Source organism: Dermacentor albipictus, chromosome 1 (assembly GCF_038994185.2).
Source record: "Dermacentor albipictus isolate Rhodes 1998 colony chromosome 1, USDA_Dalb.pri_finalv2, whole genome shotgun sequence".
NCBI classification, from domain to species: Eukaryota; Metazoa; Arthropoda; class Arachnida; order Ixodida; family Ixodidae; genus Dermacentor; species Dermacentor albipictus.
Window position 1 is genome coordinate 508,359,980 of NC_091821.1, and position 72,089 is coordinate 508,432,068.

The 72,089-nt window shown below is 45.2% G+C and overlaps 1 protein-coding gene and 1 long non-coding RNA gene across 3 annotated transcripts; both read right to left on the minus strand.

The window, feature by feature from the left end:
- Nucleotides 1-14,189: 14,189 nt before the first annotated feature.
- On the minus strand, nt 14,190-43,647 carry LOC135907604 (pancreas transcription factor 1 subunit alpha-like). The gene is made up of 2 exons (XM_065439284.1): nt 43,015-43,647; nt 14,190-15,505 (listed from the first exon to the last, which is right to left on the minus strand). The coding sequence occupies exons 1-2, from the start codon at nt 43,645-43,647 to the stop codon at nt 15,188-15,190; spliced, it is 951 nt and encodes a 316-aa protein (XP_065295356.1). The 3' UTR covers nt 14,190-15,187.
- On the minus strand, nt 35,038-39,749 carry LOC135907578 (uncharacterized). Of its 2 annotated transcripts, none has more exons than XR_010566060.2 (4): nt 39,532-39,749; nt 38,558-38,656; nt 37,485-37,612; nt 35,038-35,427 (listed from the first exon to the last, which is right to left on the minus strand). It is a non-coding gene; the product is annotated as an uncharacterized lncRNA (long non-coding RNA). The 2 variants fall into 2 exon arrangements; XR_011511594.1 differs by having other exon boundaries at nt 38,558-38,652; nt 39,528-39,749.
- Nucleotides 43,648-72,089: the final 28,442 nt, after the last annotated feature.

A 72,089-nucleotide genomic window follows, 5' to 3' on the forward strand; every position in this document is an offset into this window, starting at 1 on the left:
CTAGGGCCAAATATTTTTCAAGACAAAAAGAAAAAGAAAAGGTAAGCCGGAATATTGCCTGCGAAATAACAGCCACTGGGTGTTTCGATTGCAAGGCGTGACATAGATTCCGAATAAAGACGTAAGATTTTCTTTCTTTTTCATACTATTGAGTTTAAAGCAGTTGCTCTGTGTTTATATCTGACAGCATATAATGTAATAGCATAACGTGAAAACACAAACACACACACACACACACACACAAACACACACACACACACGCGCGCACACACACACGCACACACGCACACACACACACACACACACACACACACACACACACACACACACACACACACACACCGTTTATCAAGCGAACCTTGCTTTTACAACTACATATTCTTGCAATCCGTACACATTCTTCGAGCCACGACCCGCACTGCTTACACCAAAAAATAAAACGAAAAGTGCCGAGGGACTACTGCAATTTTTTTAGATATCGCTTTCATTCAGTAACATGTCAACGGGAAAAGAATAATTCGGTCGTTGAAAAGCTCTCGGATCCGTCTCATTATATTACTGTTCCAGGTTGTCAAAATTTCGAATTTAGTGTCGTTTGGAGATTCCCTTGTCGTTTGGAAATTCTCTGCCGTTTGCAGCCGTATAGCAGGGAAATGGCAAATGTACGCTCCATTGCACAAGTTACTAAGCCTAGCGAAAACCAAATGACCATCGGGACCACGTTTACCAACTAGTTGAGACCAACGTTCCTCTAGGCACTAATATCTTTTTCATGACTTTCTAGGGCCATGTAGCTTTGAGCAAACGGAGCCATAACCAGTGTTCTTACTGGAGTCAATACGGCCATAGCGGGACCATGAAAACCTTTGTCTTTGCGTCTGTGCTAGCTTATGAAAGCTTCCACTTACAGCAAAGCTTTGTATTTCTAAGAATACAATCTGTCAATAGTACTTTATTTCAACGACTCCTTAGTTGAAGTTTCGCGGTGCCCCGCTTTTACACAAGAACTTTGCACAGCGTAAACATATTTTCTTCACGGCATCATTAAAGCTTTAACACTGGACACACATAAATAAAATTTTGACTGTCACCTCAATCATACCATCTACGCCGACGATATCACCCTCTCGGTGAGCGATGGCAACGATGGACAGGTTGAAAACACATCACAACGTGCCATAGAAGCAGTTGAACAATACCTAGCAGGAACCTAGCAGGAACCATGCTCGGCAGAGAAATCTGAGCTCCTCATTTATGTACCGTTTCGACGTGGCCGAAAACCACGCAACTACGAGGAACGAAACAATCCGGAAATCCAGCTAACTACGGCTGAAGGTATGCCCATACCCAAGGTTGACAAGATCAGAGTAATGTGCCTCATCATTGAAAGTAACGGCTACAATGGAAAGACCATATACAAATTAGACAACATAACATCTCAAATCATGCGGCTACTTAAGCGAATAGCCAACAAACATAGTGGAATGAAAGAAGGCAATCTGATTCAACTAGTCCAAGCATTCGTAATAAGCAGAATAGTATACGTGGCACCGTACCTACGATGGTACTCGTCAGAAAAATACAAATTAGACTGCTTAAAAAGAAAAATCTACAAGCAAGCAATCGGGCTCTCCATCACCACCAGCAACGATAGAGTACTGCAGCTAGGTCTCCACAATACACTGGATGAGCTAATTGAGGCACAACGAATAGCACAGTACGAACGCCTGTCCAAAATTAAAACCGGCAGGCAAATATTAGATCGCCTAGGTATAAGGTATCATAACCAACATGGCGTCAAAGTAGATATGCCACGAAGACACATCAGAGACATGATAACCATCCCTCCAATACCCAAGAATACGCATCCTACCCACCATCAGGGTAGACGCGAAAGCAGAGCACGCAATATACAGAAGAAATTCGGTAACAGCAAGGACACCACATTTATAGACGCAGCTAGATACAGACACAAGCGCGCCTACACAGCAGTGGTGATAAATTGCGAGGGAAAATGCACAACGAGCGCTACAGTCAAAACGCCATATGCAGAAACCGCAGAGGAAATAGCTATTGCGCTAGCCATAGCACAAACACCAGCAGGCGTAATTATCAGTGATTCCCAGACGGCCATACGAAACTTCGCCAACAGTCGAATCTCCCCAGAGGCACTATGACTCCTGAAATTAGCTAATAACCGCGAGAAAAATATCGATCTCATCTGGACACCCGCTCACACACTACCAGACGGTAGCAATGAGGTGGCGCACCGCATGGCTCAAGAACTTACGGACCGAGCCTCGGTTAGCCCCGCCTCACCGACTACCAATGAGTGGGAGTGGGAAGATCGAATGACCAAATTTCACGAAATTACACAACACCATAGATTACAGAGGCGTACATTCCCGCCGCCGCACCCAAAATTAAGCAAAAACCAGTCTGTAGAATGGCGGCAGTTACAGACCAGATCCTATCCGAGTCCAGCTATCATGCACCTAATACACCCAGATTTATACCCAAGCGATAAGTGCACACATTGCAACTCTAGAGCCAGCCTCGAGCATATCCTATGGGAATGTACGGCTGTAATACAGCGTAACGTGGATGCAGCCTCAAACAGCGACAGCCTCCGCACGCGCTGGGAGTCTACGTTGCTCAGCTCCGACCTGCAGCACCAACTCTGGGCCGTCCAGCGAGCCGAGGAAGCTGCCAAGGGCCAACAACCCTTCGCTGAAACCTAGGCGGGGTCCAGGCCCACCCCACCAAATCGCAGGGCACTGAATAAAGTTATTTGAATGAATGAATGTTACCTTTCGCACTATACTGCAGCGCTGATTCGCATCGAGGCACGCTTTCTTGTCATCCATAGGGTAAGGGAAGGGATAAGAAACACAGTTATTCAAGGCAACTAGCATATATATATATATATATATATATGTATATATATATATACACACACACACACACACACACACACACACACACACACACACACACACACACACACATATATATATATTGCATTATTGAAGACTGAGAAAACCTCTACTTTGAGTGACAACATCACTGTACAAATATTGTGCAGTATGATCATTAAATGCCATTCGATGTCAGCGCTGACGCAATATTTTAATTGCGAAGCATTCCTTGGCTTTTACCACGCCCCTAGAAGTATACAGTTCGATTCTTGGGTTCCTGGTCTCCTATGATCTGGAGTTTCTGAAAAAAACTTCAGTGGCCGTGCTATCTGTGAAGGAAGCTGTGTGTTGGCCCCTTAATGGCGAACTGCACCTCCGCCACGTGTCGGGCCGGTACTGCACTATATTCGGGATCGGCCCATGCATGAGGAGTGCTTAACATCTGCTTCACCTCTGCCGTGGCTCAGCCCGGTATTGTACCATATCCGGGATCAGACCACGTGTGGGTAGTGCTTACAGCTTGCTTCACCTCCGCCGCGGGTGAGCCAAGTAGTGCACTATTGTCACGTGCGAGTGACGGTCAATAAAACAGTGGAACAAAAATATGCAGGTCCAACGCACTGTGGGATTCAATGTAAGCGAAGGTTTCCGTGCTATTTGCTTTGATTGACGATAATTAGCGGTGATTTTGACGGTGAATCTTTATTTTTTTCAGCCTTTTCTCAAACACAAGAGTGGTAAGTTGATGTTAAACGTTTTCTTACGTGCACCACTGCTGTTTGCGTAGTGCACAACACACAAAGGGAGACATAGTAAGGTTGGTTACAGCGCAACAGAAGAGGTGCACAAAAGATAGTATAAAACGACGACACGGCGCCATGTCGTCGTTTTATACCTTCTTTTGTCCTCGTCTTGTGTAGCTCTGTAACGAACCTTACTATGAATTCCAACCAACTCGCCCAACTTGCCGTCTTGATACAAAGGGAGAGGTGTTTGTTTAAGCTGTTGTTGTGCCCCATATTTCATAACCTCCGAGAGGGTTGAGCATTGTCATTGCGTCACATGACATCTCTCATCATGTAAGAAGCATTGAACTTGAATTGGATTATGAAGCTGTACGTGCCAAAACCACAATCGGATTATGAGGCAGGACGCACGCCGGATTGGTTTTGACACTGTGGTGTTCTTTAACGTGTCCCTAAATCAAAGTGCGCGAGCGTTTTTTATGGCTCCCCTGTCGAAATGTGCCTGCCTCGGTCAAATCCATGACCTAGAGCAATGCTATAACGCCGCGGCAAAGCTGTCGCGGCGGGCAGAGAAGTGTTGATTGAACGTACGACCGCTTCCGTTGTGTCACCTAGACCCTCCGGTGGGCTTTAATTAATGCGGCTCTGCTTTTGCACGCCCTAGGTAAGTTGTCCGCTTGACTTATGCGCATGGTCTTATTTTTCAGAAATAGCAGAAACGCATCATACCATACCTTAAACTTAAGTTTATCCAGCGTTTTCTGGCATTCTCACGTCACCTTGTCCCTACCCCCCCCCCCCCCCCCCCCCCCGCTGTATTTGTATGGGAACTGCGAGCGTAGAGTGGCAAGGCTGTTACACACTCGTTTCGCGACTGCGTCAGTTCTACCCATTCTGTGATTTCTTATTCCCACTCCCCTCTTCCATTTTATCTAGCTTCCCTCTGGACTTGCAGGTCCATAGAAGGGTAAACGATTGCGAGGGGTCACGCATAATTATAGCTGTCAATAGGCTAAAGTTGCGACGACGGCATGGCTCCAGAGGGCACTGTGCACATTCGACGCGGTGCAGTCCAAACGAGTTCATCGCGTCTCTTCTCTGCCACGCTCCTTCCATACTCTGAACCACCCGCTCTGAACCACTCTCCGACGTGGTGTGCCGGACAGCAGCAGCAGCAGCAGCAGCAGTGGCGGCGGCGACGGCGGCATCATCATCATCAGCAGCAGCAGTGGGAAAGTCGAAGGAAAAGGCAAAAAAAAAAGCATCGATGAGCTTTGGTGTACGCAGCTACTCGGGCAGTCCTGAGCCAAACCTGGACGACAAATCGAAGAGCACCCACCGAAACCTACATTTGGGGGACATACGAGGTGGCGGATGTGAACGTTTAAGGTGGTAGCAGCGGTAGCTTGCGACGTCTGCAAGACGCTGCGTCGCTGAGGCAGCAGCAACCGCCGTCATGTTGCGCAAGCAGCGGTGGCGGGGGAGGCGGCCGCCCCCTCTTCCTCGACCGCATGTGGCGCAAGAATTTTCTTGTAGGGGTGACGTCTTCCGTTATTCTTTTTTTGTTAGAACTGTTCGAGATTGGAACAGTTTGCCATCGACCATTGTATATATTACAGAAAATGATGCTTTTTACCACGCGTTGAACTAATTTGTTGATGTATTGATTCAAGTTTGTAACCTCCCTGCTGTAATACCCTACGGGGCGATGCAGGTAACTAATAAATAAATAAAAAATAAATAAGATCCCGCTGGCGCTCGGGACGAGCGGATCCCATCTTTCGGAACCGCGCGCCGCGCAGACACACCTGCCCATCGCCTTTCTTCCTCGCGCCCTCTCAATGGTCTCCTTCTCCTCCCTCCTCCTCCTTGGCCGTCCCTTCTCTTATTCGGGAGAGAGCCCCTTCGTGGGTCTGCCCATCTCATCGGTGGATCAGACGCTGATCTCGCAGGCGCTCGCCGCGCCTCTCAACTAGGAGTGCTCGCGCACGTCAGAGCATCGGTCATCGCTAGATGCAGCCAATCCCCCACAGCGCCCCTCCTCACCCAAACAACTGCGCCCTCAACCAACACCTCCTAGACAAGAAGGCCTGAGTGCTCGCCGAGTGACGTCACGGAGAAGAGGCCGGCGGCGCGCTTGGGGGTACGGGTTGAATGAAGGGATCGCGGCTTGGTTCACCTAGCAGCAGTATGCTTCGAATCACCACTCCACACTTTTTCTTCAGTCGAAACTGCGGAATGAGCAGCAGACAGCTTACAAAGCATTTATTTAGAGGCACAGATACAAAGCAGCTTTGTAAAGCTTGTGCAGGTATTGATGACAGCAGCTTTTTATAGCGTTGCGCTTTGTAATGTACGTGTTCTCTGAATTATTATTATTATTATTAATATTATTATTATTATTATTATTATACCCCACACTTCATACCTATTACTTCAAATAAATTGAATCCATAAGAACTTTTCCTTCTGCATTTTTGTACTTATGGTTTTTATTTGTGCACTTCTTGCACAAAAAGAGTCTATATTAGATCAAATCGAAAAATAAAATGTAAAACTGGGCATTTTTATATATTTTTCAAGGGCATTTGACCTCATTAATCATGAACTGCTCATTAGGAAGCTAGAACGATACGGTATGCGAGGTGTTGCTGCTTCTCTAATCCATTCATATTTAAGAAATAGGCAACAAATTGTAGACATAGAAAGCTTTCACTCGGATCCATTAGCAGTTTCTTGTGGTGTGCCTCAAGGCAGCATCTTATGACCATTTAATTTCAATCTCTATCTAAATAAGCTTGTAAGTATATGTCCAGAAGTAAAATTCGTCATTTACGCAGATGATACTAGTATATTTTTGTCAACAAAAAAAAACCAACCAAATAGTTCGCAATGCCAACGAAATCTTGGGTAAACTTGAGAAAAGTGGACAGAAGAAATTCCTTAAAAATAAATGTACAGAAAACAAAGGCAGTTTTATTTCACGCTAGCAACAAGAAGATAACAATAAATCAAAGGGTTCTGCTTAACTCAACTCCAATTGAAATAGTGTCTTCTATTAAAACACTGGGTGTTGTCTTCCACAATACCTTGTCTTGGGACGAGCACATAGATCAGTTAGCAACAAAACTCTACCAAGTAATTGGCCTCGTATATCGGAACGCAAGCATACTACCCCGCAGTGTAATGATGCTAATTTATAATACTTTATTTTGTTCCAGACTTAATTATTGTCACCTAGTTTAGGCCTCTACGTCGCAAACCAATCTGCAAAAAATTCATGTTTTGCAAAAAAAGTTTCTGCGAGTTATTGCGGATGTACCCAGGTACTATCCATCTGACTTATTTCGCAGCTACAACATAATTCAAGTAACAAATATTTATGATTATTGCCTGTACAAGCGATATAAACAAGAGATAAAAGTAATACTTGTTTCTTGTGTATGTTAGCGAAGTTGAAATGTCACTGTACTACATATAATACGCGAAATTTTGAAACATGGGCAATAGATACTTGTAGGACAACATATGGCTTACAAACGTTAAAAAACCGGCTGCCAAGGTTATTGAATACAGTACAGAAACAAAATATAGAGCCCGACAAAATTACTTTTGCGGACCTTCGAAAATACTTTAGTGCGTAGAAGAAAACAAAAAGGGAAAAACGAATGGTATAGTTAGTGTATAATTTTGCTGCACTTTTACTGCGGAGTTATCTGCGCTCTCTGCGGTTCATTTTGTGTGCGCTGGTCTCTGGTGGCGTTGAATGTTTGTACTTCATAATTGTATAACTTCAAATTGTATTGTATTACTTGTAATATTTGTATAACTTCAAATTGTATAACATAATTTGTATAACGATGTCTGGATATGGAATGAGTTTTATCTTTTTGTATGCATGGATTTCAGTGAGCGCTGATTATAACTCATATATATTATATAATTTGCTGACTGCTACTTGAAGTTGCCAGTGCGGGGGCCTGCGGCCTTGTCAAGCGACAGCTTTTTCTGTAGGCCTCCGGCATCGTGTATTTCGGATGCAAATAAGGTTATTATTGCTATATATTCTATATTATGGTGCGACAATGATGAATGTAACGCATTCGATTAGCTTCACAATTGCGCATGAACAATATTATTGGGACACATGTACTTATTCCAATCTAGATTATGCTTAAACGAATAATTCCGCTTTCGACGCACTAATTACCGCAGTTGACTAACTTACAACAACTCAAATAAGTTGAGAAATGGGATATAAAACCATGGTGCAGCTATTTACAACGAAACAGGTGGCTTATGGCGTAGAGTTTCAGCTTTTCTCTTCCTTGCCTTAGCATTGACATCCAATATTTTGTCATTCATCTTGAAGCAGTAGCTCTTCAATGAAATATTCGTTCTACGCCACAAGAAGTGCCTTAACACAAATTCACATTAGTGTCCATGTTCGCAGGCGTCGAACTCTGAGGAATCATCACTTTCTGTAATTGAGCAATTAACCTTTACGTATTTTTCAAAAGCAACTATTTAACGAAGTTCGGAACAAGTTGGCCTGGAGTGCGGTAATACAATGAAGTCTGCACGTGGCAGCGCCTTAATCCAGGCCCTCTGGGCTTCTTCATGTTGCGGAAACTTGAAAATATGACTTATCTGCCCCGATTTGTACATGTGATTGCTCCGGCAATTGGGCACGCAGCACTTCTTAGGCATATCTTGGCATGGCACTCCACATTCCGGGGCAATGAAGACTCGCGCTACACGCAATCGCAAGCACAGCACAAGTGTTGAGACAACATGCACTGGTCACGTCTGTAAAAAATATGCGTTCGGAAGCATGCAACAGCATGGCCGAGCATGCCGGGACTTGTTTAACCCCGAAGCTATTCAAGGATTCGCAGGGCTCCTGGAACTAACCGAATTGTTGTCGCCACCGTCGTCCCCTCTGCCTTCTCTGAATAGCCGGGGTTGTATATCTTCCGCGCTTTATTTTCAACACAGGTGCGCCGCTCATAGCGTCGTAGCACGCTGCACGGAACTTTTATGTAGGCCTCTTTTGCGTGACGTAGCTCAAGGGGAGAGGGTCAGCCAGAAGGGCTTAAGTTCTAGAGTGTGTTGCCTCAACGCGCGCTCCTAGCTGTTGCTTCTATATGCCTCACCTAGCCTTTGCTTCTCTCCACTCCCATTGCATAGCTGCGCCGTTTTGAGCGGTCGCCGGGAACGACTAGAACTCACTGAAACAGCTCCACCCTTAAAAAAAAAAGTAAACGAACTGTCTGAAAGAGCGCTTTCAACCAGGGTCCTTCGCGCACTAGCCCGATGATGTGTTTATTACCCCTAGACCCTTCAACTCAACTTCACAACCTGCACACAATCGTTTCCTCCTGTCAGCTCTAGGTTTGAGACCACTGGCGCGTAGGTCACGTCGAATAGGAGCGTTTTGCGCGTACAAGAGAAAGCGCTCCTCTTTCTTCCAACGTGCTAGCTAGCACTTTGAGGAACTGTGCGACACTGCAGTGCCAGTGAAACTTTCGGAATCAGACCAGATCGGAAGGGAAATATTCATAAGTTTATTTAGTTAGCAAGCAATAAATCCGTCGTAATCCAATCGTCACCACCATCGTCACCATGACATGGTGGCGACAGTCATCATCAAGCCGTCCTTGTCGCCATCGTGCCATCGGCTTCTCATGGTCGCCACACACGTAGGAATCACGCAAAGAATTGCTCGCCTTACATGAACATACTGCGCTTTCTCGTAACACAGTGCGGAACGCCGCACGAGCTTGTTTTCTGTATGCTTCGGACTAGCATTCACTGCTGATTACCACTATGATTTTTGTTATTCTGCATAACAATATGAAAGAAGGACACAAAAATGGAAGGGCAAGAAATGAAAGGCTGCCAAAAGAATAAGCGCAGCGCCTGTCTCTCTGCACTGAAGGGAGAAATATTATGCAAATATTGCGTATGCGGAAGACATGAATTCCTCAACTTTGTTTGTTTTGGTTTACTGCGGTGGAAGTTCTACACACAAACAAATATATATACAGACGCACATATTCCTTGTTCCGTTGTTCTTATGTATACGAAGCATGCTCACAGCACAGAAGTTCCAACGTTCAAAAGTAAAGGTTCGTGAAATGAACTTGCACCTCACCAACTGAAATGAACAAATGCCATCTTGAACTACGTGTAGTAATCTTTCAGCCCACTAACAGCAATGTGGTCATAAGGCGACAGAAGAATTTTCCTGTTTATTCGCTGTTGCTACGGCCCAACCTATAAAATGAGCTCAGTAGTTCAGGCCATTACCATTACCACATTCAGTGAAAACATGTGTAAAACACAGTATATATAAGATAACTAAGCAGGACCCCAGTTCAAGGTATATAAACACAACACTAAAGGTGACGCCTGTCGCATGCTTATGCAGACGTGAACAACTGAAAGAACTTAATGGATTACTGACCCGTAACGTTGAAGTTGCAGAAATGTAACCCACGCTTAATCGGCGTCAGTAACATGACATCACGTCGTGCTGCCTCACGTCAGTCGGAATCTCGTGACCATCACGTAGGCACGCTTTATGTCGTCCCTCAATGAAGCTACGTGGCAGCGAATGCGAAAAAAAAGGTACTAAAGAACTGCGACCCAGCCCACCCGACCAGTATGAAGGTTAGGAAACACAAGGTGCTTTAATTTGATATTCGGGCTGCAACACTCGCCTTAGGCGACAAAATATAAAAATCTCAGTGGATAGCAGCCATCCTAGGTATCGCTGGAAGCATAGCGCACAAAGGACAATCCGCAACGACTAGACAGGACAAGCGCTTGTCCTGTCCATTCTTTGTGGGTCGTCCTTTGCGCGCTATGCTTCCAGTGTAACTAAGTTTTACCAACCAGCCCAAGCCTATACTCATCTTAGGTATCGTTCCAATATTGACGAAGCCGGCAAAGAGACAACACTATGAAAACAGCACCCACGTAAACAACGATCAAGGTTACTCTGCTGCCTAAACAAGATGGCGGCTGCGCAGACGTCTTCGGAACTCTACGGGAAGGGCGGCTGCCTACAACAAAACGTAGTAACGCTTTCTTACGTGCTTAATATAGGCTACGTTGTGTTTTTCATAGATTCGCACACGCAAAGCGTAAAAATACAGCGATAAAATGTGTTTTTTAACCTCTTTTTTCCAACGCGAGGTGGTGTCACGTCATAGAGAGGTATTTCGGATAGCTCCAGATGCTTTCATTACATGTGCATCAAGCTGTCTCCTAAGACGTCAACGTAGACTCTGTGCAATGCTGGCCAGAAATGCAACACATCCTAATGTTTGTCTCAAAAATGTCGCCTATAGCCACATCGACATTACCGAGACATCATGACAGAGAGCATCACTTGCTTACGGCGTGTAGCAATAAGGCTAGATGGATTACCTGCTCATACGTAAAACTTAACAAGAATACTGCTCGCGCATTTAGGAGCAGCAGCTATCCCAGCAACCTAATGAGTGAATGTATCATACCGTTATTATGAATCCATATCGAAACTGAAACCAATCCGAAACTGTTTCTGTATCTATAGGATGGATTGTAAATTATTTAGGCCACTCTGAAGCGTGACATTACTTTTTAAAGAGTTTAGAGGGGTTGGAACATGCAAGTAGGGCAAAAAATAGTAATACCAAGTGAGAAATGTCGCATCAGTGCTCCATCGAGTCGGTTACCAGGTTTTTCTTGCTTGTAATTACATACGCACTGGACTGCATGCATTGAAAAAGTATATTGTTCATACAAGTCACTCCCTTAACATGACGCACACGAGGCGCGGTATTGCTGAGGTGCATATTTTCGCATTTCTTGTCCGCAAAGCCTTCGTTTGCGTGAGGCCGCTGGTACCCGTCAGAAAACACACAATTCACGCCAATTCAGTGTCATTTATTGTTCTTCGATTTGATTCCCATTCTCTTCAGCAAACCGTGATAGTTTTACACACCCGTTGACTGTCAAATTGGTGAGTTAGGTTGCATCATTATCTGCGGTTACAGCAAAAAAGAAAAAATATATCGACAGGAATGATTTTGCTGAATCCCGCAGCTATATGACAATAAACATTTTGTAGTCAGAAAGCTGCTGTCAAAAAGTTAGTAGCCTAGTAAGCAGCCTTGAAAGAAGCTCTGGTTCACTGTACACAAGAAATGGTTTTACAAAAACAATTCACTGGGTTTCAAGTTTCGTAGACTTTATGAACAAATGCACATATTTCTGGTCAACCACTCGCAGTGCTATCAGCGTGGATAGCGTATGGGCAAGCGCTCGCACTGATCGCAACATGTGTGTTCGGACTAGTAGCTTATTATTGCCCAGAGATGCGCTGTACACATCGCCAACAGCCCCACACTAAAGTCTCACACAAAAAGGAACCACTGCTAAAACCTGACGTCATCACTTCCTGGATAAGTTTCGGTGAATTGAGAAGGACATATGCCAGGCAATGTGGCTCGTTTTACGGTCAATTATTCGTTCATAACATTTCGCCAAGTTCAACGAAGTTAAGTGATCTTCCGACACATTGTGCTTCGATGGGGTCACATGACTTACGGAATGCGCCAACTGTCTTAGGTATTGTTCACCGCTTACTGTAACGCTCTGCTGAAATTTTACGCTCACAAGCAAGGGTTGCTTCGTCGAAGTTGTTCACACGACGCATATTTCTTATGTTCAGTTCAGTAGTAAACGCTTGGCAGAATGCAAACACCTAACTTAGGTTCAAATGAAAGCTTAGCACTGTTGGTTCTATCTTGCACGTAACTATGAAACGCTACGTTTGAAAGCTCATCCAGTTTTTATTGATCGTACCATGATGGAACTCGAGTCACCAACGTTGGGGAAAAATGAGTGCGAACGTAAAGCAACGCGAGCCCACTTTCAGTGGTTTTCAATGCGATTAGCATTCTTAGACTACTTCCCGCGCTCCTCAGTATCAGTGCCTGTGCCTAAATGCGCTCGTTTCACGCCAACTTGGTTCCCTGAGTATGGGCCACTGGGTGCCTCTGGTTGTCTCTTTGACGCCAGTTTGGGTTAATAGATAAGTGCCAATGGGTAGAGGCCACTCTTTATTGCCAAAATATTCCTTTAGAATTACTCATGTGCTGTGCGAAATGGAACGTGCATCTTGTATATCCCGACATCCTTATCTGATGACACGTACGTTCGGACCAGTAGGTCGTGATTTAGGTGCGCGCCCGGCGCGGATGTGCGGCAGCATCGCGGGACCGCGTCTTCAGAGACAAGCGGAGCTGCAGCCCACGCCTCGCAGAGGACGCGTTTCGGCAGTGGCGACGCGGAGAGTCACTGCATTGCTTCTATGCTAATCACATTAACGCCGACAGTAATTCTGCGATAGTTGCTATCTGAATGTTGCTTCTCGATAGTGTACTATTTCTTTTTTATTCGCTGTTCGTAGAGCACATCGGATTGCACTCGTTGGTCCTCTATAAACCAAAGTGACGTGAAGGCTGGCGCATCTGTAAGCACAGCAGCCTTCTATGCGAAGGCGATTTCCTGTAGTGGCGAAGCCATGTTAAGCTCCTGCGCAGTCAACTACTCCGCGAAAGACGTGACGTGAGATGCGACATCATGAGCCAAAGCAAAAACGCCTGATCTTTCTCCGTGTATACAAGGCCTTCGTTACAGCGCGTGTAAAAATTTATAGGTGATCTTAAAGGGCCCCTCACCAGGTCTGGCCATCTTGAGCTGACAAGCGCAGATTGTATGCGCGATAACGATCATGTGTGCAAAGTATTACATCGCTACGCGCAGCGGAAAGATCTGAAATTTGAAACCGAACGCCGTTTCCCCTCCCCTCGCGGCCGCCACGCTCCAAGCCGGAGGATGACGTACATGTGATAGTGCGCCTAGTACGCGTGTTCGTGCTGCGACGTCGCTCGCGGCGACACGCGAATTCTAGAATTATTAAAGGCAACATCTCTTATTTGTGTAAGATGCTGCTAGAATTGACGAATTGAAGCTCAGAGGAAAAATAAAACACAGAAACCGAATGTCTGCATGCTTTTGTTTTACTTCGCGCCGCAATAAGAAATATGTACTTGCGTTTCGTCTGCTTGTTCCCACGTCGTGCAGTCGCGCACGCTGACACCCGAACTATTACATTTTCTACCGTATTCCAGCGCGGGATCCTGCTCTGTAATCCGCTTTTGTCTGCCTCATTATTCGTGTAGCGTAGACTTATACCGATAGTCAGGTGTCCTGGTGCACAGCGCACAAAATCATGCGCTGCGCGAAAGGAGACAATAAGAACAGCTCGCACGCGACGCTGCCAGCAGAAGTGTGCCGCACCGCAAAAGAGCGAAGAGACAGAAATGAAGGCGGGGCCCGTGACGTAACTTCACTAATGGAGAACGCAGGGAAGGAATTTCGATTGCAGAGGCTAGATGGGCAAGTGGAGAGAGTGTTTATGTTTGCGGTGAAGCTCGCCTCCTGAAATCATGGGTTCACGACACTGGAATATTTACATGTCGGCTTTTAATGAGCCTATTTGAAACATTTTCGCGGTAGAACGCTCTCTAGAGGAAAAGTAACAACTTCCAGCGCACAATCGAAATTTGCTATGGGGCCTGGTGAGGGGCGCTTTAAGACTCATTTTAACTCGGCATTTAAACCTGGACCTGTGACCGCTATACCTGGTGTAGTTTCACAAGCTTATGTCGTCTCAAACATGCCCAAAGCGTGGCGAAAAAAAATTAATAAAAAGGGTGGTAGCATCAAGCTTCCTCGTCGAGATTCTCAGTGGGATAACTTCTTCGCAGGGCCCTTAAAATCAAAGCGTAATTGTCTGAGAGGTACTTTATAATTCTAGTCACTGAGTCACGATGTGACAACGTCGTCGTTACGGTAAACTTGCGCTGGTAATGATTGCAAGATTCCTCTGAGTATCAGGCCATAATATATTACTCTCTTTATGAACGAAGCGACTAGCAAAATTGCACGTTTAGTTTACATGCTATCGGTATTCAGCTGCCGCTCACAAGGGCTGCTTCAATTTATCAGTCTATTAGCATAAGATGCGCTAAACTGCACTGGTATCACCATCAGACTTTTGACGTGACAAATTGAGGCTTGCAGCAAACAACCACTGACGTACAAAGCATGCAGTCAACGTCCTCGCCACGGGGTCACTGTGGCTTGTATAAATTCTTGCTCCAAGGACCACTTCATTCAATGTGTCCTAGGTGCACGACTGTCTCTAACGCAGAATTTCGTATCACACAGTCGGCGACACCGGCACATATTGACGAACATTGCCAGTGGAGAGCTTCGTATATTTTTCTGGCACACGGTGGTGCCCGTGGCGTCACGACACTATCGCAACATGTGACACGCAACCAAAATCGTCCCTGCAGTGTGTCTTTCGGCCTCGCTCGCGCCACCGCTGCTGGCCACCGAGGCTGTCTGCGTTCACCTGGGAAACACGTAGGCAGCCGGCTCCAGCAGCGTCAGGGGTCACACTTGCCTCGAGGACGGGCACAAATGGCCCAGGGCATCGGCGCCCGCGGCTCCAGCCAGCGGCCGCCCCGGGCCCCAGAGTGCCGCGTCTTCCAGCGGCACATCTCCGGTGAGTTGGTGGTGGTGGTGGTGGTGGTGCGGAGGGAAGCCGCCGACGCTACCGGTGCCAGATGGTGCAACTAATGCGTCCTCCGCGCACGGCTCGGCGTCGTCCTTGGAGCAGCCCACGACCTCGGTCATGAAGGCGATGTACATGATGGCTAGGCGGAGCGTCTCGATGCGGGACAGCCGCTTCTCGTATGCGAACGTCGGTACCTGCAAAATGAGCGGGACAATTACCACGTGGGGCTCAACATAAGCGGCGATTGGAAAAAACGAAACTGAGAAAGACGCCGGCGTACTTATTCGATCGTACAGTAGGAGCGGAATGCTATCGATTGCCAATGCTGTTTACGATGTTAGTGTTCATAGTGGCAGTATTGCATCTCCCTTCTTCCCTACTCTTCGTAATGCGAAGACGACACGTTTTATTTTATAAAATGTTGTCGATATTCGAGAGGGGGGTTGACGCCAGACATCGAAGTGTCAAAAGAACAAAAGAAATGTTAAAATCAGCGAAATAAAGCGACAGAAAAAGAAAGAAAAACACAATTTATATTAAATAGCTATCGAACGGAAACATCAGTTTCCTATCAAATCCTGACCAAAATTCAGTGCCCTTCCACTCTGTAAAGAAGGATGACCAGCGAAGCTGTGAATGTGGGCCACCTAATGGCGACCTGCGTGCTTCGCCGCGGGTCCACCGGGGATTGCACTGTCTACGGGATAGGCCCACGTTTGAGGAGTGCTTAAAGCCTGCTTCACCTCAGCCGTGGGTTAGCCCGGTGTTGCACTATGTTCGGGATCGGCTCCGAGTGCGAGGATTCGTTCGACAGATCAGCGATGTAGCTCCGTTTCACAAGCGAGAGACATTGCTCGGACGCTGAGCAAGTAGTACAGTCTATAAAATGTATGACTGCGCACTTTTAGATGGTACGTCGGTTGCTGCGGGTCGTGCTCATACGTGTAAACACTTGCTACGCTACAGCTATTTCGCACGGAGTTAATTTTGCCACGAAGCACACGCACGTACATTTTTCTTGCTTACTGTAACTTACGCACTACTTTTTGACCGGCAGTGTGTGAAGTCACTTCAGCACTCACAGAATGGCATGCTAATTCTGAAAAGTTATGCCACGAACTTTTTTCGCTATTCAAAATTAACAGTTTTGTGTTGACTGAGGTCTTCTGGTAAATTTAGAAAGGCAGGTCTCGTATGAGCAAGCCTGTAAGTCGTGATTCTGAAAACAGCACAGCTGCTCGCTAGGCGGTTTCGAGGCCCACAGTATTGTTGCTATATTTACTGGCAGTGTTGCTTCTTGTGCGCACGTTGGATGTCTTTCAAAGTTCTGCATTGGCGTTTCTCAAATGTTAACGTATGTCATGAGTTATGTGCTTTCATGGACTTGTTTCTCTGAATTTGGCGCGGTCTTGTGTGTATATTTACAAATTTCACCAGTAACCTCTGCATGTGAAAGACCTTCACGCAAACTCACGTTATACCCCCTTTTTATGCTGCCGTTGCTCCTCGAAAAAACTCCGTCCAGTGCTACACTCTAAAAAGAGTTTACACCCTTTGAATCGTATCTTTACATACAACAATTAATGTAATCTGTCTTGTCCGCATTTCCTTTCTTTAACGCTGCGAGCCTGCTACTTCAGAGTAATGAACGGCTTGCGCGTTATCAGCATGACATAGCAATGCTGTCTGGAAAGTAGCGGGAGCGGCGTTTTCAAGAAGAAAAACGCACGGAAGGCAGATGACGATTATCGTTGTGTCGCAGATATACACCCCAAAGGTTGTAAACTTTTCTTAGAGTGTGGTAAAAAAAAATTATGGGCACTTTGCTGAGCTAAACTGCGATAGGCAAAAGCCTATCTATGACTTCCTCTGTTGCTGTTGTCTGAACTGTTCTCTGAACGGACGCTGCGGTGGCCGTGAGCATGCGATGTAATCACAGCCATATGGCTTCAAGGTTTGGCGCCGATGTGCCCGCACCCCAACGCGCATGTCCGCGCTCTCCCACGCACCCAATCTCACAGCGCTACTTGCATGGCGCCTCCTCTCCTTGCTCCCCTCGCCGGTGATCACCGCTTTCCTGCGTCCACCACGGAATGCGCCTGGACACTCATGGGCCACTAAAGGCTTATGCCTGAAAAATAAACACGAAAGAAAAATATACTCCCATGTCTCCACGCAAACGTTCCGCTCGCAGTGAGTAAAAATTCTGCTCCGATCATACGGTGTATAAAAATTGGAGGACGCTTAAGCTTCGTCTTCAAGAGTGGAACGCGACAGCGTTCCCGTCGACCCGCCAAGGGGTGTAAGACAATGGGCTACGGCGCAGCGACTACACGCCCCGCATCGGACGCGGTGGGCGTCGAGCAACGCAGCGTTCGGCGCGGCAACGAAATGTGCGCCTGAGCAAGTGACGCACGCATGAGCCTTAGAAACAGCTCGGTTCTAAGGCAACACCGCATTCACTAGAGGCGCTTTTGTGCCGCTTTGAAGCATCGAACTCGTGGCTCAGTGGTAGCGTCTCCGTCTCACACTCCGGATACCCTGGTTCGATTCCCACCCAGCCCATCTTGCAAGTTGTTTTTTATTCATGAAGTGCCTGCTGGCATTTATCGCTCACGGCCAACGCCGCCGACGCCGACACTGACGACACCGGCTTTTCTGCGACACGAGCTCCTTAACGCTGTCGCGTTAATAAACTCCCAACCGGGGGGTTGCTAGAAGACAAGCATGCTCCCACCTGGTAGTTATTTCCGTTTTTCAGTTATGAACTTCACGTGCAAAAGTTAGCGCGTGTTCATTCGGCCTTACCAAGGCGCAGTTAGAACGAAGGCGAGAGCTTGCGCGGGCAACGAACGCGCGGATAACACAGGCTTGCGAGAGCGAGGTTGATTTGGTGTCGCGGCGATGTCTCTCGCCTCCCGCAACACCTGGCGCGCTATTGCGCTGCTACAGGCGCCGGAGCCATCTCTTTCGCTCAATGAACCATTTGACGCTTTCGCATGCAAAGAAAGAAAAAACGTATGCCAGGCTTAGCTTGGTTAAGCCAAGAATGCGTTGCATATTGCGCGAGTTGGGGCCCAGCTTTTCCTCCGGCTGTCGTGACGTCACGTCACGTGGTTGCGCTAAAGGTCAATGGCGGCTGCCCGGCTGCGCCCAAGGGCTGAACTGAGTGATTGCAATATGCAACGCATAAAAATAGAAGCAACCTAATAACAAACATAGCAAACTTAAAGGAGAATAGACCCACATATGAGACGTGCAGCAATGAACAATGGCTCATACCCTCAATGGTGGCTGCCCGGCCGCGCCCAAGCGCTGAACTGAGTGATTGCAATATGCAACGCATAAAAATAGAAGCAACCTAATAACAAACATAGCAAACTTAAAGGAGAATAGACCCACATATGAGACGTGCAGCAATGAACAATGGCTCATACCCTCAATGGTGGCTGCCCGGCCGCGCCCAAGCGCTGAACTGAGTGATTGCAATATGCAACGCATAAAAATAGAAGCAACCTAATAACAAACATAGCAAACTTAAAAGAGAATAGACCCACATATGAGACGTGCAGCAATGAACAATGGCTCATACCCTCAATGGTGGCTGCCCGGCTGCGCCCAAGGGCTGAACTGAGTGATTGCAATATGCAACGCATAAAAATAGAAGCAACCTAATAACAAACATAGCAAACTTAAAGGAGAATAGACCCACATATGAGACGTGCAGCAATGAACAATGGCTCATACCCTCAATGGTGGCTGCCCGGCTGCGCCCAAGGGCTGAACTGAGTGATTGCAATATGCAACGCATAAAAATAGAAGCAACCTAATAACAAACATAGCAAACTTAAAAGAAAATAGACCCACATATGAGACGTGCAGCAATGAACAATGGCTCATACCCTCAATGGTGGCTGCCCGGCCGCGCCCAAGCGCTGAACTGAGTGATTGCAATATGCAACGCATAAAAATAGAAGCAACCTAATAACAAACATAGCAAACTTAAAAGAGAATAGACCCACATATGAGACGTGCAGCAATGAACAATGGCTCATACCCTCAATGGTGGCTGCCCGGCCGCGCCCAAGGGCTGAACTGAGTGATTGCAATATGCAACGCATAAAAATAGAAGCAACCTAATAACAAACATAGCAAACTTAAAGGAGAATAGACCCACATATGAGACGTGCAGCAATGAACAATGGCTCATACCCTCAATGGTGGCTGCCCGGCTGCGCCCAAGGGCTGAACTGAGTGATTGCAATATGCAACGCATAAAAATAGAAGCAACCTAATAACAAACATAGCAAACTTAAAAGAGAATAGACCCACATATGAGACGTGCAGCAATGAACAATGGCTCATACCCTCAATGGTGGCTGCCCGGCCGCGCCCAAGCGCTGAACTGAGTGATTGCAATATGCAACGCACACAAAAAAAAACGCCACGGCAAAAGCGGTGCGTACACTTCTAAAGGACACAGTGTGCATAATGCCTTAGTGAACTTGGGGACTGCAACGCAAACGTCCGTGTGTCCGCCGCCAAAAAGAATGGGGGCTATACTCCGCTTCATAGATAAGGTGCAACGCTGTGGAAGCTACACAAGTAATGCTGTCTCCAGATTTTATCACTCCGCGCGTTCTACCTGTGTTTCGCTGCGCGCCAGCGGTGTTTGCTGGCGTGAGCATGCCCGTGAGGCTTCCGCGACGGACGGCAAGTAAAAAGAACGAAAAGTAAATTGATACGAAAAAAACGTATTAGCAATCTAATGATAATAATAATATTTGAGGTTTTACGTGCCAAAACCACTTTCTGATTATGAGGCACGCCGTAGTGGAGGACTCCGGAAATTTCGACCACCTGGGGTTCTTTAACGTGCACCTAAATCTAAGCACACGGGTGTTTTCGCATTTCGCCCCCATCGATAGCAATCTAATGAGTGCATGCTGTTTGTTTCTAAGGGTAAATTATATTCTCCATTCAGAACTGACCTTATATAAAGAACATTTTCACAATAATCGGTCAAAAGACACCGAACTGTTTCTAGGTACGAACGCAGCCACTGTAAAATGTATTTCCAGCCTCCACAGTGTGGCACCTCGTGTATGAATGAGGTTGAGTATAATGAAAATACCTTTTGCATGGTCACCGAAAACACAAGAAACCTAGAAGCAGTTTGAGAAAAATTCTCAGTTGTAAGCGCTGGTGACAACAAAGAAAATTACAAATATTCTTTATTCCGAAAGCAGCAAATATATTAGGGTCGAAGCCAAGTTGAATTGCGGGACCAGTAAGGTCAAACTATAAAGTCGGCACACGGCCATAACATTTACCTTGCATTTACCAGAAATGCAGCTTGCCATGGAAAGCTCATATTCTGGATGTTAACCTTCGTCACTTCTTTACCGAGCAAATCTGCCTGGAATGAGCACAACTCCCAACAGTGAGAGACGGAATAGCTGCAGCAACCAGAAATGATGAGGTCAAAAGATCGGCGCACTCGTTCATGAAAATGTATCGTGGCCGAGGCATCAAGATGAACTGCGGCGTGTTATTCGGCATCAGAGTACAAGACAATTGGACGAATTCGCACTGCTCAGGAAACGTTAAGCTCAGCCAAACTCAGAGGGGCTTGGTCGCTCTGAATACTCAGACAAAATGTGGGACTATCATTTGCATTTACAGGTATTTTGTGTACAATTACGCACTGATTGCATATTTTGTAAAAATTATTTTGAGCCACATTTTTTTTCTGAGTGTCCATTGGGCTGAGCAGCTGATCCTCGCAACAACGGCCGCTCGGCGTCGAACCACGCAATTACAAACAGAGTGCCGAACCGCAACTTGATTCGTTCCAGTTTTCGTTCCCGTTCGTCACACATTGGCAAGTTTCGCTTCTACCAGGTGGTAAAAATGAATCCCGGATCAACCCCCCCCCGCCCCCCTGCGACCACGGCGTGTTTCATATTCACGTACCGTATGTGCCGTACGTGCCAATCACGCGCCGTATGTGCGAGTGGAAGCAGGCAAGGGCAGCCGGTGATCGCTGATCCATCTGGCGCGCGCGAGGGAGGAAGGCGGAGAGCAAACGAGCCGTCTTCCGTCGCGCGACAGGCCGTGCGGGGATGGCAGAGAGGGAGGGGGCCGCGTTGGGCTCCTGCAGCAACAGCGTATTTCACAACAGAGCTGAAGGGGCACTGGCGATTGCGGCTCAATCTCGCGCGCGGAACGGGGGGAAAGTGAGGAGGCAGCCTGTGAGGAGAAGGGGGAAGGGCAAGCGGGCAGGGGTTTGTTCTCCACCAGCTACTACGCACTTTTCGCGGCGGTGGGCGGTCGCGCACGCCGTATCTCGAAAGCGATCTACAAGCGACTAATACCCTTGTGCGTGATGTTTTCTCGCCGCCGTCTGCGTTGAAGCGATAGACAATACGAAGGGCACTTCGCTCGCTGCTACTGCCGCGCTTGTTCACGCCAGCTTTTTGACAGCGTATATCCGTGGTCATCGAGTGGGATGCGTTCATGTTTGCCTGTGGGCGCTGACACAGGCTCGTTAACTCAGTTAGTAAGCGAATAAGGTTATGCGGCAGGTAAAACTACTGTCCTTACTTCGTATAACTGTCTCCAACGTGCTGTCGCAATCAATCCTTCGCTTTTAGAGTGGAACTTCGACTTCTTTTTCTTGGTTTTGGGTGGACTTACGGTTGAACTTCTTGTAGTTAATGCAGATAAATAATAAAAAAGAACACGTACAGAACACGACGCCCAGTAGATAATCACAGTGTCTTGGCTTTTCGCAACGCAGGATATTACCTTCAGTTTCAGCAGCATTGCATTCCGCGTTTCTATTTAACTTCTATACAAGGTGTCCCACATAACTTGAAGCAAGAATTTAAAATGATAGGGGCGTCGGAACCGAACGCATACAATTCGCAATAGCCTCTAGTTACTAAGACATTTTTTTGTTTTCTCCATAACTCACTAAGTAAGGTCAGTTACCCATTTTTTGATTATTGGCTGAGGACCCCAGGTATGAAGCGCAGATTTGTAGAACACCTACTGAAACGATCGATCGAGTTGTTTCCTTCACGATACGTCCCACGTAGCCCTTTTTTTTCCGGGTTGCAAAGAAAGCCAGGGAAATATGAAAGAAAGCCACGTGACGGAGCGCTTCCGCAGTGGTATTGTGCTGCTCTCAAGCGTGCGTTCGCTGAACAAGGTCGGCTGCATCGTGACAGGCGTTCTTTTATCTCATCGGCAGCGGTCGGCCAGCAGCATGCATTTTTACCGTCATCCAGTTGTTTGCCGCTATTCTCTGTATTGCAACGGCCCTTTTTAATACGTTTTTAAAGAAAACACTGTTTTATTCGTTGAAGCATAAATTAACTGGAACACCAATGCATATCGTCGGACACTTTGAAAATTGATGTCTTGAAACTGATGAGAATTCCTGAGAATTCGTACCACGAGAATACGCCTTGCGAGCTCACCGGCTATAATTATTAGATTGAAACAGTGGCCGTAAATGTAATAATTAAAAAGTCCATTATCGAACTTTAATTGTTTGACGAAATATTTGGATTTCTCGTTGAAGTAATGGCCGCATATTGCGTAGTTTAGATCGTGGTTTAGAATTGTGTTATCTGCCAGAGGCAGTTTTTATAGTTTTGGTGCAGTTAAAAATAAAGGACCATGTATATCACCAGGGTTGCCGGACCGTATCCCGCGTGTGGCGGCTGCATTTGTATGCCGAAATTGGTGCATGGTGCCGAAATTCCAAAACACGCGTATTCCGCAGATTGGGTACGTTTACGCACGCAAAGTGATCAAAATTAATCCGGAGTCCCCCACTATAACTTCATAACCATATCGTGGTTTTGTCACAGAAAACTTGAGAACTGAACTCAGTGTACCACCCGAACACATAAGATAGGGAGCGGTGAAAGCAAAATGGGAGGAATTAGACGCACATTCACAGTGACGTCTCCGATCCCCTGTTATAGGCAAAAGTGAGCGACGGCATGAGTGTGCATGCCTCGCAGAATTTACGCATGAGTTTAGATAACGAGCGTGACTAAGCTGCGAGGCTAATAAACGAAATCGGGTGACTTGACGTGCCATGTGAGCGTGATCGATGAATTCATGAGCGTACTCAGTTGCAACACGTAGCACAGAAGGGAGGATGGTGTCAAACGGCAATGTGGTGTCGCGACCATACAAAAGATCAAAGGGTTAATATCCTGCAGTGTCACGTCGGGACGAGTTTTACGCGAACGTCATGTAGGCCAGCGTGGCATCCCCGTCGCGGTGATTGTGGGAGACGTACAGGCGCCGACAAATGTGGTATACTCCACGCAGCGGGAGCCGGAGCAACGGCAAACTGCATCGCAACGCCATTTACAGGCAGCATCTGGGATCGAGACAGCCAATGGGTGCCCTTTATTATCTGCAAGCGTGTCGCTTGACTCGTGTCGATGTTTCGTGCTTCAGCTCGCCAAAATGCCGAGCGACACCGCTGCAGCAGCAATCTGCGTGGAGTATACCACTTTTGTCGGCGCCTGTACATCGACAGCATCTATGTGATGGTTCGGTTGAGACATTCCGTAACACAGTTCGTTTGTGGGTGGTAGGCGGTGGACAGCTTGTGCTCAGAGCGGAGGATGGCGTCAACAACTCGAGACAAGGACGAGCGGCCGCGGTCTGTAAGTAACTGTCGAGGTGAACCGTGCTGGAGAATGACGTGAAGGAGAAAATCGGCGACGTCTGTTGCGCAACTAGTCGGCAACGCCTTTGTTATCGCGTAGCGTGTCACGTAATCAGTAGCGACGGCGATCCACTTATTCCCTCTAGTCGTCGTTGGAAAAGGGCCAAGCAGGCCTACGCGAAAGAACGGTTCAAAGGGAGCTTCAGTTGGATGGAGTCGTCCGACAGGTGGCAGGGAAGGGTTCTTCCGGCGCTGACACAATTCGCAAGTTGCGACATAACGACACACAGAGCGGTAGAGACCCGGCCAGAAGAACCGGATTTGTAGGCGTCCGTATGTACGCAAAATTCCAAGGTGTCCCGCCGTCCGTGCATCGTGAAGTTGGTCGAGAGCGATGGATCGCGGATGACGAGGAAGGACAAAAAGCAATTTAGGGCCATCAGGGTTGATATTGCGGCGGTAGATGATGCCGTCATGCAGCACGAACAGGCGGCACATGCCGTCGGTGCGGCCAGATTGCACTCCGGCGATGATGGACTGTAAGGATGCGTCGCGTTGTTGTTCAGCGCGCCTGTCGGTTATGTCAGTCAAAGCCATCACGCAGGTCACCGGAACATGCGCAGCAGGATCATAGGGATACACGGAGTGGCGAGAGAGACAATCAGCGTCCTTCTGGAGGCGTCCAGGCTTGTAATTGACAATAATGAAAATTCTTGGAGCCGCAAAGACCAGCGACCAAGCCGTCCGTCCCGGACGGAAGACAGCCAGCAGACCAGCGGTCTGTAACGACCGAAAACGTGCGGCCGTACAAATATGGCCAGAACATGGCGACAGCCCAAACTGAAGCCAACTATACTCCCAGTCGGTGATGGAGTAATTTCTCTCGGCAAGTGAGAGCGGTTAGTGTAAGCTATCAGCACTCGGCACCATTCTGTTTTTGGGCGAGAATAGCGCCGATGCCATGGGCGCTTGCTTCAGTGTGGACTTCGGTCGGTGCAGATGGGTCAAACTGGGCAAGTATGAGAGCGGTGTTCAGAAACCCGATGAGAGCGGCGAAAAAGTGAGTCTGCTCTGGGCATGTGCAAAAGTCAGGTGAGGTGCAATTATTTTCGCGAAGTCATCCGTTAAGGAACCAGAGCTGTGAGGTGCCATTGGCGCTAATAAATCACTCTAGGCATTCATGCAGACTCTCAATGTCAAGTTCAGAATTACTAGAAACGCTGGCCAAGAACATGCCAGCCGGAATCACTTGAGGGCACAGGCTGAAATTCAGAAGCGGTATAACAGCGTCGTTATTAGTGACCCAGACCAGCGTATGTGGAACAGCGACGTGCCGGTTCAAAAGCACGTCGATGATGGGGTAAAGCACATATTCACCGTCAGAAACCTGTGGCTGCACGGTCAAAGTGACTTAAGTAACTGCCTCGGATGGCAGACACAAATCGTGAAGCGGGCACAAGAGCGGTGGGGCGATGCTCGGAGCATCAGCGAGTTGAGGCAGTTCTAAGTGAAGAACGCCGGTCGCGCATTCGATGAGAGAGGAATGAGAGGATAAAAGGTTCAATCCAAGGATAACGTCGTGAATGCAGTTGTTGATCACAGCAAAGAGAACATAAGTAGGGTGGCCGGCTATACTTAAACGCGCAGTACACATTCCAAGAACAACCAGCACGCCACCGTCGGCCACACAAAGCACTCGGGCAGCTGCTGGAGTGAGGACCATCTTTAAACATCTACGTATGCTAGCACTCTTCCCAGATACGTGAGCCCCTGTGTCGACGATTGCTTGGACAGGTACGCCGTCTATTTTAACGTCAATTACACTCCTCCGTGTGGGCCCAGACAAAGGATTTGCTGCAGTAGTCGGCAATTGAGCACCACCTCCGATGGCTGCATTTCCTAGTTTTCCGAAAGGGTGCGGTCAAAAGCCACACGCGACGAAAGGCGACGTGGCTGCGGCGAACGGGAGGATGGACGACAGGTGTGCGGTGAACGAGACTGGTGTCCGCGCGGCGATGGTGAGCTACTGTGCCAAGAGTTCCTAGCAGAGTTGTCGGCGCTGTTCGACTCGGCGGTGGGCGAAACATTGCGGGCATTTCCATCAAAACGGCTCAAGTTGCCCGGCGTGCGAGGTGTTGAGGGTCACGAGTTGCGACAGTATCGGGCGACATGACCAATGCGGCGACAGGTGAAGCACAGCGGTTGGTAGTCCGCAGTTCTCCACTCAGTCGGGTTGCGATAACGCGGAGAGGAGCTTCGGGGTGGAGGGAAAAGAGCAGAAGGGCGTTCGTTAGCTCTGGGATTCGCCACAGCACCAACAGAATGTAAACCATTGTTTTCAAGTTCCTGGCGATCGATGGCTTGTAGGAGGAGAACTGAAAAAGTGAAAGCATCAGACCTACACTCTAAGCCGAAAACGGGGAAAAGGGGACTAACGGCAGTCGTTGGACCTTTGGATCAACGGTTAATCCACCGTGCGTGCCGTGTGCAGAGGCAAAGTGTCGTGCGCAAATTTGTGGGACTAAATGTTCGTCCTTGCAAGGTAACGGTCGACGGTGGGCATCAACGGCACAATTTAGTCCTCTGACTTTAGTCCCTTTAGAGAGGGGGGCTCCGTGTCCTCCCCCTCCTCCCTGCCTCGACGGGGTGGCAGCGGGTCATAAAACACTGTCGCTCTGCTGCCATCCCGCCCACACGAAGGTCAACAGGCTTTCGCCATTGGCTAACATTTTGGCGGGAATCGGGCCCTGCTTGCGTGCACTCCGGGTAAGCGCGCGCAAGTCGGGTCCCGGGGAGACCACATCGGGGCGTCTGAAGGTGCGTACGTGTTCCTCTCTGCCGGCGGCGGCCCCCTTTGTCCGCCGCCGGCCGATGGCTACTTCGGCTCATCGGGGTCCCGGCGGGCGCGCGCGCACACTTCCGTCGTCTCGATGTCCTGAGGCAGCGTCTGCCGATCATGCCCCCGTCTGTTCGTCTGTCATTTCTTTCTCGGCTTTTGTTCTCGATTGCCGCAAGGCGTTCATGCGCCGTCTGGGCCGGCAACCGGATACAAGAGGCCGAGACGAGGCATACGGTCGGTTTCTGAGGGAGCTCGCGCGTCCCTTTTCGCCTATAGGCATTCCAGGAGGAAGGCGACGGCCCGTGTTCTGCTCGGGCTACGTGACCCTTTGAAGAAAAAGCCAACCTATTCGAACGCACTAGGCCGGAGTCACAAACAAAAAAAAACTGCAACATGTGCTGTGAACAAAGAGTACCGAGCGCCGTTGAGTCCCCTGCCCGGACCCATATGGGTGACAACACCCGATAGAAAACAAAATAAATAAATAAAATGACACGTGCAAACGATTTGCCTGCTTCGCATGGAGGGTTTGTCGAGAACAACGAGAGGGAGAGTGCGGCACCGTCGTAGACATCGCAAATTGGCAGTGCGTGTCGTCTGCTAGGAAAGTGTCGTCTGTTAGGAAAACAAGTTGTGGGGCTCGCGCGACGGCCGCGCGCCGCATTTGGTACGAAATTGCTGTTCTGTCAACAGGCTTTGACGCTGAAATGTCGCACTCACGTACGGTCTCTTCCCAAGAGAATGCACCGCAACGCAACACGGCAGCCCGTTTTAAAGAAGATGAAAGGAGCCTGCCGACGACACTCCTGAACGGCTACAAGCATATTGTGGAATGCAAGAAAACTTACGTCGCGTCGTTGACCAAGAAGAATCAGACATGGAAAGAAATAGCAAAACATTTGAGTGCCAACCACGGGATTACGCGGCGCGATCACCTGCAACTGAAAAAATGCTGGACCAACTTGAAGCAAAAGCGGAAAGAGGAAGCTGCGGAAGAAAAGGGAAAGCGCCACAAAACTGGTAAGCGCACATGTTCTGCATGACTGACTTATTTGGGCTACTTTTTATTATGTGTAGTCACAGGAGATAAGAAAATACGCTCGCAATCAATCTTTCCGCGACTGCGGGAAGCGCACCAGTACCAGCGCGGGTGCTTCGCGATGAGCAGAGTCACCTTTCCTACTGCGCGGCACACTGTTGACTGAGGAATGCGGACCGGACCTCCGGTGACTGTTTGAAACGTGCCAGCGCCGTAAAACATCACAGCCATCAGCAACTGCAGCATAGGAGGCACACAGTCGGTCCTCTATTGTCCCAGCTTACCCGGATAGGCAACGTAGCGAGAAGTCGCACGGCGTTCTTCATGAATCTGTAGCGACCGAGGAATTGTTCGTCGTCTTACAGCTCCATCGAATTCCCTCGGTCACGTAGAGTGGGTCGCGGAATTTTCGGCAAGGGCTGCGCCTCTGAAAATGCTGTATCCATGGCGTAGCAAGCAAACTCGAAAGCAGCTAACCTCCGCGCGACGTCCGTTCGGGAGGCTGCCATGTTGGAATAACACACGAAGTCAGTTTCAAGCTAGCCCGGGAGCAGACTTCAAACTTGAGCGGACTTCGACGCAGCCAAGTCGTTCCCAAGTCGTCCGCAAGATCAAGCACGATTTACGACGCGCGGCGAAGCTGTCTTGAGACTGCCAGAAGTCAAGTTCGAGCCAAGTTAGATCTCTGCATTCGGGGGTTGTAGAGTGCTTCTAACTTATATTTGACTGTGACTGCTCCTGACTTAATTTCATTTTCATGATTTTACTCTGGCTATGACACGTTTCATCTGCTGTATACTTTGGAGTTGTTTTATTTTGTTTGAACTGCTGCATATTTTCAGTCAATTTTTTTATCTTCTGTATCTATATGTCATTACTGTATACCAAGGACTTGGCATTTGTATGCTAGTATTCCTTTTTTTGTTTTGTTAATTGTGGCTCAAGATGATGGTGGCAATATGTAATCAAAAATAAACATGGGTTACTTGAGTTCGATCATTGTTTTTGCTTGAAAAGCTATGGCAACCTGGAATCATTGGAAAAGTGATTTCGGACTAACTGGGAAGGACTAAAAGTTGCTCCTGCAGTTACTCCCTGTGGACTAACCTTAACAGACTAACTGTTGGTCCTCTAGGGACTAACTGGGAAGGACTAAAAGTTGCTCCTGCAGTTACTCCCTGTGGACTAACCTTAACAGACTAACCGTTGATTCTCTAGGGACTAACTGGGAGGGTCTAAAAGTTGCCCTCACTTTTAGTCTGCAGTAGTTGCTCCCCCAGTTAGGCCGCTGCATTTGCTCCCGCAGTTAGTCCAAAATTGGTTCAAAATCTGTGGCAGGTCATTTAGTCCCCCAAGAGACTAACAGCCATACCCGTTTTAGTCCTTTTTGGCTTAGAGTGTACGTGAATAGAAAGCTGCGGGCGTTATCGCATCCAGTTCACGTCGAACGATTCGCACCATGTCCTCTGATGGCGACGCATGCTGCTGTGTGGGTTCTGCACACAGGTCGACGTTGTGGTAGTATTCGGAAGTCTGGCGAATGGTTGGAAGACGCGTCGGCTTTTGGTCTGCCCGAATTGTCGGCACTCTTTAATGATAGCATCAACTACAGAGCAGCTCTGGCACATGAGCAGATTCAACGCGTCGTTAACAATGCCCTTCAGCACGTGCCCGGCTTTCTCAGCTTCTATTATGTCGCGATCAGCTTTAGGACAAAGTGCCAGCACGTCCTGGATGTACGAGACATAGGACTCCGCGGGGGATTGGGCACGGGAGGCCATTTCCTGCTTTACGACAATTTTATGGCCGGCTGGTTCGCCAAACGCTGTCAATTTCTTTGTGCATTGGTCCCAGCTAGCTATAGCTTGTCTTCGGGGTTTTCGTACCACACCTTTTCCGTGTGTCTTACGTAGAGGAACAGGTTAGCTAGCATAAGCGTAGGGTCCCATCTGTTGATTCCGCTTAAGCAGCCGTACATAACCACCCACTCTTCAAGGTCGGCGCCATCGGTCCCGCAGAATGTTCCGGGATCCCTGGGTTGCACAGCCACAACCGAAGGTGACAGCGACGTAGCTCGCGACGATGACGTTTGAGGCGGCAACGACGTTGATCCCGCGTGCTCAGCGTCATTCATGGTGCGGGCGGTGATGCGACGTCCACTGCGGCGCTCCGATTCCAGCCGTGGTGCCCCGCACCCCTCACGACTACATTACGGGGGTGTTGGGAGTATAGATAGATTGTATTTACAATATATATACAAATATGAGTCAGAGTACTTAAGATGGCTCACCACCAACAACACGCAGCAGCCAGCGTCTCGCGATCTTCTTCCTCCCTCTTTTTTCATCCTTCTGTAACAGTATTACTAACTATATCACCCGCGAATTTCCTAATTTCATCTCTCCACCTATAGTATTTTCTCGTACGTCCTCGATTGCGTTTTCCTTCTCTTGGTATCCGTTCTGTAACCCTAATGGGCCAACGGTTATCTAACCAGCGCGTTACATGACCTGCCCAGCTCCATTCTTCCTCTTGATGTCAATTAGAATTATTTCTATACCCATTTGCTCTCTGATCCAAACCGCTCTCTTTCTGTCGCTTAACGTTATGCCTAGCAATCTTCGTTCCATCGCTCTTTGCGCAGTCCTTAAGTTGTTCTCAAGTTTCTTTGACAGTCTCCAAGTTTCTGCCCTATATGTCCACACTGGTAAAATGCACTGATTCTAGACCTTCCTTTTCAATGATAATGGTAAGCTCCCAGTCAGGAGCTGGCAATGTCTGCCGTATGCGATCCAACTAATTTTTGTTCTGTGAATTTCCTTCTCAATAATAATAATAATAATATTTGGGGTTTTACGTGCCAAAACCACTTTCTGATTATGAGGCACGCCGTAGTGGAGGACTCCGGAAATTTTGACCACCTGGGGTTCTTTAACGTGCACCTAAATCTAAGCACACGGGTGTTTTCGCATATCGTTCCCATCGACATGCGGCCGCCGTGGCCGGGATTCGATCCCGCGACCTCGTGCTCAGCAGCCGAACACCATAGCCACTGAGCAACCACGGCGGGTGAATTTCCTTCTCATGATCACGGTTCCCTGTGATCAATTTACCCTAGGTAAACGTACTCCTTCACAGACTCTAGAGGCCGACTGGCAATCTTGAACTCTTGTTCTTTTGCCCGGCTATTTTTCATTATCTTTGTCTTCTGCATATTAATCTTCAACCCCACTCCACTCTCTTTGTTAAGGTCCTCAATCATTTGTTGTGACTCGTCTGCATTGTAGCTGAATAGAACAATGTCATCGGCAACCCGAAGGTTTCTTAAATATTCGCCGTCGATCTTTACTCCTAAGCCTTGCCAGTTTAATAGCTCGAATACTTATAACCACGCAGTGAATAGCATTGTAAAGATTGTGTCTCCCTGTCTGACCCTTTTCTTCATAGGTATCTTCCTGCTTTTCTTGTGTAGAATTTAGGTAGCTGCAGAACCTCTGTAGATATTTTCCAAGGTCCTTACGCAAGCGTTCTGTACTCCTTGATTACGTAATGCCTCTATGACTGCTGGTATCCGCAGCTGCCGGGGACTGAGGGTCATTGGATAATTGAGTTAGCCATTTAGGAGGGGGTGGCCGAATACTGTACCAGGGAGGCAAATTCCTGATCTGGTGAGAAATTGTTTTATTGAAGTTTTGTGTGCCCTGCTAATTTGGTTGTACCTGCATTCGTATATAGCCCCACTCGCTCTCGGCATCTTCTGCCGGTGACAGGCGTCACTCCAAGCCTGCAGTTGTGCACTGGAGGAGGTGAATTCCAAGCTCACCATCATTAAAAAAATACTTACAGCGGTATTTGAACTTCCAACAATGGCAACCGAGCATTCGCCATAGCTCCGTCAGATAATCCCGCAGGCGAGGAGGCTACCTTATCGCAGACAAGTACAGCACCGAGGGCCCTATACGTGCCTAAAAACTTATTTGATTTGTCCGCGATAGAAGTGGTTTCCTCACCGCGATGGATAACTCAATATAGAGCGATTTGTAATCGGTTCCAGCCTCGTAGTTCTGGAGTCGCACATGCAAATTTGACACGGCGTAGTATTGCTGAATGGTTCCCACATCGTGGTTTCGGAGTCACTCGTACGCATGCGGCCATGAACGCGGCTAGATATGCGATACATTTTCGGCGAACTAGAACAATACTTAAATGTAGCGTGAAAAAAGAAAAGAAAGTGAGAAGAAATATAAAAAAAAAACTTTCAGCGCTTACCGGGAATTCACTACACACTAAACATTTTAACACCCTTAAGGGTGTAAATCAGTTTGTCGCCAGACGAACACCCTAAGGGTGCTGTTGTCTACACCCTACAGTTGGGGTGCCACTATAGCACCCTAAAGGAAGGGTGTCCAGCAAAATAAATTTAGGGTGTAAGGGTGCTCGTCCAAATTAACACCCATCTGTGTGGGTGTTGGAAGGGTGTACACCCTTTTATTTCTAGCGTGTATGGAAGGCAGATTCGGCAGTACACGCCTTCAATTACTACTATGTACAGCGATCCACGCACTACTATTGCGTGTGCCAGAAGGTTCAAGTTCAGCTACCAAACGCACTGTCGAACAGCCGGCCTTGAAGCTTCGATGGGCATACACAACACCTATACGTGTGGATCACATTACATATTAGTAATTCAAGGTGTATATTGGAAAACCTGTCTTCGCTGCACAAGTACAACCTAGCGAACTTGACACTTTTGAGCATGTATATCAACACCAAGGTTATCACGATTTCCATTTCCAAATAACATGCAACACAGACTGGTAAGATATAGGCTGCATTTTCAAGAAAACTCAAATATATTTATTGCATGCTGCAATACAGAGTACAACATATACATAAATCACATGAAATATAAACATGCACAATCGCCAAACACATCGGTAAGTACAAGAACATGTACATTCCCCACAAAGGTACCTAAAACATATGTATTGATCAAATCTGTTATTAGAGAAGAAACTATGTATAGCGGCACTGAAAGAGCTTGGGTTGATTCGCAGTGTTTTGGGCCACATAAAGGACTGAATTTTTAGTATTAGGCTCCAGTGAACGAAAATTCAAGTTTTGATGCCTTAAAAAAAGGCATATTGCAAAGGTGAATTAGGGAAGCAATTGAAATGCAGAGCAAACGCACAAGAAAGACACCTGTAATTTTGTACACTAATGTAATCACAAAGCATTATGAAAAGTTTGGAAAGTCGATGTAAAGCATAACTGGCCAACATTTTTCAGACTGAAACAATACTTTCCAAACATAGACATGCTTTAAGTGAGGTTTATGCCAGGAGCCTTATTGCTAATTGTCTATTTCCAACAAGATTACTTGAGCACAAAAAATACGTAGAATTTTTTAGTGCCTACATAGTTTGTCCTCTTTTGTGAAACGAGAGTTCTCTGGGCTAAAGGTGCTGTGTAGCGGTTTTTCTAACTACAATACCAGTTTCTATAAATTTTTGTTTTGTAACTCTAAGGCACTGGTACATATACAATATGTAGTTTGAAAATAGGTTCTTTTCTTACTATAAATCAAAAGAGTGCAGATTCCACATCTACTAGTGCCTGGGTGCAAAGTGCAGTAGGAGGCCTGATAAAAACAAACCACTGTTTTAACGATTTTGCTGAGCACAAAATGTGGACAGTGTTTTAAAATACATAGTAAATTTCTAAATTATTTGCGCTTAGATGCAGTAATTCAAGATTAAGGCATGCTATAGCATGTGAGCATGCAAATTAGCAAATATGGTTTAATAAGTTAGCCATACTCTGGTTACTAAAAGAACACAGGCATAGGCATTCATGCAAAAGTTCAAGTTAAATATCAGACTTAACATTTGCCAGCAAATGGTCGTATCAAACATTATAATTATACTGAACAAGGGTAGTTTCTTGGGATAGTTTGCAATTAATGAGATAAAATTACGTACAGCTTGAATGACAAGAACTGCGAGAGATGACAGACTGCGCTGACTTTCAACAATATTTAATTACGTTGCCACATCATGTGTATTTGCACAAAAGCAGGCATGCGCAGAATATGAGTCACAAGGGGTGTCTAACAGCAAGTGACTGTACTAAGAACATCGTCCTTTGAAAAAAATAAACATTAGAATTTCTATCTGTTGAGATACAAGACTTCACTAGGGGTCAGCACGATAGAGGGGTCACTAACGCACACACTAACCAGTTTTCTAGTGAAATCTGCTTCTATAGTTTCCCGGATGACCTGTGTCTCGCTAAAGCTTCCGTGCCTTCAAAGAGGGGCACGCAGCCGCAGTCCCAGCAATGGATGCTGAAGTGACCTTGAACAGTGTTATGGACGTTGTTATCGTGCTCTCCTAAATGATTGTTTAGGCGCCTGCCTGTCTGTCCAACAAAGTCAAATGAGATATTGTAAAGCTTTGCCTCTTTAACAGCCTCAATAAATCTTGCTCACACGAAATGCAACATAGCATTGCTGCACAGGCTGATTGCCTTTCTTGGGTTGGCTACCCTTTGGCCTTAATTTCAGCCATAGCAGAACAGCTTCTGAAGTGCACAAAACATGATGAGCGCACTCGGTCAAGGAACCAGCCGGTTGAAAGACACAGGTTTGCAGTGCTACCGTATGTTCATGATGTCTCCCATAGGCTAAAAAAGATTAGGGAACCTGCAGAAATCACAGTCCTTTTCTCAGCCCCGGAAAAGCTGGCAAGGCTCTGTAAGTGTGTAAACGCGCCTAAATCACGTCAGAGTTGTTGCTCTGCCGGGGACAGAAAACGTTTTGCGATGTGTGCAACGAATGTGGTTTCCCAAATTCCCATTTTGAGGCAGTAAATATATTGGACAGATAGGCAGGTGCCTAAATGATCGTTTAAGAGAGCACTATAACAACGTCAATAACACTGTTCAAGGCCACTTGGGCATTCATTGCCGGGACTGCGGCTGCATGCCCCTCTTTAAGATACGGAAGTTTTAGCGAGACACAGCTCACCCGGTAAATTATTGAAGCTGATTTCACCAGAAAAGTGGGTAGTGTGTGCGTTAGTGCCCCCTCTATCACGCTGACCCCTAGTGAAATTTTGTATCTAAACAGATAGAAATTGTGTTTTTTTTTTTCAAGTGACCATGTTCTTTTTACAATGACTTGCTGTTAGAACACCCCTTGTGACTGGCTTTCATTTTCTGCGCATGACCCCTCTGTGTATACACACACGATGTGGCAACGCAATAAAATATTGTTGAAAGTCAGTGGAGTGTGTCTCTCGCAGTCCTTGTCCTTCACGCTGTAAGTCATTTTTTATACTGAACAGCCAATATTGATTCAAAATGAGAAAAATATAGTACACATCTGAGCTGCAAAAATGCAAGTGATGCAGCAAATGGCCTTTAGCTTTCCAAAAGAAAAAGAAATGTTCACGGTTAACCACGAGGTGCAGGGACTCCATTCTCTGAGCATCTTGACCAATAAATGCAGCGCATGGCATTGCTGGAATCTTGCATCCTGCATTAGCAAAATAAGAAGAGAATCATGAGAATTCAGTCCGTGCAATGATACATGTACTTTGCGGAAAATTTGATAAAGCAACAAGCTCCTCAAAGTAACAAACTTAATTAATGTGACTGGGTAGAATGCACCCCTCAGGCAACTGGGCAAGACAGTGAAAGGTCGGAGAGGTTTCTATTTTGCAAATTAAGGAATTGCATGTTACTGTGAATGCTAAACCACTATGTCATTGTGAACACAAGGCACATACAGCAGCAAAAACATAAATTTACAGTAGCCTTTTCACCATAGAAAAAAAGGGTGAATAAAGTTTAAAGACTACCAATGACATCTCTCAACAACAGACATTTGTCCAAGAGTGTGTATGTGACCTTAATACAAAATTGACATTATGAAATCTGCAATATATCTGCATTACACTTTATAAGTACTGCAGGTGAGAAGCTTACGGGATATGGCACATTAAGAGCGAAATGCACAAGGCATTAAAAAATGACCGTTTTTACACAACATTATTACACTAGGAGACAAAGAGAACTGTTTTACAGAGAGTGCACACAAAATGAAAATGAGGGAATCCCCACTGGCATTCTCATTTGCCCTGCAATACATGTATCCAGCCCAACAATATCCAACTCTCCAATGCAGTTTATTAGACACTTTCTGCATCCTAAAATTTATCGTGTATTTCTTATTTACTAATTTAGTAAGAATGGGCATTTTGGCATACTTTTCTCAAAAATTTAGCATGTGTTGTCAACTATTTTTCTTAGAGCACGCCCCCTTCTTTCAATGGGTTAGCTTGGCAATGCACTGACAAGTAGTATTCCCTTATTTAAACTTATGATCCTTCCTCATGCTCCCACTTCATGCTAAACTGTGATGCCACTCCGATGCAGTTTATGTTAATCTGTGACTATTTACATGGTCATTCTTTCTGTAGCCTCTCAACTAGAGCCTGAAATTTCTTGTCTCCTAGAACAATCGTCTTTCTTGCCCAAAACATATTGCACGGTTACCCCTCATAGGGGATGGGGGGGGGGACTGTATACGAGTTTTCACATATTCAATGAACCTCAGAGACACAACCATTTCTCATCCTGTGTTGCTACTACCCGCATGAGTCACAATGGCTGTATATTGGCTACCTGCCCTCTCTCGCTTAAAAGTACATTTTGCATGTGTAAAATAACCACAAGCATCACATTTCATTGAATGAGTGCTCCTGTGCATGTTTTTATTTCCGTCCTGTAATGGCTAAGTTCAACATGGTCAAGTTGTTTGAAAACTGTCTAGCCTCAACCAATACTTTGTGCAGTTTCAAAATTATGATACATTCATTTTTCAAAACTTGTCCCAAATTAAGCACGAGACATTTTCATGATAAATGAGGTAAGGTAATCAGGTCAGAGACTATGATAGGCCTGCTATATCCTGCAAAACTATGTGAAATGAAATATACTTGCAATTTTCATGAGCAGCTAGCTCAGTACAATTAGGCACATTACCTGCGGAAACGTTTGTTTAACGCTCCCGAGAGGTCCTGGTTTCTTGTAACTTCTTCAAATCCCTTGCAGTCTAGATTGCAATCCGGTGCATTTTGATTTTGATACTGTATTCAAAATAAAAACAGCTGAAATTTTAAGGTTTTGATAATTATATGGGAATAAATTAAAGGTAGAAGAGTGTAATGCAATGAGCAAATAACAAGCTCATTGCAGAGAGTAAACAAATATTTCTTTCCTGCAAATAAATTGGTAGCAGGAAGGTCATACGAAATTAGCAGTGAATGCACAATAAAGAATATGATGCTACAATGCCCCGGCATTCTGTGAATATTCTTGCACAAAGAAAATCCTCATTATGGAAGACCATCAAGAAAATGCAAATGTATACTTTGGATCAGCAGTCATACCTGCAGTATGCACTGTACCATCGGCAATATTTACAACCACAGACAACTGCACATCATATCAAGCTTAGGCGGCCAAGGAGCCTGAGTTTTAAATTATAACTTGACTTATTATATTACCTACACAACTATATCTACTTACAATGTTGTCTTCTCAACCGCTTTCAAGAAGACATTAACCATCTGTCTGAAGGCGAACGCAAGTGGCTTGCTCTTGATGGGGCGCGCCAAGGCTGGGCATTGTGAAATTGCTGCTACCATCTGCATGACCTGCGAGAAACGACGCTCTAAGTACAAGATAAACAAATGCTATTAGAGCAAAAGACAAGATCATTGGCAATGAGCGTCGTTTTGGTTTGCACGAGAAAAGCCAAGAATATGGACTTTGTGCTGCTTACTGAAGAAGAAGCAAGCCTCCTTCCAGATGTTGCAGTCATGCATTAAGATTGTCACACAGCTGCATGCTTGTATGCTGCTGTCGCCAGTATGCTTTGAAGTTTATTATTTCACGTTAAATTGATTATTGTGTTTTCTTGCCAATTCTTGGTAAACAGACCAGCAATGAAATAGCTCACTTACACACATACTCCCTTTTGAGGAGAGAATTCACACACGCACGCATGCATGGGCGCACACACGCACACGCACACAATTGCTTCTACCACATGAGCAGCTTCCTGTGCTTGACACACATTTTTTTATCCTGTGTCACTCCTACTGCTAAGGCATAAAAAATACTTTGTGTTACCAACCCCAAACTCCTCAACCTACACCTCCAGCCACTTTCTCGAGAGCCAGGACAAGCCTTCTAGCTTCCCCAGTGCTCCAAACTGTAGTTACGAATTTCAATAGGGCTATAGGCGACAGCTCTCGAAGGGCATGCAAATTACCCGGAGACCTAAAGCTTGTATATGATACCTCTAAAGCACAACCCTTCAAATTTTCAAAATTCATTAAAGCTCCTGAAGACAATTGCTATATACGTAGAACGTCTCGAATAACCTGCCGCTAACAATTTCAGCGGTTGTCTGCATCAAAAGAAATGTGGGCTAATGGGAAATCCACGTCTTTAAGATCGGAATTATTGTAATGGCGAAACACACTACCAGATTTCTTAATCATTTATTTATGCTCTGGATGTAACGTTCCTTTCACAATAAAAAACAAGGATATCGATTCATCAGGGCATGGGAGGAAAAAGGACGAAGCGCATACTTGGCGCCTTCCCACTGGTCCTCCCGAGAAACGGCGCCTCATACAGCAGTTGTCCAGGGTGGCTTGAAACCAAACTCGGCTTTCAGGCGGGAACACTCGCTGCACCAAATCGGAAGAGTTTTATTGCGAGTAAAACTCCACCGGCCTCATGCAATACATACGCACGCACACAAAATGCACCCACACGCACACACAAGTATACGCACTCTCAAAGCGCAGAAACAAAAGTGCGCACGCGCACATTGATGAACACAAGTAAGCACACATACATGCATGCAGGCAGACACGCTAACACGTGCACGCACACACAGCGACCCACAGACAACACACTCACAAAACACGTACGCACTACACACGCGCAAACACGCCGGCCCATACAAACCGGCATGTACTGAACGCACGCACGCACACGCGCACACACACATACACACACACACAGCGAGGCGAGCGCACGCACGCACACACACACAAAGCGAGCTGAGCTGAGCGCACACACAAATCAAGCCGAGCGCGAGCACGCGCACACGCACAGACAAAGCGAGCCGAAAAAATGCTGAAGGCGTCCGGCAAGCAGCAACAGCAGCACGCGACCGCATCAGGGAGAACCAATACCGCGCCGGTTCCTTCGAAAGGTGGCTAAGCCAGTCCTTCTTCTACGCGACGCAAAAGTGGTGGACCACATTTAACTGAAGTGCGAACGACCGTATTACAAGCAGCCGCGCTGAACGCACGAGAGAATCACACCAATGAACGTTCAAGCGCTGAGAAACAAAGCGTAACTATACAGGCGCACCACGCCCGATGTAGATTTGACAAACATTAGTCACACGGGACGCGATCGAGGTAGTTAACTTGCCCTAGTAGGAGTGCAGCTGCTCTTGCTCTTACATTAGCGAATTATGAATTATGCTACGAGATCACAGTGAGATATTTCTAAAGCGAACAAAACAAATACCAAATAAACGGGCACTTGCCTGAAAGTTTCCATCATGCCAGTACTACCGACCGGGCACGTTGCAACTTCTCGTTTCAGCCTTCGTGGATCCATCTTCCAGTGCGTACGAACGCTTTGCTTTGAAGTGGGGCACGAGTAATACACAAAGCATGGGCCACATCTTTTTCTACCCCGCGCGCAAAACTAATCACACGTTTAAAATTACTTCGCACATCGCGCGACGCGAACGCACGCGAAAACGAGCATGATGGCGCAGCTTCCGCCTTCCCGTCTTGCCGCGCGCCGAAGTGATGGTACAGCGTCGGCCGTCACTTCCGGTCGCTTTTCATTGGGCATGGGGCGGCCGCGCAAATTGAACGTTTATTCTGACAGGTTTGCTTGCTCGCATGGCCGCCTGTTTGCTGCTGCTTCGTTGTGGTCTCTAACTAGAGCGGTGAGGCGGATAGTTGCTACTACGTTTCGTGCCGGGCATATTATTTTGGGGTGGGGGGCGCAGTCTGTGCTGCATTACTGAGGGTACAGTACACAAATCGGGACCGTGAGCGAGACGATAGGCGCTCTTCTGCTGGTGCGATTAGATTATTCGCTGCGTCCGAACGAAGCAACTTTGCGAGGTCACAGCGTAGTTTCAGCGATATAATGGCTCGATAAAGACGCTCACATCTTGGTCGTGCGACAGCGACGCGTAAACTTTCATGAGGAGACTGAAGACTGCGTTTGCAAGTGCATATGCTCTGGATAAGAAATTACAGCTTTGACGACACCAGCCCTTAATATATAGGCTCTGCCTTACTAGCTGTATTTGAGGACTTAGAAAGCACTTAGAAAGCAGATCAGTAGTTTAGTGAACCTCTGAATGAATTAGGCAAGGTACGTGGAAATTCGGGTTTGAGAACTTCCAACGTGATCTCGCCTCTATAAGTCTTCTTTATGGATTCACCATGCAATTTGTACGTTGACGCCACTGTACAGCAGAGGCTCGTCCAACAGCACGTCCCTGTTTGTTCAGCAATGTATCCAAACAGCTTCTTCCATTTCACCACTTTTTGTTGGGCTATTAAGGGCACCGAAATATTAGTGCAGAATTGCGCAAGTTGCTCTCGTGTTTTCGCTCTGCTACTGCAGTTTTTCTAGAAGTGTTTAATTGCTTGTTAATATTCCTGTGAGCACGAAAAATAGTTATAATGGAATTGTTGTAAGGGCGTTCTTTTTCTGGATGATACATTTTTGGAGTGGCCGTCATGCCAGTAACATCAGAATCCTTGAAGAAATATCGACAGTCACTTAGGAATGGGAAAACTTAATCGCTTCACGCATCTACACTTGCAATTGTCACGTGACCATGAAACATTAGTTCATACATTGTCACGTGTTCTTCACAATTCTACCTTAATCTCCCGTAATCCACCGTGCTATAGTTTGTACGAACCTTAATGCAATTTATTCCACCCTTATTCACATTATTTACCCATAATTGCTCATACTTAACGTTGTTGTATTTACTACTTTCTGTATCACTACTGACGTCATACAAGACGGTGATGACTTCACATTTTATTTATTTATTATATACATTCAAGGCCTAGTAGGCACAACAGAAAGAAGTGGTGAAAATATGCAATAATTGCAATGCAGCGCAAAAATAGAAAATCAAACCATAAGATAATTTGAACGGCGACCTTGAATTAGTGGTGTCACAAATTGAGACTGTGGAGGCGGGAAGGCGGTTGCATTCAATGGCTGTTCTTGGCAAAAAGGAAGAATGGCACATCAATTTTGTGTTGATGGTCGATGCGAGACGAGAACTTCGTGTGGTAAAAAGATTTTCTTTACGAGAAGGGTTAAATTAGCATATTCTATGAAAAAGACAAAGACGAAAGTATTTGCGACGTAACCAAAGGTCAGGTTCACCTAGTGTTCTTTTCATGGACGTTACGCTAGAATGAAGTGAATAATTTGAGAGAATAAAACGGGCGGCGCGGTTCTGCATGCTTTCTGAATGCTTTCAAGGGAAATGACAAGATTGGCATGAGCAGGGTCCCGTATGGATTGTTGTTGCGGAGAACGCCACCTTTCCTACCTGAAAGGCCATGAAACGCTTTCGCATTAAAAATGCAATACATACACACATTGCTCAATGCGTGGACGTGTACAAGTTACTCAGATTTATGCATCAATACGTTCAACACCCTTCAGGCGTCGACTTAACACCCTTCTTTGAGCAAAGTCACACCTTATGTGTGGTATCCACCCTTGTGATAGGGTGCTTTGGCCGAAAAGGGTGCTAGAAGGGTGTGAGCATGGGTGTAAATGCCGAAAGCACCCCTATTAACACCCATAAGGGTGTAAAAATGTTTAGTGTGTAGTAGCGTGTTCAAGGTGGTACACCAAACAACTCACGGTCTCGGCTGACTGTAGAATGCATTGGAAAAGTTTTTCCGAACGAGACGGACATGCTGCATATGGGCAGGGCAAGGCTGAGACGTCAGATGTGAGGAGGGTGCATTGACTGAGAGTTTCGGCTCAGTTTAAATCGCCCTAAGAATACTCGGGCTGATATCATTTCGCAGTCGCCTATAAGGTTGGAAGTACGCTCAACGTTAGACTCTCGCTTGATAGCATGCATAAAATGCCGAGTCGCTTTTATATTGCCGCACTTGCGTTCCGCTGCTGAGCCTTGTCTCAATATCCGGTCCTGTTAACTGACCACCGTTACTCATAATTCCATGCAATAAACAAAAATAAAAAGACCACCGTGGCGAAGTGGTCTGAGTACCTAACTTGCGAGCGAGAGGACTTGAGTTCGAATCCTGCTTTCGGGCGCCTTCATTTTTCGCTCAGTAATTGCTTTATTAGGGTATAAACGCCTAATTTCATTAATTTTACCTTTGCGGAGCATGGGAAAGAATTGCCGTTACTCCCTTGGGGAGCATCGGAAAAGAGCAACTGTTAGTTCTCCAAGGAGTAAGCGCATGGGGAGTAACAGTTTCTCCCATCTCAGTTAGTCCCCAAACGGACTCACCTCCCCACCCTTCTTAGTCCTTTTTCTCTTATAGTGTAGGCCACGCATAGTCTTTCAAGAGAGGACACCAGGATATTCTGCATTCTTGTGTCGGGAAATGGTTAGCTGTACGCAGTACTCGGCTTTCTTCAGCTCAGTGCAAAAGTAATCTTTCTATGGTACACGGAGATATGTGCGCTATATATTTGAGGTACCATTATTACCAGCCGTTTCATGAAGTCTCGTATCTGCATGGGAGGAGCATGCGTATCTTTATATGCACAAGTCTCGTGTGGGCGTGTTACCCTTGCGCTTCCATTCAGTGCGCAGAGAGGCAGGTTATAGGAAGACCACTCGGCGCTCAGCAAGCCTGCCTATTCGAGCAGCTCCCATATGTTTTACCAGCAAAGCAAGAATAAGAGGCAGTCGTCGACTACACTGACCTTGTCCCGTAACCGACGTAACACCGGACGCATCGCCACTTTAGAAAAGAGGACGCACCTTTTTGCGCAGCTTGTCGAAGGCGCTGTTGAGGTTGAACATGCGGCGTCGCTCTCGGATGTTGGCCGCCCTGCGCTGAGCCACGGTGGCCACCCGGCGCCGCGGCTTGCTCTTCCCGCTGCCGCCGTGCGGCGGGCACGCGAAGCCGTTCTGCTGGGCAGCCCCCGCGGGTGACCTCTTACCCTGCACCGTCATGGCCGGGAAGCGAGACCCCGACGAAGGGGCCGACACACCTCCTCCCGCCGAGTGGTGTCCGCCGATACCGAAGGGGCCGAACTCGAACGCCGACTGGTAGGCACCCGCGGCGGCCGAAGGCGCGCCCAGGCCTTCCCAGGCCAGGGGCGAGAAGGCGTCCGGCGGCGGACCGCCGCTGCCGGCTTCGAACGCGTACGGCGCCAAGGGCCCGCCGAAGCCGTGCGCCGCCGCGGCTGCCGCACCGGCGGCGCGCAGCTCGGAGAGCCGGAAGTCGTGGTACGAGGCGAGCTCCACGTGGCTCGACAGGTCGAGGAATGCCGCGGCCGCCGCAGCGGCGGCCGCGGCAGCAGTCGTTGCCGCTCCGCTGACGCCACCGCCGCCTCCTCCGTCAGGTGCGACAAACGCTGGCGGTGCGGGGTGAAGTCGAGCGGACGCCATTAGGGCAGCGCGCTGAGTTGCCGCGCCAGCGCACCCCCACCTTTGCGCGCCTTCCCCTTGGAAGTCCAGGAGAAACGCAGCTAAGACAAAACAGCAGCCACGGCCGTCGGCCAGAAGGTACCAGCGAGCCCCCGATTTGTGCACGGCTACTTTCACACGGCGAGTTTCCTCGGAGGGCACAGCGCCACGTCCTCGAGGAGCGAGGGGAGCGCTGACGCTGCCACTGCAATATCGCGGCGGGCGCCAGCCGCTCCGATGTTTTTCACGCTCCGGCTGGCACGACGCGGTGCAACGACGCGCACTCGACTCTCGTCGCGGCCTCCACCGATGGGCGGGGCCAGGGACGCCTCTGCCAGGCTCCCGCTTTCCCTCGCCGATTGTCGCCGTCCACTCAAACGGGGGCAGCTGACACGTTGGCAGGGGGCACGCCCCTGACTGGTTAAAAGCCAATAGGAACGCAGCTTCGCACGCAAGCGGGCGGCTCTTTCCCGCCTTTTAACGATGGGCGCGTGGGGATGGTTGACGGAGGTGTATCGAGGTCGCCTGGGTAACGGTTCCCTTTTGGGAAAGAGCAGTGGCGCTCTTCATCACGACCGCCAAGGTTTAGCGAAATATTGAAATCTAAGCCGTGCGCTTAGTTTTCGCGTTTGGCCGCAGGTCTGTCTGCTGCGCGAATTAAATATACACGGAGGGCATATTTTTGTAGACAGGCCTCACGTTTAGACTTGAGTGCTCTCTGTACGCGCGTAATTAATCACCGGCAAATTTTGTGCCTGTGCATGAAGCAGTGAGGCATATAGGACTATTCAGCATAAAATGCGAAGGTATAGCTATGTCGCCTCAGAGAAACCACGAGGAATTGTGGAAGTTAGCATTGCCATCCATAAGACGAACAATTTATTAGGTGCATTGTACATGAGCAAGAACGTACAGGTAATTTGTAACTGTCCACAAGACAGTACCGCACTATTTGGTGCATTATTTTAGATCTTTTGAAACTACTAACTGAAATGTGATTGTAAACAGACGCAGTTGTTCTTTCTTGGCGCTGTCCATGTGTGATGCGAGATGAGCCGAATGCGCTACGATGCCGCACGGCTGCACCCGCGTTTAGCTTTCACAAATTCCGAGCGCTATTCTAAGGGAGCAACTAACTTCAGTGTTATTCTAAAGATGTGGCGGAATTGAATCCCGGTCACGGCGACCGAATTTCAATGGGGGCGAAATGCGAAAACACCCGTGTACTTACATTTAGGCGCACGTTAAGGAATCCGAGGTGGTCCAAATTTCCTGATTTCACCCCTCTCGCCCCCTACGGCATGCCTCATAATCAGATCGTGGTTTTGACACGTAAAATAGCATAATTTAATTTTTTCTTTTATTCCAAAGATCATCTTTTTCTATCGACTTTTTGTACGGTGATACGTCGGGCTCATATTTGATCACGTAGTGGCGCCTCCATTGATTACCTGCGCTGCTTCGGTGTTTACCATGGATGTGCACGACCCCGGTGCGGTTCAGTAAACCTTTGTTTCGGTGGATATCGTAGACGGTGGCTGGGTGGACAACACGAAGCTTTGGCCACACCTTCAGATAAGCGCTTTGGGAGCTCATCATGCCTCGTGCAATCGGCGCGAACTGCGTATACGGTGCTTGTCCTAGAAGTGAGGCAAGAGATTATTTCCAAGCTGTCTATATTTCCCCCTCATGAATTAAATCGGGGTCAGTGTGTTTTGCCATTCTCTCTTTATTTGGCCAACAGTCCGAAACAACGACTTGTCATCGTTCTCACTCATTATGAAAGCGCTCGCAGGTGTGATTTGTTTTTATTTATTTCCCAACTGTGCAGGCCAGTTCGCCCAAGCAGGAGTTACCATACAATGAGAACAGCAATAAATAAATTATGTGATCACCTGCGATAGATTTATTCTTGCTGCGTACAAGGGGTTGGAACGTCGATGTTCTTCACTTTGTAAAGCTTGTGGCAAATACGTATTACATAAATGTTGTGATTTTACATGCTACAACCAGAATATTATTTGAGGCACACCATTGTGCGGGGGGCTCCGGATTATAATTTAGGCCTCCTGGGGTTATTTAACCAGCATGACTCTCGTTAACCCAATGAGCGGTACACGGGCGTTTTTGCATTTCATCCCCATTGAAGTGGGCCGCCATAGCCGGGATCAGACCTCACGCCTTGGATATCTAAGCCTCGCAACGACACTGCCACTACACCAACACGGCGGGTCGCTCGCTTACTCTCTGGACGTCACGAAACTTTCAGCTTCGAACATTTGTGTGCCGTCTGCGTACACTGTAAACAGCACCCATGAAAACGGTCATTTCCTCTGTGTTTCCTTCTTGTGCCCTATGTGACCTTCATGATTCCTTGTTCTATGTGTGACCTCGGGGACGCCAACTTTGTGTGCACCGCATGTTTATTCATCCGAACGTATACCTCGAGGAAGGGACCTTTATTATGCCTCTAGGATGCGTCCTTCATGTTTGCGGCAGGATGTTAACTGGATGTACACTGTGTGTTACCTGATTGTACATTTGGGTGCACATGTATGTGACATAGTGCACACAACAACTGTCTATACATTTAATACAGGCACATCTATCTGTACTGTGTGACAGCCATGGATACATTGAGCAGAGTCATTGTAAGTACTAAATCTTGACTTATTCTTTCATTTGCTCCAAGAAAACGAGCCTTATTATAATTCTTGTAGTATGTGTCCTTTGTGTAGGTGTGCGCTTCAGTGCACACGTTGGTAAGATAGAGCAATAATCTATATGGTGCACTTTATACCTACATGTGCATTTCAGTGCAAATCTAGGTAGCAGAATGTGCACAGTGAGCATCTTTTGCAAATAGTACAGTGCCTGTACTGCGTGTTTGGCACTGGCAGATTCAGGGGAGAGGCACTGCTCGCCCCCCTCACACTAAAGATACGCCGACCAGCACTAATTGTGGCTATATTGCACGGAAAATTGAGCATGCCATAAAATAGGATGGTGTATAGTGCCTTATATGCCATGCATGCATCCTCTTAATATATAAAGTATTTCATACTTTTTCAACCTGCTATTTTCCAGTAGTAAGCCAGATACAAAAATCTGAAGTATTTAGCCTAATAAGCAAGAACTTCATGAATGTTTTGTGCCAGCTAAGCTATAAAATATAGTTCATTGAACGTTTAAGGCCGTTTTCATAGCAGGCGTGTTTTATTTTCATTGCAGGATGCCTTGATGCTCCATTTCGGCTGCAGTTTGTGAAATAATGTACTTAATTTATATATCTGGCTTAATTATGCAAAAATGTCGACATCATGGCTTTTGTCATTGGAGATGATTGCAAGTTTGTGTTGTGCTTGCTGGCACAAGAGAATCACTTATTTTGCTGCTAGCAAAGTGCAGTGCGACTTTTACCACACAGGCTTTAGCACATCTGGCAGTGAGAGCACTGCCGCTTCTGTAGTTTATAGAATTCTTTGCCTTGTACCCTTCATGACATCACCTTTTCCAGCACAAGAAAGTGAGCATTAGGGCTTCTAGTTGTAATTAATATTATCACAGAAATATGAGCAATATGTTAGCTGTGTTACCAGCAGGATGTTTTCCTGTGTGTGCACTCTGTGTTACTTGGCTGTGTACTCCCTCCATTACACATCCAGGTAACTTAGAGTGCACCCAGTGATTATCTTTTAACAATTGCTACAGACAGATCATCTAACGGAAAGATGTATTAACTACTGGCGTATCAACGTGAAAAAAAAATGGGGGGGGGGGCGCCTTCCTTTCCCCTCCTCATCTACCTTGGCCGCATTGACGGCCACGTACGCGCCATCAACAGTACATACACTGTAAACGGAAATAACTCCGACGTGGAAGTATAACGCTTGTCCTCTAGCGACCCCTCGGTTCGGAGTTTATTATGCTCCGTATGATCGGAGTAGAATTTTTACTCCGTACGAGCGGAATTTTCGCGTGGAATTATGGGAGTTATTATTTCTATCTTTTCTTCCTTTTTTGCTTTGCAATGGACGGAGTTTTTTTGAGGTGCAACGGGTGTATAAAAAGAGGCATCGCGTGAGTTTGCGCGAACATCTTTACATACAGCGGATGCTGGTCAAATTTCGAAATATGCACACGAGACCGCGTCAAATTCGACGAAACAAGTCAATGAAAGCACATATATCATGAAATACATAAACATTTCAGAAACGCCCAATGCAGAAACTTGAAAGACATCCCACGTACACGCGATATCCAAGAAGCAACGGTGCCAGTATATATAGCCACGATACTGTGTGCCTCTAAACCACCTAGGGAGCAGCTGTGCTCGTTCATACGAGATGTGCCTCTCTGATATTAACAGAATACCTTAATCAACACAAAACTGTTAATTCAGAATAGTGAGAGAAAAAAGTTAATGGCGTAAATTTTCACAATTAGCATGCCATTCTATGAGTGCTGGAGCGACTTCGCCCACTGCCGGCGTTCGTGGCCAAAAAGTAGTGCGTTAGTTACAGTAAGCAAGAAAAATGTAAGTGCGTCTGCTTCATAGCAAAATTAAATTTTTGCAATATAGTGGTAGCGTAGCAACAAATTATTACGTGTGAGCATGACCCGCAGCAGCCGACGTAACACCGAAAAATGCGCAGTCATACATATTATACACCGCACTACTTGCTCTGCGTCCAAGCAATCTGTCTCGGTTGCGAAAAGGAGCTACATCGCTGATCTGTCGAGTGAATCCCTAATCTCGGAGCCAGCAGGCATGCGTCTAAATCAGTGTCTCGGATAGAGCGTAATGTTAATGCAATATCGGAAGCATTGACGTGACCAAAACCTATATGCGCGATAACAATTCGATGCACATCGCTCAATAAGAAGCTTTATTTACAGTACGCATACTTATGTCCTACCGTTTTTCTTCGGGTGAAAATATCCGTTCGCAGATACATAAAAACAGTTGCTTGCACTCCGATCTTTCTCACTGGCAACACAGCACCGCAACGAACTTGGGGTACGCCATACATGTGCGACTAGCACGGACGTCGTCGCTCGAACAGTGGCTGCTGTTGCCATTGCTACGCGGTCCTTTCAAACATAACACCGTACGTTGTCAGCATGTACCCAAAAGGACATAAAAGTCGCATTTCACGTACTGAACAACACAAGCCAGGGTCACGCAGCACGAAAACACAGTCAGAACCTGAGCCGACATCACGAGCCAGTGAGCAGCTTCGAGGTATACCTAAGCCTTTTTCCGCACTTGAAAACGTTGCTCTTGCATTCATCGTTGTCAGCAAAGCGATCAGAGCTAACGTACTTGAAGCTGAGAAACAGCGAGCTTCAGGCATGCCTATAACACTTTCTGGAAGGAAATACGGGAAACAAATTGACGAAACGCTGTCACGGAACGACACTTCACAAATGTAAACAAACCGTCAGCCATGAGCACTGCCGACTCCGCCGAATGCGCCCGGTCGCTGGCGAGGCGCACAGCCTCATGGGAAGCGCCACGTGACCAACCTCTTTCGGTGGAGGGGAGTTTTTAAAACTCCCTGTCGGAGTTTCACGGGAGAACAAGATTCTTAAGCGGAGGAAAATCGCGTCATGTCGCCCTAATACTCCCGCAGCTAGCCAGCGGAGTGAAACGAGGGAATGGCGCTGTTTTGCTCCCATACATCGGAGTAAATATTTGAGGAGGGGAGGTGTTAGGGTACATCACCTGTTAAAAACTCCCAGGTGGGTTTATTTTCGTTTACAGTGTACGTACATCAAAGCCTCATGCAGCGAATTATCTCTCACGACAAATAACAACTGTGCGGCGGCTGGAGACGCGGTGGCACGACGAGCAGTGTTCGATGGCTCGCGCCACATGAACAGAAAAAGAGGCGGACGCCTCCGGGGCCAATCCGCCCCTTTTCTGTGAACGTACTGGAATTTACAACCTACCATTTAAGTAGCTGTTTGCGGTGTTATATTGGTTTCATGATAGCCTCATTACACGTAAATATATAATACGTACGTTATGATTGCCTCTATATTACGCTCGTAAGATTTCTCTGCAGCCGTCAGCGGGAAATGCAAGCTCTGACACCTCCAAAGCTGAAGTGGAGCTGCCACTAACTTTCAGAATGCCTAGTTCGAAAGAATCTAGTGAAATTGAATATCTGTAATGTTTCGGATTCTCTAAACTGAAAAAAATAACTTGAACATTGGGAGACGCTGCCACTGCTCCACCTAAAATCATGGACTTCGAAGAACTTATTCACATGTTGCTTTTTCTACGCTATTTCTTTTTTCAGCCCTCGACCTTGTCGTGATACCTTTGCTCTACTGTTCACGCAAATTACACAAAAGTTCGCTCACTAACCAATGCAGAACCTGCGGTCGATGCTAAAAGTGCCTTTCTTTCTGAAACTGCGTGTGATTGCTGTAGCAAGATAGCAAAGTGGGCGAGTTGGTTACGATTCATCGTACTTTTAGCAACAGCGCAAAAGTAATGAGGAAACAAGGAACAAACACTCCGAAGAAACAGCGCCGTGTTGTTGTGTTTCTTCCTTTTGTCCGTGTCGCTTTCGCACTGACCACAAGTATGAGTCATTGCCGTGTTGATATTAGCCGGGATAGAAGTATAGGGCAGCGCGGATCCCGTAAATGCTTGATTGAGCGTACTGCTGAATAATTGATAATTGTGAGTTGGCTGAGTATGAAAGTTGTGTACCGAGTAAGGCTGTATTTGTTTGATTACCCGAGGATGCAAGCAGTACGCCTGTTTCATTTTGGGCGAAGTTCCGCTGCCGCTGCAAGCCAGCCATCGCCAGGTTTTCTCGCCTTTATTCCTTACGCTACGAGGAAATATGGTTCCACCTACTTCTGAGTATTTTGTGAGTATCGCCCCAATATTTTAGTGCTGACACCTCATTGTTACATCAAGGATTTCAAGTATTTTTACAAACTTTGGCTATATCGGTTCAGTAAAAGTTCCTGACGCTTGTTATTTTGGGTTTCTCGCTTTTTGGAATAAGAACATCTGTATTTGTAAAAAAAAAATGCTGCACTTGAACAGACATCAAAGCCCATGACGTCACAGCAAGCTGCTGTGGTGAGTTCAAGGCAGCACTGCCACCGATCTTTCTTTTACAGTCTACTCAGCCTGTTGTCACGGTACGAGTGAATCTCTTGCATTGTAGGAAGGTCATTTCAGATACATATAAAATAATTCTTCTCTTTAGTGCTTTCATGCGGTAGTTGCTGTGCCAACGCCCCTAAGCACGAGGTCACAGGGTCAAACAACTGCATTTTGATGGAAGTGAGATGCAAAACTACCCATGTACCGTGCAGCCTGAGGTAGACAAAATTAATCTGGAGTTCCCCACCATGGCGTGCCTCAAGATCAGATTGTCGTTTTAGCACGTAAAACGCCAGAATTTAATTAAATTTTTCTTTTGTGCTCCTTTAAGCTGTAGCGTTCATTATCTCTGCAATAACTCATGCTCAAAGTATTCTTCATAAAGATTTAATAAACAGTAGATATAAGTCATCATCCTCCTCATTTATTGACCCTCAAAGGCCCCTGTAAGGGTATTACATAAGGGGGGAGCATACATAAGAAAAAGAAACGTGCAAGCAGTCATGACTGAAGTAAGAAACAATAATAATAAACATTCAGAAGGGCAAAGAAGGTGCAATCAAATGAATATCAAACACAAAAAGTAATAACCAATGCACTCAAAAAAGTGTGATGTAGTAAAAAGTAAAATGCATTAAGCATCAATACTCAGAAAGTTCGTTAGTACGTTTCGAAACTTGGTAGGGTTACGTTCGATTACTACGCGGTCCGGTAAACTATTCCATTCTGCAATAGCTACCGGCAAGAAAGAGCTGTTGAAGGATTTAGTAGAGCCGTGAAGACGTTCAATACTGAGGTTGTTTGAGAGACGGCGTGAAGTACTGTTGTGTGGCAAGATAAGTGTCTCGCGTAAATGCGGGAAATTATAATAGAGCTTTTGAAAGAGGCATAAGAGTGAGATTTCGCGGCGATGTGCTAATGATTGGATGTGGAGGGATGATTTGATGTTTCTAAAACTTAGCCGATAGTCGTACTGGGATGTAATAAACCGGGCTGCGCGATTTTGGATGGCTCCCAGTGCCTCAACCAGGTACGCTTGATGGGGATCCCATATTGCCGACGCGAATTCCAGCTTCGTACGGATAAATGTTTCATACGCTAGTTGACGGATCACAGGGGGTGACGATGATAGGGACCGTCTTATGAATCTCAGGGATCGATTAGTGGCAGTAACCAGATTTTGGATATGTTCTAACCATGTAAGCTTGCTAGTGAAGGTGATACCAAAGAACCTGCATGATTGAGCCAGCTGAATAGGAAGGGAATGCAAAGAGTAAGAGTATGACATGAGAGAGTGTTTCCGCGATACGCGCATGAACTTACATTTTTTGGCGTTTAGCTGCATGAGCTACTCTGTGCACCATTTTTCGATTGTAGTGAGGTCACGCTGTAAAAGCAACTGATCATTGTATGAGTTTATACGGCGGTACAGCACGCAGTCATCGGCCAAGAGCCCGACGGATGACGAAATACCAGAGGGGAGGTCGTTAATGAAAATTAAAAACAAAAGGAGTCCAAGGACTGAACGTTGCGGTGCGCCAGATAATACTTCGGTGACTGTAGAGTGACGGTGTCCAATCACTGTAAACTGTGATCGGCCAATTAAGAAGCACCGGATCTAGGACGTGATTAGAGGATGGAGACACAAGCTGTTCACTTTGATCATTAGTCGTTCGTGAGGTACACGGTTAAAGGCTTTCGAAAAGTCTAGATAAATTACGTCTGTTTCGAAGAGAGAATCAATGTTTAAATGGAGGTCAGTAGTGAACTCAAAGAGTTGAGTTTCACAAGAGGGACCTGGTCGGAAGCCATGCTGGTTACAGAAAAGGAAAGAGCTAGCTTCAAGATGAGAGGCAACATGAGAATAGATTATATGTTCAAGAAGTTTGCAGGCAATGCAGGTGAGTGATATCGGGCGATAATTCAATGGATCAGTTCTGTCGACACTTTTGAAAACCTTGCTTAACTTCCAGTCTTTAGGAATGGTACTGGTAGTTACGGACTGCGTAAAGATGAGTTGCAAAATTTTACTAGTAAGCAGCTTAGTGCTTTTGACGACTTTAGCGGCAATGTTATCCCGGCCGGGAGCACAGGAGATCTTGATATTATTGATGAGGGCCAAAATGCCTTCAGATGTGACGTCAATTGAAGGCATGCAGGAAAAGTTGCAGTGAGGAAGGGTACTGTTAACCAAGGCGGCTTACCCAAGGAGTGAAAACGGAAGAGAAATAAGAATTGATGACATCGGATCGATGATCAGCAGAGACAGGTGATCCATCAGGATATGACAAAGTTATATTGTGAGAAGCACTGCGGTTTGTAGGCAAAAGTTTCCAAAATTTCTGTGGCTTTTCACGGATACTAAGAAGGTCGATATGAAAAAAATTCTTGTTTGATTGCCGTAACAAATAATTGTATTGACGGAGGCATGTGAAATACTTTTCCCATTTGGAATCGCAGTGCGGGAGTTTACCTGCCCGAAAAAGGCACTTCTTTTTGTTTACGAGCTTCCTAAAGGAGTTGGTGAACCATGGTTTATCGACATCACCCCGAATGCGGACAAGTGGCACATATTTCTCGACAAGAGACAATATCTTCTGTTTATAAAGTAGCCAATTGCTCTCTACACTTCGCGAGGAAGCGGACTGCTCAAAACACACAAAAAAGCATCTAATTCCTGATTTATTTTTGAGAAGTCTGCTTTGTTGTAATCGCGGATATATTTTGTTGAAGGCTGACTGGTTGGTACCTGAGAGGTCAGCTCAAATAACACCATCTTGTGATCACTTAGGCCATCAATACACATTAATGATTGAACGGCATCGGGGTTGGAAACCAAAACTAAATCAAGAATATTGGCACCACGAGTCGGCGTAGAAACGATTTGTGTGAAGTTAAATGTTAGAACAAGATCAAGAAATTCTTTAGATACCTGAGAAGATGCGGTCATTTGATCCCAGTTAATGTAAGGAAAATTAAAATCACCGCAGAGGATGAAGTTACTGTTGGGAAATGTAGCAAACAAATGCAAAAGCAAGTTGTGTAAGTAGTTCGTTAAAGATTTATCGCAGTCGGGCGCACGGTAGCACGCGATAATAATATTTGTGCAAAAACGAAAAGACACTTTAACGCAAATAATTTCTTGTTCGTTGTTGATTAGTATTGCGGAGGAAGACAGATCTCATTTAATCAGTAAGAGGACAACCCCCCTCCCCCCCTCCCCTGCGACCAACCCTATCAATTCTGAAGGCGTTGACCACGTCACTGGACAAAAGTTCTTGCGTGCTTATATCAGTAGTAAGCCATGACTCTGTAAATATTGCAATGTCGGCAGAACTATCATCAATAACGGCTTCTATTAGGTCTTTTTTAGGAAGATACTTCGTACGTTTCCCAGAAGGAATGAAATACTGTCGTATACTGGAACTTTAGGCTCGTGTGAATGTGGCCAGGTAGTGTGGCAGGACAATAGCTAGCGATTTTGCGGTGAGCGCTACGACTTTAGTTCTCTCACGGTATCAGTCAGGGAGTCGTAAATGAATAATTTGCTGTTCACTGCTAGCTTGTCAAACCGAAACTTAAGGAAGTGGACCGAGCTTCTTGCGCATGTGCAAGAAGTTTTTGGCGGGCTATTCTGACACGTGCCGAGTAATCTTCGCGAACTGCGAAAGGTGTATCCTTCAGCTTTGACGTTTCAGAAAGAATTGAACTTTTATCCTTAAATCTTGCAAACTTTGCAATTATCGGACTGTTCTTTCCCACCTGGTAACGTCCTAGTCTATGCGCCCTTTCAATATCACAGCTGTTAATCGTAATGGCTAGCTTATTAGCACAAAATGAGACAACATGCGACTCTCATTGCGTCCAGCTCTCTCCATTCTCATCCGGAATTCCAAGAAATAGCAGATTTGACCGGCGCTGACGGTTTCCTGAGTCGTCGCACTTTCCGGTTAAGGCATGTACTTCAGCAGAAAGTTTGGCATTTTCAGCATTTGGGGAGGAGACTGACTCTGAAGAGGCGTAACGGTTATATTCAGCAAGTTTTTTTAAGGCATCAACACGACTTGAAAGACTGTTGACCAGGCACTCAGTATTGCTTTGGGCAACCCGGATCATTGTTACCTCAGATAACAAGGTAGTTTGCGACGCTTCAAGTCACGACAAGCTATTATAAATGTATTCAAGGGACGGTGCGGTGTTATGATCAGAACCGGGATTAAGTTCGACGTCCCCAGACAAAATGAGCGTAAAAGCCACGACAACAGCACTTGCATACACATAAACCAGTTTCAGCAAACGTCGACAAAAGTCGCGCATTACAGGGGGGCACGATACCGCAAGCAAGAATGGGTTGCTGCTGCGAAATGAAGCTGCATAAGGTAAGTAACTAACCTGCGTCAAGAAAGGGACAGTCACGACAGGTGCCTGTGCGGTAGCGTGCCCTGACTGGCAGTGGAAGGGAGGCGGGTTAAATAGACCAGCGGCGTTGACCGCGCACAAGGTGGCTCCAGGTTGCCAGATGATAGCATCAGTAATGGTGGGAATCAGCGGCCAGGTAGCAGCTCCTGTCCTTGTTCCGTTGAAAAGTTGGCCAGAAACTGTGAAGCGATGGAATGCTGTGCCCTCGATGCTTGTAAGGTAGGCGGGAAGGCTTCGAAAGACCAAAACAAGGTAGGCCTGCGTCAAGAAAGAGACAATCATGACAAGTGCCTGCGCGGTAGCGTGCCCCCAAGTGCCTACTTATATTTTAGTTAGTGGTGATACGTGATGACTGTTAGAACGGTGGTACAATGAGACAGATAGAATTGTAATACAATGTGTGAGGGCATGGTGACGGACATCGAGGAAATGACCAAGTCTCACTAGAAGTGCCTGACATGGACATCAACTGACTGTCCACAATCGTCTAAGTTCACTTCATGATCTTGTGCAGCCTGTGCAAGGTATCATGATCACACACCAACTAGCCCAACTTTCCACTTTACTGTCTTTGCGGCTTATGGACATTTCAACAGTGGAGTGGAGTCTGATGCGAAGCTGATGTGTAGGGGTAATCTTATTAGCGATCGAGAGTCCTGTTGCTCTTCGAGCTCCTAATGCTGCTTACCAACGCGAGCAGCAGCAGTTGCCCAAGAGAGCATGAAAGAGATTAATTGAAAAGTGGCATATGCCTAGGGTCACATACCCAGTGACCCAAGCTGTTCTGACGGTTGATTACGAACCGACTTCCCTCAACATAGCAGCCGAATCTCTTCCCATTAGACCATGGGCTACCCATTGACACAAATGGGTGGGAAAATAGAGACAAACACCCGAAAATATGAAGTATCCTAAGAATGGTACTCACATTAAATAATACTAGATGTTTTCGATACCTTGGTTTACTTATTATTATTCTTGTTTGTGCTGGATTGTTTCTCTGAAACACTTGACATCCAGACAGCATAAGAAGCTAGTAAGAAATCAAGTCTAGCATTTTAGGTTTGCAGCAGGTACTTTTGTACTTTATTTGCAGTAGGACTGTTGTGTAAATATGCTCGAAAGGCCTAAAACTGCTTTGCTAACATTTACTTAAACATGCGGGTCCGCATAGGTTGGAGAATTGCACATTGAAACGCCATGGCACAGCTTCCAATTGCCTGCCATGGTGGACCAGGAAAGTTTGCAAGGGCCTTGCTTAACCATATGTTCACAGAGGAGGAGCTCATGGGTCATTTGCGCTTTGGAAAGAGCACCAAGGGGCAAAATAGGCTCTTAACTCCACCAAGGTAAGCGGTGTTATAGGCAAGTATCATATAACTTTTCCTATTACATTTTTTGATTAACATTTTTTCTAAAATTAGCAACTTGCTATTAGCATAACAAACGACTTTCAAGTAGCCCATGTGCGCAGTTGTGTGCTACAATAGCCTACCATTTGGAATGACTGCTGATATGATCCTAAGTGCTTAATGCCACCACACTCAAATGCTTCTAAAATTTAAAAGTTGCCTTTATTGCCGGAAGTTTTTGGCGGTTCCACCAGGCGTAGTGAGCTGCGTTTTAGCGTTAGCAACGCTACTTGGTTGTCATTGCAATGAATAGTTGTCTGTGGAGCACGCTGCAAATCTAGTGGCACGGAGGACACGTTAGATTAACATGAAGGTGTTATGCTAGCACACGAACTGCGGAGAAGCTATGCTCAAGTGTAGTTGCTTCTCAGCTCGAGGAGCAGCACGTTCACGAAATTTCTGCAATAAAAGCAGCTCTCCAGGTTCTGGGATGTGAAACAGTAGTTTCACCAATTTTAACAGACCACATTGAATTAAAGTTGCTCCTATCTTGAAGGAGGTCCATGTTTTGCCAGACAGCAGCCTTTCAGCAGAGGGAACCTGAGTGGTGTGGCAATTTCCTTTGAGTTGTTTCAATCAAATAAACAACACGGACTGATTTGCCAGCATCAATGTCAACAGTACTATGTTTAGCGGGCGCTTACTCATTCTAAGCCCCTAACCTACGACTCGTATTTAATTATATGCACTTTATCACGTTGTATTCTAAGATACGAAAAAAATATTTATGTCGCTTTTTCTGCATACTTCAATAAATCGCGAATAGGCCCTTGGCGACTACTGTGTAAAGCTTCTTACAGACCATTGGACATGTCCACTACTCCCATTCTGAAATTGTTGGAATTGTTTCCTGCTTCCTTACTTCACTTGTTTGTTTAAAGGGTTATTATGAACCATTGCTACGTAGATTATGGGCTGAAATTTATCAAAAACATGAACGGGCTTTCCCGTCAATCTTGTCTAGCCCGTTGAGGATCACATTTCGGGGAGAAATATGCCTCTCCAATTTAGGAGATATATTTTTTATTTGTGTGCAAATACTCGAAACTTTGGAATTTAATAGTGTCCTATTCGATTTGGTCTTTTAATGGTCGCTATTTGTAAAGGCGAATATTATTCTAATATTGCAAAACACCAAGAAAACAAAATTTGAGCCAAAGTGCGGTAAATGTTTACCTCCAATAACATACTATAGACATAAAACGTGAGAACTTGTGCGAATAGCAGAGCAGGCTACGTTACTTAAGTAGCTGTAGTTTAGAGGCTGTACAGCAATCATTATGCTTACTGAAGAGTCCTGTGCATGTAAAGAAACTTTTTGCGGCTCCATTTGTGCTTTTAATAAACGACTCTTCATAACATAGTATGCAATGGCACAAACTTGCTAACTTTAGGAATACTAGGATGTGAACATTATTTTACAATAATTGTGATATCAGCTGTTTATTACTCAGAAGCTATCCAATATTCTATTTGTGTCTGGCATTATTCGGTTCGGTCTCAAAAATCATTATTCGTGCATCCCTAATATTTTTATTGCAGACTTAAGTTCTTTAAGGTGACTTTCCGAGAAAAATAATTGGCAAATAATTTTTTAAGTGACAATAAAGCGGCAGAACCCTTTCAGTATTTGCAGTTTTACATGTGTTATTTTTCTATGCAGATAAGCAGCATACGTTTTTGTGTAATCAAACTTACAGAAACTCGTTTTATAGGAAACCGGGTGAAGCGGCACCGCTCCCAAACTACTGCAATGACAGACACCAAGGTGCTAAGGGAAAAATCAGATTTGGAGAAACCCTAGGGGCGACAGCACAATAATATTATTTTCTAGGAGTCTTAGAAGGTTGCAGCACCTCCAGCAGGATACCAGGCAACACTTTGTTCTGAAAAGGCAATTTTTTCAAAATATCACGTCACAGTCACAGATTTACATCAGTGAACCCTAAAAGGGTTGAAGAAGTCAGTCCTCTGGCGTATGGCTCTTAAAAGACTGAGCCTTTCTTCCTATCTATCACATTCTGTATGTGTGGTGCAAAGCAGCTTGGTGCACAACTACACAGAATCCTCATTATAACAGTCTTTCAGTCGTTGAGGCAGACTTTGCTGCAAACAGTATTTTCTTCGATCTAGAAAGTGGTAAGTCATTGTAAGGCGAGAAGTACATTCCAATTGCATGTGAACTCATGAAACCTAACTTCAAATGAAGCCACACTCAATTCTAGTGCCATGACAGTATTGTATTTGGAGCATGGAAAAGCACAGTGAAGTGCTGCACATTTTTATTATTAAAGTTACAAGAAATAATATTAGTTGTTAGTAGTTTAGCTTTCTTTATGCAGGACGTGAATTTTTTTTTCACTATTTTGTTTCTAAGCAAGCGAAGTTCACATCTTCGACATTGAGGATATTCATAAAGTTATTTTATAACAGTGTTTTGTTCCTCTGTGCCCTTTCCTGCACTTGACCCTCGGTGGAGTCCTGTGCCACATTGAATATTGTAAATGGTCATGCTGGGAAGCTGTACCCGTGGAAAGTTGGAATAAAGCAAGAGAAATACATAAATCGATTTGATAATAACGAGGGCATGTTGCATGCCATGCTCTTGCATATGAATTTGCCTTTCAAAACTTGTTCTGGCTTTTTGTTGCATTTGCAGGCTTAAGGTGTCGCAACGTTCCTGGTACCAACATGCCCTATGTAAAGAACTCTGGCCTCGTTCCTCGCATAGGACCAATAGCCACTGAGGAGCCAAAGTTGGGTAGCTCAAACCAAAACACAACTGTTGTGCTTTTGCGACTCTCGGCATTATTATGTTGGTTTATGTTTATGTTAGTTTCCTGAAGAGCCCAATTCGGATTTCTCAAACGAGCACACAAGTGTGCCTTTCTATGCCTTGACATCTTTATGTTAATTTTGTTTTATGTTAACTATGCTAGGTCTCCATAGAAGCCCACGTTGGATTGTTCAATCCAGAATACAAGTGTACGTGCTTCGTTATATTTTGCTACATTTTTATGTTAGCTTTTGATGTAGTTCCAGCAAGGATAGTGTTTCCTTATCATTATATTTTTAAGTATGCGTAATTTCATGCCAAACCACCCAATTTTGTCAAGAACTGTTCCATTATGGCAAACCATTTCAAGTTTGCTTGATATTCAAAAGTATGTACAGTGAGAAAATTTTTGAAAAAGTTTGCTTTCATACATACACCTCAGTCATTCCAAGTCAACCAACCAGCGTTTTTTGACCGTCACAGATATAGCTGAAAAAATCTAGATATGTTTGTTGAAGCTCCAAACTTTTCCTCCGTATTTATTTTCCTCCGCAAAAATTTTCTAAAACATTGGCAAAAATAAATTTTTCTTGCCGAGCTAAGCTAGAATGCACTGATGCATGTTTCTTTGAAAGGGAAATTGTATGATCCAGATATTGAGATGGTGTTCATGTCAAGAGACTGAAGTGGTGTGACTGCCAAAATTTGCAGTTTGAATTTTCTTCTAACGTAGGGAAATACAGAAGACACAAAGTGATTATAAAATTAGACTGGTTGACTTGGGATAGCTGCAAAATATTTCAAGCCTTGGAAGTTCAATTGATTACCTAAAAATCTGTAAAGTTCAAAATTTTTTGCAGAAAGCTTCGTGTTGAAGGTGAATAAATTAGCTTTGGTGGCTGGCGCAAAAGTATGTTTCAACCATCATTACATAGCCCTACATGTCTGCTATGCATGCGACATGTAATAAAAAGGCATTACTCTTTAAGTGCGATAATATATTTTTTCTAATGTTCATTTGGGAATCACACATACCTCATAAGTATATGAAGCCATGTCATCTAGCAAGAAAAAATTGTTAATATAATTAGCCACAAAAACTACTCAGCAATCTGTGATCGCCTTTTTTGTCATTACGAAGGCAGGTGACGTCAAGCACCGCAGCCTCGACTCATATTTTGTTAACATGAACGCGAAAAGTGGTCGTCAACGACAGCTGACCACACCAGATTGAACACGTCACATATGACTTTTATAGATGAGCATGCTGTGGCTCTTCAACAGTGGTAACGCGCAACACCAAAAGAATTCATTCATACACGGGTACGTTTTCAGTTTTAATTATGAAGGTGTTTTCTACTTGCATCGTCATTGGGTTCCAAGGAGGAGGGCACAGTGTCCTGCACCATGTATGTCGCATTCCATTGCAGGGCGACATGTCTTTTAAAATGCTTTGTATGAACAATATCTGCGCTCCTTCTGGATTTAGTGTACATAATAGCAGATATTTCTTTTTGTAAACTGCATGGAACATATCTTTTAGCACTGCAGGACTCCATCACGAATTTAACACCTATTGATATTTTATGTGCAATGGCTGTATGGCTAACCCGGCCCAAACCAAGTACAAGTCTCGTTGCGTGTGAGCATGCGTCTCTTCGCAATAAAATGCAGACCCCAACACCGCTTCTCTGTCATCTGTGTTGCAGACGACGCCAGCTTTGTCGTCTGCATTCCCGGCTTGCAACCTTGTGCGCACATCCGAGAAAAGTCAGTGCTGACAAAAATTCAAAAAAAGAATTTTCTGGATTTCAAATTAATGCCTTCTTTTTTAACCACACATGGATAGAAGACATGTAGAACTATCCACTAAAATGCATCACATATTTTTTGGCCTACTACCAAAGCGGTTTTTACCTTGAACATGAAGCTTCTCGTAAAAGATTAGAATTTTACAGTTTCTTTACAGGCGATCAGCTGAACCTTCAGAGCTTCAAATATTTCTCTGCTACACTATGTCACCTGGACTACCATTTTGTATTTAATTTCTGTCATTTGAATTTTTCGTTATGAAGAAAATTAACGTATTGCAATTTTACTCACTTTTGCCGGTGCCGAAAGTTTTTGTAGTATTCAAATATTTGAAAAATTGGCTATTTTGGCAGTTGCATCACTTCATCATATTTCCATGCGCAGCATTCGAAGGCCTTGATCAATACAATGTGCATTTGAATGAAAAAGAATGTTGATTGATGTCCTCTAGCTCAGCTGAGCAGGAAAATTAAACTGTCACCGAAATGCTACAAAATATGTGCCAAAAATAAATAAAAGTGGGTAAAGAGCTTTGAAGTCTGGTAAACATATGGCAATGTTTTCAGCTATATCTGTATTGTCGAAAAAACGCTGGTCGATTCGGAATGGAATCGCACACCTGTAAATGCATCTTTGCCATTCTGATAGCTGTTTAGTATAAAGTGCATTTTACATAACTTCGTAAAAAAGGTTTATTGCTATCTAAAATACATGAGTAAAAATTATTAGGTATAAGTCGGCTTTAATTTAAAATGCAACTAAAATCTACAGTAATGGCAATGACGTGGCTTTCACGCTTGCATGAAACCAGATTTTTCTGTGAATTCTTTCGTAACTTTTTTGTGGCAGTGAAAAAAATTGAAATGGAGTAACTGTAGTATTCCAGCACATCACTAATAGCTGTTTTTTTGCATATAAAGATCTGAAGAAGTCAATATGAATAAGTCGCTTGATATGGAATGACCTGCGCAAGAACGTTATCATGGCAGAAAACACAACTGGATCATGCAACAGCAATGCAGCATAATAAACTGCTCCCATAAGCATCACTTATTGCGATTGCCATGTTTGAAATGTAGATGAGGTTTACTGAAATTGGCACACATCATTCAACCAACAAATACGGATTGTACAGAGTGATCCTTATTCAGTTGTACAGTTTCTTTAAGTTGCCTGTGCCAGGTAGCATAATTATTGCTCTTGAGCTGGATCCAGAGGTGGACATTACTAGCACAAGAAATGAAAACACATTCAACTGATTCTCACAAATTTAATAATTCACCTATAGCGTCGCGGCACATATTTCAGTTTGCAAACTGCAGCCAGGGAGTCTGAAAGACCTATTAACTTGAAATTAATTTCCTGCAAGACACCAGTTTCATCATTTTTCTGTTCATGTGAGAGAAATACATGGGCATTCCAGTTACTTTCGTGCTTCAATGCATGACAGGGCGTTTCGTTAAAAAAGGTAAGCGCAACAACAATGAATTTCTACAGCCAGTTTAATGGGATGTGTCGCGTTACTGGTGTCATTTTGGAAATTCACTCTGAGTGCATACACCTTGTAAAACTACCGGCTAGGATATGTAAAAATAATATTACAAACTGAGTTTTTGTTAATTAGCTGAGTATGGTGCCTTGATTTCTCATGCAAGTAATGTTTGACACTCTGTATCTGGAATTATGTTAGCGGCAATAGCCAGTCTGTAATAGATTCCACGTACCTTAGAGATTACCGCTCTTCCTATAAGGTCTCAGTGACTGCTGTCGGCTCAAGCGAATCGTGCCATGGTTATAGTACCACTAGCTACCTAATAGACAAAGCAAGTACTTTTTTTTGAGTGTTCTTATTTACAGTCATCTCAGTCAGCTTGTACATTTATTTATTTAGGCATTTATTTTTTAAGATTGATTTCTTTTGGGAAATGTGTTGTTCTTGGGGGCCAGACAGACTACATTTGTCAGTATTCAATTTTGTTATGGTGTCAAGCTGCAGGATGTTTGTAGTTGCAGTAGTTTTTCAGAAGTACCTGGTGTTCTCAAACTACATATGGTTGTACATTTACACAGATGTTTGATGTAAAACCTAGAAAAATGGTTTTTGTCTGCATCAGTTCAGCACTCTTGATTTCGCGGAGGACCATTCACTCTGACAATTGAAAAGGTGGCATAACAGTACTGCTAGCAGCTTTACAATATGGTTTATTACAGGCAATCTAGGAGCATGCTTTTGCGCCAAGGGTGACAGAGGCCTGCAATGCAAAAGCGCCTGTACTTAAATTTTATCCCTATCCTCTCACAGGAAACATATCAACGTGACATCAAAGATAATTATACGCAACATAAATTAATTTCCTGGATGACACCAGTTTCATCATTTTTCTGTTCATGTGAGAGAAATACATGGGCATTCCAGTTACTTTCGTGCTTCAATGCATAACACGGCGTTTTGTTAAAAAATGCAAGTGCAACTCTGTATCTGGAATTATGTTAGCCAGTCTGTAATAGATTCCACGAAACTTCGAAATAACCGCACTTCCTATCAGGTCTTATTGACTGCTGTGGGATCAAGCGAATCGTGCCATGGTTATAGTACCACTGGCTACCTAATAGACAAAGCAAGTACCTTTTTTGAGTGTTCTTATTTACAGTCATCTCAGTCAGCTTGTAAATTTATTTTTTTAGGCATTTATTTTGAAGATTGATTTAAGAAAAGTGTAGTTTTAACACTGCTAAATGCACACTGGGGCATAAAATGCTTTCAACATAATTTGAACGTTGATGTTCAACAGATCTGCAACAATTCTTCCATGGGCTTTCAATATTTACAAACAACACATTTCAACAGTACCTCAATGGGCTTTCAATTTTGACACTCAACAGAACTTCAACAATGCTTCAATGGGCTTGCAGCATTGAAGTAAACCATAGTTTCAATATGCCGACGATCTTTCAAATTGAAAGGCCACAATGCCGTTTCGACAAAAGGTCGCGGGCCAACTATCAACACTTGTCAACAATTTCCTCAATATTGTTTCAACAATTCCTCAATAATCTTTCAATGCCGTTGGTTGACATTGAATAATAATATTTCAATAACCTCTCAACAATTTTTTTGTACGGGATGTTAGGCAACAAACTGCATCTGTTCATGCCTTATCGTCTTGCGTTCATACACAGTCCCTTTACATATGGCATTACTACATGGGGAAACACATAACTGTCACCTTTCTTCCATACAGCACATTCAGAACCAGGCCATTTGCATTATTACCAACACTTCTTTTTAGTCTAATGCTACTCCGCTTGTTCAGATTACCCGTACAAAAAATATTATTGAGAAGGTATTGAATTATTATTGATCAATGTTAAGTTTTTATTCAGGAATTTTGAAAATTTTGTTGGAGAATTGTTGGGCGGATTGTTGAGTGGTCTTGAATATTGGCCACTGAAATTTAATTGGGACAGCATTGGGTGTCTCAATGTTGAATAATTGTTGAGTTATCATTGAAATTCCATTGCGCTTAGACGGTTTGTGTTCATTTTGTTGTATGGTTGTTGGGTTACCATCGATAATGCATTGAACTGTTGTTCTGTTGATTTGTTGTTGAGTTATTGTTGTCACAGCACTGAAAAGTACGTTGTGGCCCAGTTGAGATGGCATTGAGATTTCAGAAGTGGCCATTGTAATATGATTGACATTTCGTTGGGCTAGTGGATTTTTATTCATATATTGAACTTGCTCTGCTATTCACACTTGCATGCCCCGGTGCCTGTTCATAACTTTCACAAACAAAAGCAAAGGAGAGACTGATCAATTTTAAGTACCTTTATTTACACTAAAGCTGCGTGCCCATGAAACATTATTACAGTACATAAGGCACCACTACATCGAACCTGGAGACATAGGCTAGTACCTACAGCACTCTCAACAGTGTAAATACATCTGAAAAACCTATACATATGAAATAAATCAAAACGGTCATTGTGGTCTTCCCTTGCTACTTAAGTTTATGACTAGAAGGCAAAGCGACTCAAAAGGCAGGGCTTAAGCATACCCTTTTAACAACCAACTTTGAACATATGAACATTTGAAGCTGCTTGCGTGTGAACACACACAAGACATCTGAATACGTTACATTAAAATGTTTTGCATACTAACCCATCACAGGAACAGTTACGGCTGATTGTGAGAAGGCAAAATAACAGACTTGAAACAAATGACTTCACGTGAATATATACAAGCTTTAGCACACGTCTTTCACCGCGATTAATATTTAATGAAGTGCCAAAGTAGACTAGTCTGAGCTTTTTGTCTTCGAAATGTGTACTTTCAGGTTGCCCAATGATTTTATAAAATAACATCACTCAACTTAGCTATTAATTGATAAGACATCATTTAGAAAGTTGTCGAGCATGGTGAACACCTGAATCATGTTTCTGAGCTTTTTGTCTTCGAAATGTATACTTTTAGGTTGCCCAATGATTTTATAAAATAACATCACTCAACTTAGCTATTAATTGATGAGACATCATTTAGAAAGTTGTCGAGCATGGTGAACACCTGAATCATGTTTCTGACGAGCCAGGTTTGCAAGAACACTACACCATTCTTATATTTTAAATTGAGGTACAGAATACTTTGTTGGTGGTATTTCCTCAATTTAGTGAGCTCATTTTCAGTTACTTTTTCTGGACTTGCACAAAACTAATTAGAGCACTTTTTGGGCCTTTTTCGCTATACCCAGCAACTAAGTGGTACCTCAGTCAATAAAGATATAAGGCAAGGCTAATACCTTGAACGATAAGAGAAAACAATTATTTAGCACAGAGAATTGGTAGTAACACACGGTTAACACAATTCCAAAGAGCCAAATAGATGGTCACCTGCACTTGCAATATCAAGTACCCCAGAAATAGTCATAAAGGATGGCAAAAGGTTTCAATGACTGGACAGCCAGATTGGTGAGACAGTGAAAAACGTAAATAAATGAGTATACGAAAAACCAATGGCGTCAATTGCGCAGGTAAAATGTTATTAAAATGCTACCAGAATTTTATTGCATAAGATACATAAAAGTTGCAAAAAAATTGGGACAAAGCAATAACAAAGACGAAGGGAGATACAGCACCCGTGTTGAAAATAAATTACAAGTGATATACATGCATATTTAAGCTCAAGACAATTTTTTCTCGAATATTTACAAAATGAGCCCATGCACTGATGGCATAAAAGAAGGTTCCTGCGCCTGGAGAATGCAGCACAGTACAAAGCAGCGCCATAAGAACCAAAAACTAAAGCTTAGTATGTTTAAAAAGTACGAATACTTGCACACCTACAGGCTTGTGACATGTCATGCCTTGAATGGATAAAATTCATAAATCTCACACAAAAAGTTACCATCACTCTTATTGGCTTCCTCAGGGGACTCCTTGAAGTTGAACTAGAAAAATGTACATGAATGTTAAAAACAGAGAAGGTAAGACCCTATAGCGTTCTTCCTGAAATTAACAGCGCAAATATTTCATGCATCAATTCTATGGACACTTCGCCAATTGGGTGTACCTTTATACTTGATGACCACCCAAACAGAGACGAGAAGGATGAATTAAGGCAGGAACACACAATAACGCGGACTCAACTAGAAGTTTATTCGTGAAAACAAAGATTTTAAACACACTGGCCAACTTCACAAAGAAAAAGCCATGGATGCACAGCAGAAACAGCCCGGCAGAACGTAAAAGGGCCGAAAGACATGTCCTGTAGAACAAACATGTGCGTCAAAAACAAAAAAAAACACATGAAAACTGAAAGGTTTTTCCTATAAGTGATATTAACGTGAAATACTGCAGCAACTTTCCCACCATGGGTCACAGAAATCTTGCTTATGAATTTTTCTTCGTGATCAATAAATAATTCTTCCATAAGTCCTCTTGCGTTATGGTCTTTGTGATGAAACAACCGTTCTTTCTGCTCTATACCTCAGTACCAGAGGAGTTCCAGAAGCAATATTTATGCAATAAATGCATAACCAAGTTATATGTTGCCTTAGTGGGAAAAACTTGCAGTTCTCAAGAGTATTTCTCGTTGGGTAGTATCACTCATTGGACAAATATTTTTCGAAAGATTCGTCCGATAGTTCTCGTTTTTCACGCACGTTTATTCTAGATGACATGGCTTTTTATTATTTTTTTCTTGTCACTCGTGGCTGTTTCTGCCACGCATGCACGGCTCTTTACCTTTGTCAAGTTGACCGGCGTCTGTAATACCCCTGTCTTAAAAAATAAACTTGGCTGCACTTGCGCTCGTGTGTGCTCCTACCTATTTCGTCGTCCACCTCTGTTCGCGTTGCTGTTTCCAGTACGCACGTATCACTTCGTTAGGCTGCTAAACATACTCGCAAGCAAAAAGAAATACCTCCCTCAAAAGGTACCCCGTCCTTCACTACTAAAAGCCAGAGCACATCGAAAGTAAGCCTTCACAGCGTCCATGCGGCAGCTAGTACACCACAGAGCAGCACAAAAAATAGTTAAAAATCCCACTTGATAGAGAGTGGCGACATAGATGCGAGTTCGCTAGTGAATCAGCCACATATCAACGGGTGTCTCTTGCACGACGCCAAGCTGCTCTCGACGTAGAGCACTTTAGCATCTGGACATTTGCTAAATGTGTAACCTGCGAGAAGGGAATGCGGACAGAAAATGAGATTGCGCGGATTCAGAATCTGCCACACACTGCACATAAATACGCACAAAATGGAAGTACACAGTATACTGGCAAGTAAAAATTTGCGACTCTTTACGAGTGCTGTCTAGAAAAGGAAGAAATGGGTCACTACGGTAAATGTTAGCTAAGACACGCACAGCGATGTTTCACAGCGGGGAGAAATATTCCCGGCTCTCTCGCAGAACCAAAGACCACGCGACACTGCATAGCCAACACCAAGCAGATATCGAATCTTTGGGTAGAAGTCCAGCAGCAGGAATGACCTAAAGATACGCCGAGAGCGATGTGAGCGTGAGCGTGCCTGTACGAGTGAGAACATGCACTGCTTCTTTGAAGCTAGCCGCTCCGGCGTGTCTCCGATCATCCCACGCGATTTGTGTGCAGAACGTCGCGTACACGCCCTTGCGCGTTTTGCGCGGTAGCGTCTGCGCAGTGAGCTAGCTTCATGCACGCGTCAATTGTTCACCGCGCAAACGGTGCTCGAGGCGAGAACGCGCCTGAGTGGCGCTCCTTTCGCTTCTGCAAGCAACGCACATTCGGATCGGCCCAGCTCAAAGAGGCAGCAGAGAACAGTGGCATGTTTCGGTTATCGCCAATTAAAATTGTACACTACGCCTTCAACAGAAACGGGCAGCACTAGATAAAAATGCTTACTGCGGTAGTTATGGCAGTGATAGGCGATAAGGCGAGCCCGTTGGCGGCTGTGTTCTTTGCCGACGTCGTCACAACACCTCTATTCATTTGCGCCGTGTATCTGTGAACAGTCACCGCGCGGAAGCTGCGACTTATCAGTTGGCCGTTCTCATCAAATCCCAAAGAGGCGAAATATATTTTGCGGTGCGCCGCACTATTAGGCGCAACCTAAATCGAGGCACGCTTAACCGCTACGGCACAAAAGGTGATCACACTAACCATGTGGTATACGATGAGCCACTACGGAGTAAAAAAAAATCATTCTGATGTCTTACGTGCGAAACCAACGCTCTGATTATGAGGCAGGTCGTAGTTGGGGACTCCGTATTGATTTTGACTTTCTGGAAATTTTTACGTGCATACAATGCACAATGCACGAGCGTTTTTGCATTCCCCTCCTTTGAAATGCGGCCGCTGCAGGGATCGTATCCACGACCTCGAGCCCCGAATCGCCACGGCGGCCGCCATAGTTACGAAATGCGTAAGCGGGACATGCAACACCGCCGTCCGGTACGAGTGTGGTTGAAGAAAAATGAACGCTGTGCTTAACATCTCACGCTTGTCAATGTCAAAATAGAAAAAACGCTACGTGCCCAAGAAAACGAGATTACTTACCTATCTGCAGAAGCTCGGCTGGGACTCTTTCGGGGTGCCTTCTCTCCAACAGGCATCATGACCTCTGCCACGCAACTCATCAAAACAGCCGGGCTCGCACATCAGTCGAAGACTAGTAGCTGAGTCAGCCAACGACTTCAACGGATAAAGGTCCCGCTTATCTTCGTTAAAGCATTTCACTAAAATGTGCGTTATTATGTCCAAAAAGAAAAAAATACTTTCATCCAAAAGCACGAAACGTGAACCACCACACAAGGCAACCAACTAACTGTGACCGAAAGCCGTTCACAGCTTCACTATCGTATGGAGTTATAAAAACATTTCAAACACAAAATAACCGCATGGAAAAACAACTAATTAATTAGTAATAATTTTTCATCCACTAACCTTCACAATGTTTCAAGAACAACCTAATTTGTAGCGTAAGCAACAAATACTACGACCAGAATATCCGGCTGTGAAACTAGCGGTAACGATGTGTACTGTTGCAAAAGTGTGCTCAAAACGAAGCTACAACGGCTGGAACCGCGTGCGCACACGCACACACCGAACACTGCTTGATGTTGGTGGCGCCACCTAGAAATGAAAATTACTACTAATTTTATTACTTTTACAAAAGTAACGCTAATGGAATAGTTTATAGCACATTTACAGATGACGAGGTGACAAGTAATGTGTGATAAGGGTCCGTTACCTGTATTTCTTTCATTTCCCTTTGGTGTTCTTCTATTCAACTGAACATACGGGACCTGTCCTGCAGGCTTGGGAGAGGACGACATTTCGGCGAGGCTCAAATAAATCGCATGCTTCTTGCAAGGCGAGAGTCGGGAGCAGCCGCAGATACAGCGATTAGCTGTGATACTGTTGCGGCTGTTTCTGAATCAGAAGCTCTTTGAAGTCAAGGGTTACAGCGGCTGCGCGCTGCGATCTCAAAGCGTGTTCGTTGTTTTACCACGGCCGTTGGATAAAAATAGCTACATTTACTTTCCGGACAGAGGGTGCGTCGCAGAAAATTCGAAGATCTCTCACGTGTATGTTTGCAGCGTGTGCGCCGCTTGCATCCTACGGTTCCCACAGCGCGTCGGATGCTCGAAGGCAGCGGTGTCGCGCGTCGGCGCCTGTCTTATCGCTGGCCGCGCTGCCGCCGTGTCTACTTTTCGGGAACTCCACATGCGCGTAGTCACCGTGTTTGCGAGTCAACTTCGCATTCTTCTGCTCCCCGAAACGTGCTCATTTTGGATCGTACCAATTGCTATGTCACCTAGTGTATGTTAAAACTACGATGGCCTTTGTATACCGGCGAAGAAATAAGTCGTTATGAATTTGGGCGGCCATGAAGGTAGTCTAACGCTGCAGTTTTTAGAGAAAGAAAACGGCTACGAAAGTGGGGCGGTCCCGGAGATAGGCGCTTGAAAGCGCCAGCTTTAGCGACAGCACGTGGAAGTGGCACGTTGGGCACGCGCCAAGCACTTCAGAACTTACTGGCTGTCGAACGAGAGGAGCATGCGCGCTTTCGTGGCCTAATGGTTAGAGCACCGGGCTCAACGGCCGCCGTTCAATGTCACCCCATCGGTTACACATGATTTTATTTTTATGAAAACGAGGCGAAAGAAGAACCTACCTGCCGCAAAGCGACAGCAATGAGGTTGGAACGCTTGGAATAAAACTTTTGGAATGTCTTCATATGCAAGTCCTAATTATTTATACTGGACTCAACTGCTACACAACAAAAAACAACTACAAAAATCAGCACAAATTACCCAATAAATTGTTTATTGAGAACACTCAACGGTAATATTGTTGTGCAAGTGTTGAGCGAACTCAATTGTTTTTGAAAATTTGTTGAGGTCCGTTGTTTCAACAATTCCCCAACAATATATCAATGGTTAATCAACTGTCATTTTTTGTACGGGTAGCTACATTATTCTTACATCTGGCTCGTTAAAATTTTATTTGCTTGTCACTCTACTTATATAACTTAACAGCTCGCATTTCAATTATTATGCTGTAGGTTTCTCACAAATACAAATAGCACTAGGTTTGCCCATAATCACAGCTTTCTATTATGTAAATGCGACACGAATTACGGCAAAATGACTTCCTCCTTCTCAGCGATTCAACTGTGGAATGACCTACCGAATGCTTTTAAATCATAATCTTTGCATGCATGCAAATATGAATGAAAAAATTTCATTTTTTGTAACTAGTTTCCCTGTCAACTTAGTTTGTACAAAAAGTGCGTACTTCATTTGTCAAATAGGTGATAACAATTTAGATTGGTAATGTTCGAGTTTTGTTTCTTCATGTATGACTCTTTGTATAAAAATTGAATGTATTCCTTTTCACCACTTCGTTCACTTTTTATTTACTTACATATTGCATAATTTTACACTGGTGTATTAATTGATCATTTTGTACCAATCTTCTTCTTAACCGAGGGTCCCATTGCAGTCGCTGGACTCTAGGACCTTCGCCTGTATACAATTAACAACCAACTGTGTATCTTGGAAAAATAATAAACTGAACCTGAAACTCTAATAAAGTTAGCAAGCCTTCGCAGTATGGCTTTCTCGCAATTCATTGTCACATGTGCGGATGCGTTCCCCGCTTTAAAAATACAGATGTTATCGGGGAAAGCAAATGCGTTATAACTGGTCTTATCATTGAATGTGCTCACATTGAAAAGTTTGACGTTGTTTGCCTTAGAAAGTCGTCCCTGTCACTATCAAAGATGGAGTTGGAATTGCTGGGCATACGTCAAACGTAATAGTTTTTGTTTAGTCTGGAAGCGTGTTACATTTTAACGTGTCTCTGTCAGCTTGTCGTTAGACAGGT

Coding starts and splice junctions, on each gene's coding strand:
- LOC135907604 (XM_065439284.1), bottom strand. CDS start 43,647: ATGGCGTCCGCTCGACTTCACCCCGCACCGCCAGCGTTTGTCGCACCT. Junction 15,506..43,014: donor TCGACAAGCTGCGCAAAAAG/GTGCGTCCTCTT, acceptor CTCATTTTGCAG/GTACCGACGTTCGCATACGA.